Source organism: Abramis brama (assembly GCF_963993115.1).
Source record: "Abramis brama genome assembly, chromosome: 12".
NCBI lineage: Eukaryota > Metazoa > Chordata > Actinopteri > Cypriniformes > Leuciscidae > Abramis > Abramis brama.
The window spans coordinates 23,393,313-23,465,401 of record NC_139974.1 but is presented as its reverse complement, the minus strand read 5'-3'; the positions used below and the strand labels follow the sequence as shown (position 1 = coordinate 23,465,401).

At 38.0% G+C, this 72,089-nt stretch overlaps 4 protein-coding genes across 5 annotated transcripts in view; 3 read left to right on the top strand and 1 right to left on the bottom strand.

Moving 5' to 3' along the window:
* Positions 1-841, top strand: part of ctps1a (CTP synthase 1a) — a 9,485-nt gene extending 8,644 nt beyond the window's left edge. Inside the window, exons 17-18 of the mRNA XM_084130856.1 lie at positions 27-171; positions 363-841. Coding sequence (XP_083986982.1) covers positions 27-171; positions 363-447 — 230 coding nt within the window. The 3' untranslated portion in view covers positions 448-841. The remainder of the gene's footprint in view (positions 1-26; positions 172-362) is intronic.
* Positions 842-1,670: 829 nt separating this feature from the next.
* On the bottom strand, positions 1,671-3,796 carry LOC311093030 (uncharacterized protein; the record flags this gene model as incomplete). Its single annotated transcript, XM_084130106.1, has 5 exons — positions 1,671-1,821; positions 1,989-2,075; positions 2,249-2,285; positions 2,512-2,592; positions 3,791-3,796. The coding sequence occupies 5 exons, from the start codon at positions 3,794-3,796 to the stop codon at positions 1,694-1,696; spliced, it is 339 nt and encodes a 112-aa protein (XP_083986232.1). The 3' UTR covers positions 1,671-1,693.
* A 956-nt stretch (positions 3,797-4,752) lies between these two features.
* Positions 4,753-9,022, top strand: rab42a (RAB42, member RAS oncogene family a). Its single transcript, XM_084130666.1, has 2 exons — positions 4,753-5,070; positions 6,634-9,022. The coding sequence occupies exons 1-2, from the start codon at positions 4,856-4,858 to the stop codon at positions 7,058-7,060; spliced, it is 642 nt and encodes a 213-aa protein (XP_083986792.1). The 5' UTR covers positions 4,753-4,855; the 3' UTR covers positions 7,061-9,022.
* Positions 9,023-15,584: 6,562 nt separating this feature from the next.
* On the top strand, positions 15,585-31,769 carry gmeb1 (glucocorticoid modulatory element binding protein 1). Of its 2 annotated transcripts, XR_014608379.1 has the most exons (11): positions 15,585-15,701; positions 19,200-19,351; positions 19,527-19,582; positions 19,897-20,018; positions 20,097-20,200; positions 22,783-22,931; positions 24,217-24,348; positions 24,485-24,622; positions 27,071-27,193; positions 30,077-31,366; positions 31,471-31,769. XR_014608379.1 is itself a non-coding variant. In XM_084130370.1 (10 exons), the coding sequence occupies exons 2-10, from the start codon at positions 19,221-19,223 to the stop codon at positions 30,889-30,891; spliced, it is 1,770 nt and encodes a 589-aa protein (XP_083986496.1). In that variant the 5' UTR covers positions 15,585-15,701; positions 19,200-19,220; the 3' UTR covers positions 30,892-31,769. The 2 variants fall into 2 exon arrangements, 1 of the variants encoding a protein (XP_083986496.1); XM_084130370.1 differs by having other exon boundaries at positions 30,077-31,769.
* Positions 31,770-72,089: the final 40,320 nt, after the last annotated feature.

Here is a 72,089-nt window from a genome sequence, read left to right as displayed (position 1 = left end):
TTGACTCTAAATTATTTTTTTTTCAGATCACCCGTATTTTGTTGGTGTACAGTATCACCCAGAATTCACATCCAGACCGATAAAACCATCTCCACCATACTTTGGCCTACTCTTGGCTGCTGCGGGGAGGCTTCCAGGTTATCTCCAGAAAGGCTGTCGGTTGTCGCCACGGTATGACGTTCCCTAAGCAACTAAATTTATCCCAATGTCATCCCAAAATTTGTCAATTAAAAGCTGGGTTCTGTCTCTGGAAAAGAGACCTCATACAAACCATCTTGAAGCTGTAGATCATTATCTATTATAACAGCGGCTATTTGACAAGCTCTGCATGATACTAAATTATAGTCGTTTTCTGTTCACAGAGACGCATACAGTGACCGAAGTGACAGCAGTTCTCCAGACTCAGAGGTTGCAGATTTTAAACTATGTTCAATTGCTCAGGAATGAAACCACTACTGTTAATGTAACATGATCTCATCTGTAAACGGCATGATTACTGGGCCTGCTTTTTGAGAAAGAAAATGTGTGCTGGTATGTGGTTTTAAATTGTCCAGTTTTAACAGTCAATGGAATGGACTGAGTATACATGATCAGCAGTTTTGTTTAAGCTGTCCTTTTTTCCTTGTTTGTGCCTGTAATCATGCTAATTAAATGACTTTCTTTGGGCAGCTGTTGCATTAGATAAACGTTTGTTCATTTCATTTATGTGTATATATATATATAAACAAAAACACTTTAATATGTATAGTTAAGTGACACTTGTTACGTTTGTCAAGTTTCAATAACAGGATTTGTAATGTTTTGCTAGTGTAAATAAAATGCATTTCACTGTCTAGGTTAACAGATCCAATAGTTTGACTAGGGAGTAACTGACTTCTAACCAAAAATAACCTTGAATTGTTTTAGCCAAAATAACGGTGTAAGCAAAGTAAAATGTGATAACGTCAAAGAAATGAAACCAGCCACCTTGAAATCTAATTGATGACTAGTCTATATTTGGGTTGTTTAGATGTCTATTATAGGATTAGTTCACTTCAGAATTAAAATTGATAATTTACTCCCCACATCATCCAAGATACTCATGTCTTTCCGTCAAAAAACAAACAAAAACTCCATATAGTGGACTTATACAGTTTGAAAGGCCAAATTGCAGTTTCAATACAGCTTCAAATGATCTTGCACTAGCTTTGCACCACATATTAAGTTGAAATGTCACACATGACAGGCAGAAGTACTGACCCAGTTTTACAAGGCAAATGTGCAAAAAGCTAACCTAGACCTTTCTGCACACATTTTATGCATTTGTGGTTAAGTATATTAGTGCTTTTGTTTAGCTAGATAATATCCTTATTCCTCAGCTGGAATCATGTAGAGCCCTTTGAAGCAGCAATTTAGACCTTCAAATCACTGTACCCTTTAAGTCCACTACATAGTGAAATCCTGAAACTTAAACACTAATTTCTTTGAACAAAGACCTTGATACGTTTAATCAAATCAGGAAATTTATTCTGAAGTGAACTAGTCCTTTAAATTCACTCGCAGCCCAAATTGCCTTTTAGACTAGGTGTCTGGGCTGTGTTGGGTGGCTATTAGATGTCTTTACACAATTGTTCACTCGGTACACCACTCACGTACTTACAGAGAAAAAGATTTTGCAAGAGCCAAAAATGTCCAATATAGCACCTTTAGTTTATTAAAAACAAGTCAAAGTCACAAATGTAGAAGACAGAAGTCTTGTACAGTTTACATTCAGATTAAGTTGGACTTGCACCACCCATGTAAAAACTTGAACTTCCACCTGCTGGTCAAAAGCTTGAGCACCTAAAGAGAAACATGCAAAACAATTAGCTATAACATACACCAAAGAGACAGTTTTCACAAGCACTGATCTCAGACCCATTTCCGTAGTTTCATCCAGCAGTCACCATCAAAAAGTGATCATCATTGATCAGGAATCAATTACACCATCAAAAGCAATAGCAACATACCTGCACTTGCACTCAAGGTTAGGTTTGACTTGGACCACCCATGTAAACACTTGAACTTCCACCTACTGGTCAAAAGCTTTAGAGCACCTAAAGAGAGAAGCAGGCAATACAATGAGCTGTAAACACACCAAAGAGACAAAGTTTTCGTAAGCACTGATCTCAGACCCATATCCGTAAGTTTCATCCAACAGTCACCATCGAAAGTGTGATCATCATTGATCAGGAATCAATTACACCATCAAAAGCCAATAGCAACATACCTGCACTTGCACCACCGTTACCACAGGTAATCAGCACCTTTGAGGGAAAACAAGAGCACCATTAACAAGCTACAAATCAAAATGCAAGAAATCTTCAGCAGCTAATGCTGAATGTTGGACAGTAGAGTGACCTACACAGACACTAGCAGACAGGTGGTCAAAGTCTCCCCATTAATTTAGCACGTAATTCAAACAACCGGGTGCACGAAGAGCACCAATTATCAGAAAACGTGCAGAAAGACACTAATGACAAGTGAACTTACCAGCGCATGGACCCACAACGGGCATCTTGCAGGCAGCACTGCACCTTCTGATGAAGAAACAATGTTAAAGCCAAACAAGGACTAGATTATAACGCTGAGTAATTAGAACAGTTAAAGCTGGCTCAGAATGTTTATTTGATTCTCATAATAGAGCTGCTCTCTCAGAGAGGGCAAGTTTGTCATCATAGCCAACATGAACAAAGCCTAAAACAGAAGCCAACCTTTTACAGAAGGCTCACTCAGCCCATCTCAAAGAGCATGATGGCAGGACACTTCATCCATCCGAGAACAGTCTTATTTTGCACCACCCAACCTGCATGAAAAAAAAAAGTAACTGTTAGGAAGGGCTATGTAAAATAGGACATCCACGAAAACATAAAATAACTTGTCTTGGGGGGGATATTAACAGTTGTAGAACCAGTTACTACAAATACCATTAAACTATTCGTGTAGTAAAGCCATGGTTGATTTTCGTAAGAGTTGTCCTTTTCCTTAATGTTGCTGGGACAGCTACAGATTAACTGTTCAGCGACCGTCGGTAAAAGTTTTGCTATCGGCTCCTGTTTGACCGCGCCTGCTATAAATGAACAGGAACGGCTTCGATCAGGGCCGTGAATAGCGACTTCATTAAAATCACCAAATTTTAATATGCAAGAGCCAATTTTTCAGCTACAAGTTAATCTAATTAGTATTCGTTAACCGCTAAATAAGTTAACGTAGCGTACACAATATATACCATATTAAACTCGAATCAATACCTCTTGCAGCAGTGATTACGGTGGAACCTCGTGGTGAACCGAAACTCCACTCTTAGCGAGCACCTGAAAAAAAGCACAAAATAAGTCAGTATGACCTGCACGAACTTACAATAAATACCCACATTTATCAAGCAAACTATGGATCTAGAAATAGTAACGTAACATACGTAAAATGGTAAGATGCCGTGAAAGGGAAATATGACGGTAACGTTAGCCTAAAATGGCGCCGATTTGCAAGCTACTCTGCAAGTAGTTGCACTGAGCCACAAAACCAAAATGTTACTTTCAAAACATTAGAGATTACAAATAATTCACCTTTATTAATGCGAAATTGTAAAACTAAGTTACTTAATTTGAGACAACCTAACCGCGCTGTTACACACTACATCCCGATTACTTCTAAACGTCAAAATATGCTACGATGAACTCACAAAGAAAATATTGCTGTAACAACCAAACGATTTACATTTGAAAACTAGCTACTGAAATATACTAACGTTACATAGTTGAAGAAAACTCACCTTCATTCTTTGTAAAAGCAGTTCGAAAGAGGAAGTTCCGAATGTGACCCCAACTTTTATACAGCAAAACCTAACTCTGATTGGTTGAATGGGCTCATCGCTGATTGGTTGAATGAGGTGGCTTGGTAGCAAAGGTTGATGGGATTTGTATTTCTGATTGTATAAAATGAGTTTGGGATTTCCTCTCCGACTAATATAGGCCTATTTGATAATATCCTATGTCTCTCTTTTATTTAATCAACTGAATGTGTTCATTATGAAATATATATTTTTACTGAAAAATAAATGTATATAAAAGTAAGCAATAGAGTAATTCTCATGTTGTTGTTATAACCGTGTTTTAAGGCCTTGCTTTTACACAACGACTGCATATTATGATCTTCGCTCAAATACTTTGGGGGATATTTTGGGGGATGTGCTTGTTGAATTGTTTGATGAATCCCTGCCCCAGTGTCACGTCTATTTCAGCACCATGGACAGAGCCTATAGCCCACTACACCCTCCGCTTGGACCGAGACAAAATCAGGTCCAGTAATCTTCTATAAATAATGCATTAAAAAAAATATGCAAGTGGGCTATTTAACCAAAGGTTTTTATCATATTGCTATTTTATACAAGCAATAAACCACAAGGTCTTGAGTTACAGGGACTTACCCCCTTCACTCCGCTTCTGTTTACTCGTGGTGAAATCATTTTATCGCACTGTTTTTCGTGGCTTATTGGTTTATAAGTACATAAATATTCACGAATATTATATAAACCTATCCTAAATCCAAGCGTATATGCTACAGCTAGTCCTGCTTATATGATATAATGTGTAAGAAAATGCTTATGTCGCAAAATATGTTTTGCTTCCTCCAGTCCTCAAATGAAAGTAATTCAGGTCATTTGCTGTAGTTACACATTAGTTGGAATTGAGATGTGAGAATGAGTACATCACATGACTGCAGCACATCCACCTCACCGCCCCCGCCGCTCCGCTCCATACACTCAATGTAAACACCGTTAGCGCTCCTGCTTTGTCTTTGAGCCTGTGGCTGCCTGGAGCTCTCGACTCACTATGCCATGGATATTTTATGGCAATACCAGTTCAGGATCATTTTGCTGGGGGACTCGACGGTGGGCAAATCATCTTTGCTTAAGAGGTTCACGGATGGCATATACAGCGATGTAGCGGACCCTACGGTCGGTGTGGATTTCTACGCCCGTTCAATAGACATCGAACCAGGGGTTAAAATCAAACTACAGCTGTGGGATACAGCCGGACAAGAAAGATTCAGGTTAGTGCCCTATTCATAATAATAATAATTATTATTATTATTATTATGTTCTGTCTGCTGGCTATGTCTCCATGATATGGATTGAATGTGAAGCCTACATCACTATGATTTTACCACACAGAATGACGGCAAGTAGCATATCCATGCATGCTTTTGCGATGTCGTTGGTTGTGTAATCTTGCAGGGTTATGTTCTAGGTTAGCCCTTTATATCATAGCCTATGATTCTACTTTTATGTGCATGCCTATTATATCATTTACCTGCTGGGTTCACATTCACAGGCCTACCAATGAATGAGTTAAACTGGCTCATCTCATTGATTTGTTCAAGTGTCATATGCCTCACCTGTTTGTATTCAGTAATGAGCGTGTTTGGTTTAGTACTGTCACTGGGCTCAGATCAGCTTACCCAATTTTTGAAGCACCGCTTGCCTTCAGGGAAGCACAAACTTCCACCCTCAATGCTTTAAAGGACCATTCATGAAATGTAAAAATCAACCACCACAAAAGCCTCTCTTGTTTTTATAAATGTATTCAGAATGATCAGACTCCCACTTGATTTTTCCACATATAGGCCTATCACGCATACTAAGCTCAAATGGACACTTAGGTTCTCTGCTCAACATCCTTTCAGATATATGATCTATTGGCATTAAATGTATATTTGCAATAATTTTAGTATGGATTATTGACCAGACACCTAGAAACAAGCAACTGCAGATGCAAAAATGTATATAGAAAGTCACACTGCTTGAATGCGTGCCAGTGCTATTGCCACACTGTGAAATGTGAAATAGACAAATTAAATAAGGTCAAAGAAATAAGGAATGCATACATTTCTATAGCATCAGTGCCCTGTGAACACCCTTTTGCAGTTTTAATGCTGTATACTAGTCCTGATATGATCTTATGTTTGTGTAATAGATTATTCCAATATGAGTTTATTCTCATAAATATAACTTTGATGCAACTTATAAATTACCTTTTAAATTACATCTTGCAAAATCCATCCTTCAATATCATTACGCTGAAATGTCTGCTAGGTAGCTAAGTTAAATTACACAATTAATAATTAAACACAACTGAAGCCTCAATGGTTTGGTTTCTGGTTTCAGATGTAAATGAGCGAGGAAACAAATTAGGTATTAAAAGAATTGTCTAGGTTCTACAACAACTGTAAAAAAATAAAAAAAAAAAAATAAATAAAATATATATATATACATACTGTATATATATATATATATAAAACCAATATGCCAGAAGATTTTATGTAAGTGATTATATAAAATTCTTCAAGAGCTTCACATTTCTAACCCAATCTCACTGCAATTTACAATTTGTAACTATTTTATGTTTTGGCGTGAATATATGTGGTGGCTAATTTTTATGAATTTTTATGATCCCAATTATACGTTTTTTCTACCCCACTGATAGTTTGATGTAGGGATGGAGCTTTGTGCTTATTTTTTCGATTGAGCTTAACTTAACAAAGAATCTTAGAATTATTCGGTGCATCCGTGTAATCATAAGAGACTTGAAAATATTATCTTCTTTTTCCCCTCAGGTCCATCACTACTTCCTACTATCGCAACTCTGTTGGCGGGCTCTTAGTATTTGACCTGACGAACAGGAAGACCTTCGATCATGTGCGTGAATGGCACCGAGAAGTCAGCGAGCACATCCTGCCTCATCACATGGTCTACATCCTGATCGGCCACAAGAGCGACCTGAGCCGCGACCGCAAGGTGACGCGGGACGAGGCGGAGCAGCTGGCGGCCGAACTCGGCATCCGCTACGTGGAAACTTCAGCCAAGTGCAACAGCAATGTGGAACGTGCTTTCGAGCTGCTCACACGGGACATCTATGAGCTGATGAAGATGGGTGAGATCTCCACCCGTGACGGCTGGGATGGGGTCAAGAGTGGCCTCACCGCTAAAGTTCTTTATCCAGCTGAGGAGGAGGCGGAGCGAGAAAAGAGCTGCAACTGCTGACTTCCACAATCCACCTGTAATTGCTCACCTGTGTATCAGTCGGTCGTTGCTCACCTCGGCTTTCACTAATGTGTCGCATCATGGTCACTGCCTCAGGGCCTGGACCGCTGCACTTACCTTGTTGTTGCTGTCTGAGGTTGATGGTACAAGCCATTGAAAGGTGTAGTATATTTAGGCTTGCATGGACAGGCCCTGCTTCATATTGTTGAAATTCACCCCTGTTCTGAAGTTTGCAGCAATCTTGTGGATAACGTGTGGATAACATTTTTTACATTCTAGTTTGAGCTGTATGTATCATTGTACTTCCCATCCTCTGGAGCTATTATGGTTTATTTGGCTTGTTCGTTTCCCTTTAATCATTATTACTGTGATACCATTACCATTTAAAAAAAACATCTAGTGATTACAGTCGACACTGTCCGTCCACTTACAGATTTAAAGATCCCATAAATTGGCTTGACAACATGGTTTTCTTTCCTGTGTTGACATTTCTTATTGAAGCAGGTTGTTGGAGCTGGACAAAAGACTTGTCCTTATCCAATAGCTTTTAGCTTATGTTAGTGCTGTGAACCATGATTTGCTACTTCATATTGCTAGTCAGTTGGCAGGTATTAGGAGGAGGACATTGGAGAGCATTTGACCTGACAAATATGTCATCAATATCATTTGGTCCGTTTCCCTAGTAGCAGTAAAATTTGCTGCTACTTGGACTGAAAGCGACAAAACGTGGACTGAAGAGACTTGGACTGAAAGCCACAAAACTCCCATTTTAGATAAGAATTTGAGACAGTAAGGACAGTTGTTGGCTGGTAGACATCATTTCTGGGTAAAAAGGCAAGACTAAACCTCCTTTCTAACTAATCGCTGAGTTTGCAAATGTAATTACACAATTTCATCCATTTCTGATACATTACTTTTTATACCATTTTGTTATAACAACCCAACTTCCGCAGACATTATTATGTGCACCAAACCAAAATATTTCATTGTAATAATTCAGGAAATAATCGTAATGGCAACACATTTTAAATTGTCAACTGTTCATGGATAAATACATATTTTGTCAAATCTGTTGATGTAGTATTCATTCTCCAAAAGCATCTAAAACCTAGTGATCTGCCCATCTAGACAGCATTGTAGTGCATCATAGATGAATTCCTTAAACACAGACTGTTCCAAAAAACAGACAGAACAATTATGCTGCTTCTAAGACACAGTTTCTAGGCAGCATCATGTGTATCATCCAAGATTAAGTCAAAAGAAATGTTGATTATAAATATATCTCATTCAATGCTAAAAATATCAATCTAATTAAATGGACTGTTTTACCCAAGATTTGTGTGTGCTATGTATGTTTGTGCTTATTACTATCCAGTATCATTAGCTTAGCAACACGCTAACAAGTAGCATTTCAAAACAGTCACTTACATATGAAGTTCCATTGGTTAGCATGTCACCTTAAGCCCAAAGTATCAACTTTACGACACAAATAGCGTATGCTATATGAAACGCATAGCCTTTCAAACTATACTCCATTCGTAGCGATAGCACGAACACAGGCACTCGACACATGCGAACTAGAACATTTCATCCTTGTTCGGTGTCTGCGCTATTTCTCCAGAAGTTATGAGCGATAACAGTGTTTTTGTACTCAAAATACTTTGTACTAGAATTGCAGGTATCTATCCCCCAGATTCATGCAATGAAATGTAAGTTGGTTCAACTTAATTTGATCAAATAGAGCTTAAATGAAATAGATTTACATTTATAATTTGATTTTATGCTTGTCCAACTCAAACAAAACAATTTAATTGAAAAATAAATTATGTCGAAATGCTTCCAATTTTGTTCCCCCTATATATATATAGACAATAGACAAAACATAGTTGAGGTGTTTTTAACTAAAAGTCATAAAAACAGGTATAAGACAGTTATTTACTGTAAAACAGCCTAAAATATTAGAAAAAGGAAAAATATCCAATAGCTGAATTGAATAACATTCAATATGATGAACAAACATCTGCTGTTTGTTAATGAGTTATTGAATTCAGAACTTTTACATTTTATGTTTACACTCATTCATTTAGCAGATGCTTTTATCCAAAGCAACTTACAAATAGGAATACAACAAGAAACCAAACGTAAGGAGGCAAACACAAGAAGTGCTAAAAAAATACACAAATTTAAACTGATCAGAATAGACTGTCAGCAGGATTAGTGCTCATGGAAGAGATGAGTTTTCAGCCATTTCTTGAATATTGTCAGGGATTCAGCTGTCCAGATATAGGGTTAGGAAGATTGCACATGTTGGAAGTCCAGCCATAAGAGCATTGCAATCCAGTCTAGAAATGACAAGGGTCTGGACAGGAAGTTGTCTGGCATGCTCTATTAGGAAGGGCCTGATCTTCCTGGTGTTGTGCAGTGCAAACCTGCATGATGGTGCTGTCTTTGCAATGTGGTCTCTGAATGTCTGCTGGTCATCAAAGATTACCAAAAGATATTTGTCTAAACAGGAGGGAATTATTGATGAGCCTAGATGGATGGTGAAATTATGCTGAATCGTAGGAGTGGCTGAGAAGAGATTCTTTGCTAGATTGAGTTGCAGGTGATAGTCTTTGCTGAGATGTCCGCCAGGCAATGCAAGATCAGTGCAGCTACCTAAGATGAAAAGTAAAGTTGTGTTTCTTCACATAGCAATAGTAGGAGAATCCACGTGCCTGTGTAATATTGAATCCTAGTAATGTATACGAACATATGGAGAAGAGTAGGGGTCCTAGCACTGACCCTTCAGGTACCCCCATGACTAGTTGATGGGCTTTGTATTCCTCCCTCCCCAGTAAACCTTGAAAGACCATGTGAGGTAAGATTCGAATCAGCAAAGTGCAGTTCCTGTGATGCCCAGTGATTAAAAGGTGGACAAAATTATAAAAAAGGCATAAACTTCATACTTTTTGTGTGGGGGGGCATGTCTCTGCCTCAGGGGCGTCGGACTGGGGGTAAAACCAGTACTGATTACCAGGGCCCCAAAGGGAGAGAGGGCCCTTGAAAAGTCTGGAATATATTTTATGTTACCTGGATATTTTCATTTCCAAATTAAATTTCATAATGAATGTCAGATGAAATGTAAAGTTGCTGTATTGGCTGAATAACTTGGTTGATTGACTGACTGGTCCCACCCCTTGCTAATGCACCAAATGGTTTAGTCCATCTGCACGCATTTTACGTTAGTTAGTTGAGCATCGGGAGGAGCGCAAACTTCTGCTGTAGAAATGTCTTTCTCAAAGAAAGCCAAATCAGGCCCCCCAAAATTAAAGGAATGACATTAGATTTACAGATTCATGTGTGCAGAGGCCATATTATTATTATTATTATTATTATTTTTTTTGAGGAACATGGGGGCCCATCAGGACTGCCTATGCATAGGGCCCGGGATCTTGTGCTACGCCCCTGCTCTGCCTTATTCACAATCCTAAAAAGAAGATAATGACATAAATAAATCCAATTTTTGACTTACCATCAATAGGAAGTTGTCACATTGATGTTCAGTAATGCCACAATGATGTTCATCAAACTGTGAAAGAAGATTTAAAGTGCATTTGAATACACATATGACAGCAGAAGCTTTTCCCCAGACTCGTTTCCCCAGAAGCGTTTTATTTTCCCCAACTCTATATTCACCTAATATGACAGACTGTACATTTCTCACAAGTAATTAAACTGATTTCATAGTAATTTAAAAGGTTTATTTGGTTCTATTGTCTGATAAATATTACATAGAGAATTAGAATAGGGAACATGGAATATTTTGCCTTTTATGTGTCCTGTTTTTAATATATCAACAACATTTAGATATGGTTCTCCATGTTATTCTGTAAGAAAAATGTCCAATGTGTCATAATTAAAAAATATATATAGAGAGAGTTGGGGGACATATTTCGGTTATCGTTCTTGGTGTGAATGGGCCTTTACACTGAAGCTATTTCTTCAGACCAGAATATCATACAGACTTGCAGATGGGCATAGTCTAAAAGTACCACTAAAAATCTAGTTTTGTCTACTTATATTGAGGTGTAACTCACCAACACCAGGATCTTGTCTCATGAACTGACTGTACACTGTATGACACTGATAGTCTCTGAGTAATGAAGACCATGTGCTATGCCTACTTTAGATCAGGGCAGAGGTACAGCTATAAGACCCCCATTTCAGGACACTCCTCATTCCACCAGCATGTCAGCAAGACTTCAGTTATGCCTGCTGTAAAGAGATTTTGCATGCAGCATAGCTGAGTGTCTTAGCTCCATCATGTGCTGACGGCTTTACTGGGTGTGTTTGGACGTACATTTCTGAATGGCTACATTTACTGTAAATAGCAGCAGGGCACAATGTACTTACAGTAAATGTCAGGTGAGTGCTTTGGTGGAAGCTAAAAGGTTTTTGTGGCTTAACCGCAGGTCAACGTAACGTCTAGTATGAAAATCGAGTTTGGGAAAGTCTTCTTCGTGCCAGCAGAACATAAAATTATGAACAATAATTAGCCTGAACACAGCTTTTGATTTCACAGATCAGGTATGAAATTCTTCCAAGCTGCCAGGATCTTAAGGTTTCTGTGCTCATTTTCATTCCTTTGTTATGCAGATGATAAACCTTCTAATAAATGTGAATGAATTAAACTTTTACAGTGAAATCAGTTGATAACTCAATCCATTTAAAGTTGTAATTCTAATATTGACACATTCAAGGGTTTCTCTTCTCACCCAATATTATAACTTATAAGACACTGGGTTTATTTTATACATATTGTTTTGGATTTCAAAGCACCAAAAACACAAAGAAAGGACTGTGGGCAAATTACTGATCAATCTGCTAAATGTGAACAATTTGAATAAGTTGGGAGCTGTGGATTTTATGTATAGGAAATGATAGCAATGATAGATTGAAGTTAATATGCTGAGAATGAGGTTAAATTTAACTAAATTTATCAACAAAACTCACACATGATAATAGTGTGACTAAATGCAGTGTGAAAAGCCTTGTGGAATCACTTTATGAACATGATATTTCAAATTCTGATGAGTAAATTAGGTTGTTTTACATTAGTAATAGTGTGTATACAAATAAAAAAAAAATTGACTCAATGGACTGAAATATGTGACCACACTGCTGTTGTGTTGTGGCCACTGAACGGTTTTGCACAATTTGACAAGTTTCTATGGTAACTGCATTCATTAAATACACATGGCATATTTCTGCACATTGCTCCTCACATACTATTTCACAGATAAATACATTTTATTAAACACTATATAGATATATATATTTCCCACAAATCTTTCAAAATGGTGGTGCCAAATACTTTTTACATGCCCCCTTGTGGTCTATAGAGAACAGCTCTATGACTGCATTTTAAGAAAATGTGTTGGAGTGAAATTAATAACAATGATGTTAAATAGCCAGTGTAAATGAAATAAGAAAACTGTGTATTATAGATAGAGAATAGGACATTAGTATAAAAGCAGGATTTTCATTAGTCACCCACTATAAACACTATCAGCCACTGTCGATTCTGATCATATAAACACGTCTGTATACATGTCTTTAGGGGCTCATCAGTGATGTGGATGAGCAGAGTAAAACGTATATTGCACATTTTAAATGTTAAATCAAATGTAATGAATGCTAAAGCCAATAATAATGATGTACATCAAGCTCTGGGCATTGTAAACTGTCAATATATTTGCATTGTGATTCGGTAAATCTATAAGATTCAATATGTTTCAATAAAATTAGCATTAAGATCTGTGTTCTCATAATCTCTTGCAGTAGTTTGTTTGTTTGTTTGTTGTTGTTGTTTTTGAAAAAACAAGCAGTGCAATATGACATGATTTCACCATTGTGAAAATGTACCAAATGACTTTTCAGTTATTCTTTCTGCATGTTACTTCGTTATGTCAATTGGCGGAAAGTGAAGTAGGTGCATCCCAATTCACATACTTCTTTATATGCTATATTTAAAAACCTCCCCTATATCCTTACACTACTCCACTATAGTCCACTGTACGAGTGAATGAAAACGAGTGAGTGATATAATGAGTGCACTCAATAATGTACAATAGGTTTTGGACACTACAATGACTGCCTCCTCAAATAGTGAACTATATAAGGGATTGGGGCGATTACGGACACATGCAGCTGTTCATCCCATTTATTCAATGTGTATGATTCCAGGTTTTTCAGAGTTGACTCCAACTCCCACTGTTGAATCCATTTACTGAATAATACAAGATTGCAGTCGTTAATGCACTATTAATATTTTTCCACAGACACAAAAGCCTTAAATTACCCTTATTTAAACAACACACATTTAGTGTGACTGTCCAAATAGTCCAATTTAGGGGATGACTTTACAGTGAAATGATGAGTATGCTTGCTCTCAATGTCATAACGTTACCTCGCCGTTGCCGATAACCTAATTTTACAGAGGAAAAAGTCATGAGAAACAGCCATGGTCGAATATTATGTCAGAATCAAATATACAAGAAAGAAGGTATTCTTTAATTAATTCATCTCATTATAATGGTCTTAAAAAGCTGCTTGAACAGAAGAGATATATAGATTAAAAATACAATACAAAAATACCTAATGTAGTCTACACTTACTGATGTGGTTATTCTTGGTGTGAATTTTTAATGAGTAATGCTTAGATGATTATGAACACAAATAGCTTATAGGTATGTGTGTCGAGCAGTCATGGCCTAATGGTTAGCCAAAGGTTGCTGGTTCTATTACCGGCAGGGAATGCTGAGGTGCCCTTGAGTAAGGCACCTAACTCCTAAACGCTGTGTGTATTCATTTGATATAATTTATTAATTTACTTAATAAGATTCGAAAGCAATAAAAGCTCGTCTTACATTTCATACATAATATATAAAATTATTTACTTAAAAATATTGCTTTGGTCAATGAAATCCACGCTTGTTTCTTCGCGGGAGGCGTGGGCGTAATTTACAGGGGTGTCGGGTGTGGTTTGTAGAACTGCAGATGGCCGCCGAATAAACGTGAAAGATTTGGAATATAGAAAATGAATGCTGAAGAAGCCCAGCAGTAGTTTAGCAGCAGTATGCTTCTTAATGCTGCAGTGTTACCAAGAAACATTTTAATCCTTGGTGTTAGGAATAGATATAATCTATCTATGCATATGACCATGCATTCTCTCTCACACTCAATCACAATATGAAAAACATTTACAGTAGAACGAATTAATAATAAAAACATTTTAACCTCTTAGGTAGTTTAGCTATTATTATTAGATGATGTTTAAAGTGTGTAATTATATTCTCTTTCTCCTTTAAAGTTTGTTTGTAATCAATAGCCAATCAGACAACACCGACGAAACATCCAGAGTTATGTTATTGGCCAAAGTGCCTGTCAATCATCCCCGTTACCGCCCCAATCCCATGATGCTTCACTTCAGGATACATTTCTACTCAAGTGTTTCGAGCTAATTTAGCGTATTAACCAACAAATATATATATAATCTTGTACAATTGATTATACAGTATACAATTAATGTGGAATTGTGAAGTATAATAAAATGTATCGTTGTTTTGACTGTACAGATAACTGCTACCCTCGCTGAGACGCATTGACTCCCAGAATGTAATGTCCAGCTAAACAACTACAGTTTAAAAAGGGCATCTGCCGTGAATGGCATAGCTGTGAAAGGGATTCTCTGACACAGTTACGGAATCGCTATCAAGAGATTTCGGATGCACAATTTTTGTAACTCGGAGCTGCTAATGATCGTTGTTCTTGGCGCTCCAATCTTATAAATGTAAAAGAAAGATTAATGCTCTAAAATCATTATGCAATCAAACTATAGAGAAACATAGCTGTTTATTACTGTAACTATAATAGTGTTTATATTTACGTAGTTGAGAATTGATTTACTCTCTTAGCAATAACAGTTGTGTTAGAGCTTTTGTAAATAATAAATATACTTTTGATGTAGACTGTTGCGAATATTTTTATTTGAGTGGGTGTGTTAAACAATTTTTTGGAAAAATTACTGTAATTGTATCAGATGATATTATGAGGGATTACCATATTCATGTACAACGCATACATATGGTACTGCAGCTGCTTATTTTTTATATTTAATGTAGATTGGGGTGGATTACCAAGAATAAAATAGTTAATACAACCCACAGTTATTGTAATTATTTTTTAATGGAATTCAAATGCTTGTAGATACCAAGCTAGTGAATTAATGAGTTTCAACAGGTAACGTTATACTAATATCAGTATGTACAAATATCTCCAGTAGATCCATTCAAGATGTGTTCAAATTGTACTCCACACAAGCAGACGCAGAGAAATTATTTACAGGAGACTTATTCTAGAAACAGTGACTTTTTAAAGTTTTAAACTGTACCATAACATCACAGCTACTTTAACTGATACTGATAATGCCATGAACCTTGTATATTTTAGTACGAGCAGTCCTGTGTGTACTGTAAAGTCTCTCATGGCTTGAGCTGGAACAGGGACGAGCTTGAGCAGGAAGTGTAATTCAACAAACTGCGCATGTTCACTCAAAGCCTCTCGCTATGTAAGGATGACACCGACCGCGATCTAAACGGTAAGGCCAATCCATCGTATTTTAACCTCTCTAATGTAACGGTTAAACATGACTGCGCAGCGGAGAACTTCGTCGGGACGTCGACTAGAGGTGTTCGCGGCTCGAATGGCAGCGGCAGCCCCCTCGAATGGCGGAGGAACGTCTTGTCGTTTGTGTGTGTGCGTCCCGCCGCACGGGAGACGTCATGAGAACAGAACACCGCGGCGCGACGCCAGCGCGTCATTTAGATACAGTCCGCCCGTACGGCCAGCGAACGCTTCATGAATTAGCCGCGCTTGAGGGTGTTTGAGAGTGTGATGTTTGTTTGTAAACACGCACATTCACCCACAAACAAACAAGCAGTGAAATGAAGGTGTGTGTTAGCATAGCACGTTAGCATCACGAACAGCAGATGAGTGTTATTGAAATGGCGCAACATATGAAGAGCTAAAATGCTAACTGAATTAGCCACCGAAGAGCACAACACTTAACGTATATAAGTGCAGTCGCTCAGAAACATTCACCATGGCAACCAAAACAGTTATCCCCACAATACAATAGGTACAACAATTATTGTTGCTACTGTTAAATTATAATAAATGCATGAGGGGTCTCTTTCAAACAGTGTAATACTTTTTTTCATTTAGGTAAATACATTTTTGACAACAGGTGGTTCTTAATAACACCAGTCACTATGGTATTTTGACGGAATCTGTTGTTACCATGGTGTACAGAACTACCCTGTTTTGTGGTAACTTACAGTGATGATAACACACTGTAAGTAACGTTACTATGTACTATGTACTACACGTACTATGAGACTGTACGATGTTCATATTCATGTAACGTACCATGTCATCTACTCTAACGTAACGTTGCTTCAAAGAATACCATGGTATGCGTTTAATCAAAACATGGTATTACCGTGTAACTTACTTGTTATTTTATCTGATAGCATTAGCAATGCAGTCGTCTCGTTTAACAGTCTTCATTAGACAGATATATTTATAATATATATAAAGCAATAATTTGATAAACTAACCTATGTATATAATTTAAAGCACTATATCCTGACATAAGTATACATTATTTTAATTGAAAATAGTTTATGTAAAACATTTAGTTATTTTAGTTAAACCATACTTATTTTAAATTATATATTTTATAGTTTTATATTTGTTTATCTAAATAGTGAAATGCTTGGTCATGTAACAGTGATTTGAAGTCACTTTTCATCTCAGGCCATTTTAATAATGAATGTAACTAAACTGGTAACTAAACTGTCTTAAGTCTTGGAGTAAAAATGATTTAAATGCACATTTTCCTTATTTGAATATTATGTGCTTAGACACTAGCTTGAGGATTTGCCTTATCACACAGTCCACTTTCATTTGTTCATACTGAATTAATGTTACAGATGAGACCACTGTATAATCTGTTGTTTATTACTGTCTGCGGTCTGAGTTACCGTCTTTGAGATACCCTGACACCTTTAGTGGGTCTTCCAGTTGGGGGATGTAAAAGATTAAAAAGGGTATCTGCTGTGACTGGCATAGCTGTGGGAAGGGATTCTCTGACACAGTTACGGAATCACTATCAAGAGATTTCGGATACACAATTTTTGTAAATTTAGGCTACCATTGATCGATGTTCTTGGTGCCTTGGTTTATAACTGTAAAGAAAAGAAAAAAAATATATATAAAAGCAATACACAATGGTGTTATAAGTTGATATTATTCCATGTCAAGCTTATGTCAACATTGTTTATGTGTGAAGTTTTATGTGTTTATGTTGTTTATGAGGTGGAGCACATTATAACATTTATATGATTACTACATTTTTGGAATAACACGAATAAATAATTTTTGCACAATAAGACCAGGACCGTGGTTTAAGAAAATGATATGGTCAATGTTGATTTTAAATGTCGGACATATCAGGTAAAACATCTTCTGAAATATAGGCTAATCAGTGGTTTAATAGAATATCATGCATATTATTATTATTATTATTATTATTATCATCATTATTATTATGTACACTAACGGTCAAAAGTTTGAAATAATTATGATTATGAAATAGAGCCCGACCGATAAAGGTTTTTAAGGCTGATACCGATACAAATATTTGGTGATTTAAAAATCCGATATTCCGATATATCGGCCGATATATATTTTTTAAAAAAAAAATTTAAGAAACGCGCAACAAAACATTAACAGATTTCCCTAACATTAGTTATTTGTCGTTATTTAAGAGTCCTCAGCCTTAAATAATATGATAATGCAGTTTAAAAATAAACTTGTTTGTTTTATTGTCACAACAGAACAGAATATATTAAAGTTCTGATAAATATAATGTATAAAAATACAAACTTAAGATATGAAACTCAAAGTCCTTTGAACAAAAAAAGTCTTATTATTATTAATATTGACAGTAATAATTCAATTATGTAATAATGTGTGTGTGAAGAACTGATAAGATTGTAAATGTGTACCTTGAAATGCAATGTAAGTCGCTTTTGATAAAAGCGTCTGCCAAATGTCAATGTTATAAGCTACCTTATAGCCTAATTACAATGTCAACTTGCTTATCCCTTTACCTGCACTCTTTTAATTCTATCCATCTATTCCATCAAGCTACAACAAACCATTTTCAATCATCATTTGCTGCCTGCCTTCTAAAATCTACTACTTAGTGATGCACTAAATACATTATGTGACTCGTTAATGCTGCGGCTAAACGAAGTCAGCAACGCACACTTGGATTTCACACACGTGTAAAAGAAAAGCTAACTTTTATGCGCACAGGCTATGTTTGATACTTTTTCTCAAATGTTCACTCCTCGCGTGCCTAACTTACGTTTTACAATGCAGAGACTGGAACTACAGATATGCTAGTTATAAATACAGTAATCATTACTTTATTTAGGCAGAATAAGTTCGTTGTGATTTCCAAGCTCATTGATGTTAGCGATCTTCCTTGTATAGTGCCCTCTGGTGGACAAACTATGCAGCGCCAACACTCATAACATGGTTGAAGGGTGTTTCGTCCGCTTTTATTTTATTTTTTAAATATTCATTTATCGGCCATTATAAATGCCGATACCGATAGTTTGGAAAATGCCTAATATCGGCCGATAATATCGGCCCGCCGATATATCGGTCGGGTTCTATTATGAAAGAAGTCTGTTTAACGAAGTCTTTGTGTTTGAAAGATGTCTTATGCTCGCAATGGCTGCATTTATTTGTTTATTCTGAAATATCATTACACTTTAACAGGACTGTTTTCTATTTTAATATATTTTAAAAATGTAATGTACTCCTGTGATAGCAAAGCTGAATTTTCAACAGCCATTACTTCAGTCTTCAGTGTCACATGATCCTTCAGAAATCCTTCTAATATTTGGTGCTCAATTATTATTATTATTGATATACTCAATTATTATAATAATAATCTTAATTATTCCAAACATTTGACCAGTATAGATAAAATATTCACCAGGAATTTCATACTCCTCAGTGTTGAAGGAGAGCACGGGCTATGGCAGAGACAGAAGTCACTGTGTCCGTGGAGGACATGGTGATGATGAAGAGCACAGAGGAAGAGGATGTGGAGCCTGACAACCAAAGCAAGACTCAAATGATCCTACAGCTGCAGCCCATCACAGCTGGGTAGGTGTGAGGATCCTAAACTAGACAGCTAGGTATATCAAAAGAGACACGCATATAATAATACTTTACATATGTCATATTAAACAAATGACTCTTTAAAAGGACCGAAACAGCTTAATTCTTGGGAGTTAACAGGTGGAGACTGATGTTATAGATGGATGTTTTATGTTTGTAGGCTTGGAGATGAAAGCAGTGAGACAGATGCTGCAGTTGTGGCAGTGGAGACACAAGGTAACCCTGTCCCAAAACTTATTAGTGATAGTCTTTGTATTATGTCGCACCACTCATATTTTCTTCATTTAATGTAGTCTTGTAATAATTCACATCATAATTAGACGGTAATCTATGTGTAGTTTCCTGCAAACGCGTCTTAGCTGTAAAAATGCTCCAAGCAGCGGATTATGCTTCAGTTTCTGTCACTAAATACACCTTATGCAGTTTTCCCACAATACTGTTTTGTGTGTGTGTGTGTGTGTGTGTGTGTGTGTGTGTGTGTGTGTGTGTGTGTGTGTGTGTGTGTGTGTGTGTGTGTGTGTGATGTTCAGATGAGGCATCTGCTGAAGGAGAGGATTTGGAGCTTGGTTATCCCATTACATGTGGCGAAAGTAAAGCCATCCTTCTATTCAAGAAGTTTGTCTGCCCAGGAATCAATGTCAAATGTGTGAAGGTTAGTGTCGTGTAGACCTTAATGCTGCAGATAACAGTTGCTAATGTGTTTAATCTGACTTTCTCTGTTTCTCTGCAGTATGAGGATCAGTTGATTAGTCCAAAGCAGTTTGTGCACATGTCGGGTAAAGCCACTTTGAAGGACTGGAAGCGAGCGATCCGGATGGGTGGGGTTATGCTCAGGTAAGCATAAGCATTTTGAGTCTCTTCAGGTCAGACCTCAGTGCCAGCTATCAGTGTTTGTAGTTTAACTGTGTCCCATTACAGTATTGGTAGCCTTTCATAGCATATCATATATTTTGATTAATTTTTTGGTGCCACTTTATATTAACTGTATTTCCCCCAGTTTCACAGACAAGGCTTAAGCCTTGTCCCAGACTAAAATGCATGTTTGATCTATTTTAACTGAAAGCAACTTGCACTGACATATCTTAAAATATGTCAATGCCATTGTTTTGTTTAAAGAGACACACCAGTAATGTTTTTTCTAAGGCATGTAGGAAACTCAGAATCGAAGACCAGGAGACTTGGTTCTTTCTTCAGCAGGATTCTTTATTGAGAACACGAGCTGTCGTAGCTGCAGTCATCAAGTCGAACTAAGGGAACTTTACATGGTATCTTATATGCATTCAGTGGGCAGCCCTTGAAGGTGCTGACCTTACTTACACACAGCCTTAGGGATGACCACTAAATCTAATCATCTAAAGACAATAGAGGCAATTACCCCCAACTGGAGATAATGGTATTCCCCAAATTGTATAAACAACACATGGTCACGAGAACTAAGACTATGTAAACATTCACACATAGTTCAACTCTTAGTAGGAAGATAAAAGACTAACAAAACCCCTTCAATGGAAACTATATTGAATCTAATCAGTAAATGGATGCCATCATGTTCACCTTGAATGCCCAATACAGTGTGGTTCACCTTAGTTTTTCATGTGATGTTATGTAAGGATGTAGGATCAGCAGATCTTAAACTTATTCTTAAATTTGTAATCCTACAGGCATTATAAATTTATAAAGGCTACTTAAATATCCTAATTTGAACTAAGGCCTAAATCTGGCTTAATCTAACTGAACTACCAAATTACTAATTTGATAAAAGGCACTTGTTGTGTATATGTTTTTACATTGTACTCATATTTAAAAAAAAAACTTCATGCAATTACAGCTGTAATTAATTTCTATGGCTACATCTACAGTATAGTTACACTGTTGACCCTTTCCTTACACCTTAACCCACCCTTAAAGCCCCGATATACTCGTGGCGAAGTTCTTTTTCGTTCTTCGTTTAGGGGTAAAACGAAGTTCAAAATACGTGAGTAGCGATAAACAATGCAGCATCATTGCATCATTAGCGAACATCCGACGCCGCCCACACTGCTGAGAGTGACGGTTAGATGAATATGTAAATGTGTGGTGTGCCCTTTCCTCTCAGTAACAAAATAAACACAACAAAACTGAGAAAACAGCAAGCATTTTAAATAAAGCATAAGAAAAACATCTGATCATAGCATCTGATCGTGGCTATGTGGCACTCCATAAAAGTCACGTCACATTTATTTATACATCACTTTATACAATAGATTGCTTAAAATCAAGCAGCTTTACCGTATTAATCATGAAAAACAGTGTCAGTGTTTTGTTTCGTTTCATCAGAAGTACTACTTCATTTTCTACTATAAAGCAGCTCTCCAGTGTGTTCAGGTTTTCACTCAACCGACTGAACAGGCCAAATGAACCAGAAAAGATTTTCACGTGAAAGAAGGCAGAGCCTCCACAGCCCACCTATTACGTAATCACCACAGACCAATGGTAATACAAATGTGTTTCGAACTCCCAAAATGAATTCCAAACGAACTTTGTTTCGGCCTGATTTTGTTTGAAATGACATCACATCAGTTCGTTCTTCGATTTCACTTGGAAGTGTATCAAGGCCTTTAAACCTAACCAAACCACCAAACCTGTCCCTAACCTTACCAGTGTTTTGCGATTCAACATGAACACAATAAGTACAACAATTTTTTTGATGTAGGTGTGACCTTTTTTCCCCTTTGTAATGTTAGACACACTTTGTTTCTGCTTCAAATTCAGTCATAATTTATTTTTTCATGAGTTATGTTACTTTGCTGTGCTGTTTTAAAAGCTGTAGATTTACTCTGTTGAGTCCAATATACAGCCCTATTCTTCAATAGCAACCTCATAAAACAATTTCCACCGAAATGTGCCACTCAAACTGAAGATCAGACTGAAAATATCAGAGATCTTGTAAAAATAAACGTCAGCCACTCCAATGGTTTATAAAGGTATGATCACAATAGTTAAATTAGCATTAGCACAGCATGGGAAATTCACATAACCAACTTTGAGTGAAGTCTGTGTGGGGAACTTTTTTTCACCCTCATGCAAAACAATCGCACATAATCCTATTGAAATGACTGGATATCGTCCTCTAACTTTCGATGAGCTCCGGTAAATGTGACTGTTCTGTTTGTGATTGTTCTGATGGATATGCAGAGTGGTAGGTGTTACACACAGACAGGAACACAACAAGCTTTGACAGCTTTTACTACATTTTACTTGTATCATTAGTTCTTCCAGATGGATCACTGCCTAACATCCATCTGAAACTCAGTTGTTACAATAGATCAAGGAAAATTCCCCACTTTGACCCCTCCAGATTTTCCAATAAAAAAACAAATATTCTTCAGCGAAGTATTAGTCTTAACTTCTGAAAGCTCTGTGTGTGTGTCATGTAGGAAAATGATGGACTCGGGTCAACTGGATTTCTATCAGCACAGCACTCTCTGCACAAACACCTGCCGCAGCACCAAGTTTGACCTGCTGATCAACAACACACGCTTCCCACCGGACGGCAGTGGGCTCAACACACCCACCACAGCTCAGGGTTAGAACACACACACACACACACACACACACACACACACACACACACACACACACACACACACACACACACACACACACTCACACTCTCACTCTCACTCTCACTCTCACTCTCACTCACACTACAGCTGGGTGACATAGTTACCAAATATTTTTGTTCAATATTTGTTTTATCCTTTAAATTGACAAATGATTTATTTAATTAGTACCATCATTTTGACCAAACAGCTACTGTTGCCAATTAAATTCAAAAAGTAAAAAACTAGTCAAAATAGGGTTGGGCGATAAACAATATCATATCGAGATCGCGATAAAATGTACGCCGATAACGATGATTAGCTCTGGACATTTTTACTCTATATGGATTACCGGTAATCTAACAGCTTATCACAAAGCAGATATAAACGCAACAAGAGTGGTGTCAGTGCATGTTGTTAATAAGTGTTTTCAGCGTGTCTCTGTGTGAATGAACACACAAACTCACACACGTTTGCCGTCTCTATAAATGAGGACACGAATACACAAACTTCATCTCCAGAGCTGCTTTGAAAGTCACTTCACAAACTTTTCATCGTTTGATTTGAGTAAAACTACCATCAAATACACACTGAAACTGAAACTAAAACTGACAGATCTTCACAACAAACCATCAAAATAAAAATTTGGTTAAACTTCAAGAAATTATGACAGAAATATATCACTACTGTAGTCTAAATGTACTTCTCAAAGTAATAATATTTATATTATTATTTCTAAGGAATATCATACAACCAAGATATTTTTTAATCTATGTTTTAAATGTATAAAGTTCTTTTGTGCCGCATCTAATTTAACAAAAAATATTTTTTTGTTGTAAATTAATTGTTATATTTTCATTTGATAACATTTTAAAAGCTTGATTGAATTGTTAAAGTGTATATGAATTTGTATTAAATCATAACACACAGAATCCACCCCACCCCAAAAACACAGAATTTAGGGAAAAATAAAAAGGATTTCATGGGGCCATAATTTAAAAGGTACTCTGTGGAGTTTAATTGTGAACAAACAAGTTTCCTTCCTCAGCTGGGTAAATCAATATATCGTGATAAATATCGATAGCGTATGATATGAAAAAAAATATTGTGGTAATATAAATAATTAAATAATATAAATATTGTGGTAAAATATGTTTTTGGCCATATCGCCAAATGATCAATGCATGCTTTTCACACAATTTTCAGTAAAATAAATGTTCATTGTTTTCATTTACCTCTATAACAATACATATTATGTGTGTCCTACAGGGCATGTTTCTGTGGGTAACGGATGTCAGATGGCCACAGTAGAGGAGAAGAAAGAAGACGTGATTGGTACTGTGGAGTGGAGCCCAGCCACCATAGAAGCCTCAGAGAAAAGGGACACAAATGACATCTCAGGTAAACACAGCAAATAAAACATTCAGAAAGTCATGTAGTCAGTGCTTCCCATCAAACATCACTCATGAGTACCATACATAAATGATGTTGGCATCCACAGGTGTAATAAATGCTATACTGTGTGTGTGACCCCTAGATGAGACGCTGAGTTTCTGGAGGGGTATCGCTGAGGTGGGGATGATGGGGGAGGTGGTGCCTAATATCCGCTCAGAGCTGTTGGGTCTGCTGAGAGGAGTTCAGCTACGCACTGATCAGAGCTCTCTACAGGATGCAGGTCAGTATGTCAGAATATGATCTGTGCCAGGTTTGTCTAATCCAACAATATCCGCACGATATCAAACTCTGCGGCTCTACTATTGGAGAAAGTGGTCAACTTAGATCACCTTTGCCTTGATAAGTTCACATTATAGCCTTGGCATTATGTAAGAGTTGTATAACTGTCAGTACCGTAACTGAATCCTACCAGTCACAAAATTGTCTGTGACATTCCTAAACAATTTTTTTTTATTGTGAACTCCAAAAATAGATCAATTCAAAATTAATGTTTAATGGCAAACATGATGAAGATTAGCTGACAGGCTTTCAATTAATTAAGTTGTTTATTTAGCATTTAATTTATTGTAGGAGCCTAAGGCTTTTTGCAAATATATATATGTATATATATTAGGGATGCACCAAGTCCGGTACCGTTACTTTTTTTAGTACTTGCTGATACAGAGTACCAATACCTGTATTTTTATTGCCTTTTTAATTTTTAAATATACTGGGCAGAGAAATTAAAAGAATATGAATCAAATTAGTTGGCTTAGCAAATAGATATTTCCATCAGTTATTTTCATGCCTAATTATGCCTGTTAAAATGCATTGTAGGAGCTACTGTTACTTTCACTGTTCATATTATTGCTCTATCAAATTTCATCTTTAATTTAATAGCACAGTGAATATTTAGAGTTGCTCCAGCAGAGCTCAACCAGTCAACCAGTCTTTTGTTGTTAGATTAACATTGAGGACAAAGACAGCAGTAGGTTTATAAGGCTGCTGTCACTTTAAGAGCTGCATGTGTCCAATATACTGTTACACACGTTTTTCTTTTCAACGGTTTACGTTCACTTGACTGACTGTTTCATGAGGATACTTGCCTATACAGGCATTTTGACATAATTTTCTGTGAATTTGTCCGTTCATGTGCAAAAAGAGGTGAAAAATAGCTCGATTTAAAAGGCTATCCGTGTGCTGTGCGAGAGGCCTTTTTCTGGGCGTGTGCTTTCGATGTTTGCGTACAGAAAACTTGAAAACGTCATGTCTGCTGTTTGCTATGTTGACGGTGTTTCTTTGTCACAAGCACTGTATTGTACACACTGCATGGTATCGGTTGTTGAAGCATTTTAACGAGTACACGAGCGCAGTATCGATGCATCCCTAATATATATTGAAATAAATAATATAATACATTTAAAAAAATAATATAACCTTTATACTAGGACTGTCAATCAATTTAAAATCTTTACTGGAATTAATAAACGTAATTAACTTAATTTAAAGACAGGCTTCACAAGTCTTCAATTAAGCCCGTAAGTGTATTTTCTTTTTGGGGCATCTTGTAGCCTGTAGTTTAAATAAAGGATTAGAGATCCATGAAAAACACATTTAGTATGTCAAGTTATTTTGTTGTGTTGTTATTCAGGTGCAGTGGTAAAAGTGTAATGTGGCTTAATATGTAGTGTGTTTTTTGTACAGACCCTTTCCAAAAAATTAGAATATCATGGAAAAGTTTATTTATTTCCATAATTCCATTCAAAACGTTAAACTTCCATAGATTATAGATTCAGGGCCCACAACTTAAACAATTTCAAGTATTTAGTTGTTTATTTGTACATAATTTAGGCTTCCAGCTCATAAAACCCACGAAAACAGGATTTCAAAAAATTAGAATATTACATGAAATCACACAGTAATTACACAGTGATACCATGGTCATTGAACCAGGTTTTGGTTCTTTTGGCAGTGTGGGCAGGTGCAAATCCTGCTGGAAAATGAAGGAAGCATGAAGTGCTCTGAAAATGTCCTGGTAGACGGCTGCGTTGACTCTGGATTTAATAAAGCACAGTGGACCAAAGTCCTCTTTTCTGATGAGAGCAAATTTTGCATCTCATTTGGAAACCAAGGTCCCAGAGTCTGGAGGAAGAATGGAGAGGCACACAATCCAAGATGCTTGAAGTCCAGTGTGAAGTTTCCACAGTCTGTGTTGGTTTGGGGAACCATGTCATCGGCTGGTGTTGGTCCACTGTGCTGTCCACTCAACGCAGCCGTCTACCAGGACATTTTCAGAGCACTTCATGCTTCCTTCAGCAGACAAGCTTTATGGAGATGCTGACTTCATTTTCCAGCAGGATTTGCACCTGCCCACACTGCCAAAAGAACCAAAACCTGGTTCAATGACCATGGTATCACTGTGTAATTACTGTGTGATTTCATGTAATATTCAAATTTTTTGAAATCCTGTTTTCGTGGGTTTTATGAGCTGGAAGCCCAAATTATGTACAAATAAACAACTAAATACTTGAAATCGTTTAAGTTGTGGGCCCTGAAACTATAATCTATGGAAGTTTAACGTTTTGAATGGAATTATGGAAATAAATAAACTTTTCCATGATATTCTAATTTTTTGGAAAGGGTCTGTATGTGTGCATGAGATGTGATCATCACATGGTCTGTCTTGCAGAGATTGCAGTTCTGAGCAACCTGGCACAAGTCTTTAACCTGCTAGACTCCATCAAACAAATTGTGAATGTTCGGCGGCAAATGACGGACCCAGAGCAGACACAGATGCTCCGAACACTGACAAGTGAGTGAAGTGACCAAAGGGAAGTAGGGACATTTTCACACTGGAACTTTTGGTGTGGCCTGTTGGACATGCTGAAACTGTTCCTATTAATTGTGATTGATGTAAAAGTGATTTTTAAAGACACAAGTGTCGCAAATATTAAATCTCACATTTGAAAATAACACACCACCTACAATAGATTAATCGTTAATTCAAACACCCACGCAATCTCTTTCCAAAATGACAATGATTCGGTTGTGTCTAATAAACCTTTGACAAAATCACACCACAACATTCAAATCTGCGTTCGCACTGCTGCTGACCCAGAGAGTGCACTTGTCATGTATAGGTATGAAACAGCTTCACAAACAGTCTTTTCAACCACACATTATCATTATTTCTGTGTTACTAATATTCATATTATCATAGAAGTACTGGGATAAAAGTTTATAGTTTGGATAAAAACACTGATATCTACGGAAGCAATCAAAATAGATCAAATGACCTTTTGTTTACATCGTTACACCAGCAGGGGGACAAGTGACTGTTACAAATTTATTTTTCATTGAATCATTCATTCAAGAGATTCGTTCAAAAATGCTGATTCATCCAGTAATTAAATGAGTGAAGTCTTTGAGTGAGTCATTGAATCATTCATTCCAAAAGATTTTTTTTTTAAATAACTAATTTTGTTTAGTTGTCTGTTTAGAATCGTGAGAGAACCGTGATCTCTATTTAAAAAAAAAAAAATCATGATTCTCAATTTATCCAGAATCGTGCAGCTTTAACCTACAGTAAACCCTACCCTAAACCTAACCGATAGTAAACGAGAGATGAAAATGCCATTTTAGCTTGCTTCTACAAGTCTTTTTATCGAGCGTCGTACCTGACCTGTACCAGGTGAGCTCCTGAACAAGTTTAGTGCATTAGAAAAGCCATACATGTGGAAGCTGGTTATGCGATGCAAACTTTAAAGTCCCCCGTACTCAATAATTTTATCCTTTAAAACTCATCTTTGATCACCAAAATTACATATTTAAAAAAAAAAAATTCCTTGAAAAAAAATTCTTCATGCCTTGAAGTAGCTTGAATGTAAGTCTACACCCTTGCCTCATTTAGTATTTGCGGTTCTATGAATATGATACGCCTCCACTCATTCACACCAGCTCAGAGATCCACTCGTTGACGATCACACGTTGACGTGATTGGTTACAAGGTAGTTTGTGACGTCAGAAACACCAGCGATTTCAAACCACGTTTTTGAGACTGTCTGGTTCACTGCAGTTTTAAAGGGGTCATCGGATGTCCATTTTCCACAAGTTGGTATGATTCTTTAGGGTGTTCATGTAAAGTTTGTAATATACTTTGGTTAAAATTCCTCAATGGTTGTGTAAAACAACACCCTTTTTACCTCCTCAAAAACAGCTCCGTTCACAGCGACCCGTTTCGGTGCATGTCTCTTTAAATGATAATGAGCAACTGCTCACCCCACCCCTCTCTTCCATGGGGGGTGTCGAATGGCTGAGGGCAGAAATATGCTAATACGGGACAGTCCATCAGTGGTCGTGGGCGGAGCATGAGCATTATGACATCATAGTGCTCAGAAAATCCAAACGGCTTGATTATTGAGAGTGGAGGATTTTTGAGGATTAAAAAAAGGAGTGAATGGATTTTTTTCATTGTATGGTGGTTGTGTCCACACACTGCAAAGACACATTATATGCACCATATAACACCATATAAAAGTGAATTTTGCATCTGATGACCCCTTTAAGGAGAAAATATTGAGCAATGGTGTTAACTTATAAATTTGGTCTTAAAGCATATTAAAAACACCACATAGATATATAAACAACATTTAAAAGCTTGATTTTCACCACAGTGGGACTTTAAAATGTATTAGTTTACAAATATACAATTGAGCAAAAAAATGTTTGAACTGAATTCTTTATTAACCGATAATCTACCTCTGTAATTGTAATTTGTGTGAAAATGGATAAATGGAAAATGGAAAAGTTATTGGCACAATTTCATGCCAACTTTACGGGGGTTTTAGAGACTAAGGCTCAATCCCAATTCTATTTTATACCCCTTCGCCTACCCCTAACACTTCGCCTACCCCTTACCCTTGCCCCTTGAAACAGAGTGGCAAGGCGTAGGGGTAGAAATATTCCCCTAAGAAATGGGACACCACTACTACACCGTTACACCGTTATTTTTTATTGCATTTTTCTTCTGAAGTTCGCAGATAACAACGGAGATGACTATATCTTCGACGGCTACAAACGCGAATAGAGCATCTGGCGCGAGTGATTTCAATGTTAAGTCAATGTAAAGACGCGTTTACGCGCGTCTGGAGGTCTTGCGGCGCGAATGAGGCGATTTTTTTGCAACCGTTTCTTTGAAGAACATGACCGTAAATATGAACACAAGATTGAATGTGACATAAAGAAAATGATTATTGGCAGTCATGTTGCCTCTGTAGCCGGTGTATGCATGTACATTTCTCATACCCCTTCGTTTGAAGTGTGGTCCCGAAAAATCTTCGTTTCAAGGGCTATCTGGCCCTTCCCCCTACCCCTACCCCTACCCCTCCAACCAAAAGAGAATCGAGACAACCCTACCCCTTCACGGGAATGCGCAAAATGGAGGGGCAGGGCCAAGGGGTGAATTGGGATTGAGCCTAAAACTTAATGGAATCTTTGTTCCATTAATTTTCTATTATCACTATAAAGCTGCTTTGAAACAATCTGTATGGCAAAAATCACTATATAAATGAAGGTGACTTGACTCTGCTTTGCATTATGCCAATTAGAGCACTTGTTACCCGTGCTAAAATCATTGTAATACATAGATTATTGCTTTAATTCTTTGAAAACAACAGTGTCTCTTGTGTTTGTCTAGCATTGGAACAGCAGGTAGAAGAGCAGAAGAGGCAGCAGTCCCTCAGCTGGTCGTCTCAATCACAGGTCCTCAGCAGTCTGGTTCTCCCCTCCACCCCTCCAGCCAAACGCGCTCCCAAACGGCCCCGCCTCCAGCGGCCCGCCTCTACCACCGTGCTCGGCACATCCATAGCCCAGCCTCTCACCCTCCAGCCCCAGCAATTCACTGTCATTTCCCCCATCACCCTTTCATCCATCGGCCAGTCGTTTACAGTGGCTGGCCTCAATCAGCCATCTAATACGGTCACCCTACATGCTCTACCCGCAGGCTCACAGCTCTTCACGCGAATTGCTGGAGGTTCTGATGGAAAAACCGAAGCCATTGCTCTCCATCCTGCATCTGGGCTCACGTTGCTGGGCGCCACAGCCATGCAGGACCACGCACAGCTCGGGACAGTCATGAGCCCCGTCGAGCTCGTCCAATTGACGCAGAAGATGACTTCTGCAGGTGTAGCCCAAGACGGTCAGGTGGTCGCAGGTACGGTTGTGATGCAAGACGGCGTCGTCAGGGTCGTGCAAGAAGACGAGAACCAGGATAACACCACCTTGATTGAGATAGACCCGGCATCCGCTGACCACAGCGTGAGCGTCATGGAACTGCAGCTTGAGGGAGACGAAGCGGGGGACGGTGCAACCGTAATGGAAGGAGGCGAGGAGGTGGTGCAAGGCGAAACAGAGGAGACAGGGGAGATACAGTTGGATGCCAATGGTCAGTTCCACAATTTGCCCATTGTAGTGGTGGAGGAAGAGACACAGGACGCCGGCAAAGCCAAGTGATTCACCGACACGCTCACACAAACCGCCCTCAGAGACTGACGGACCGAATCAGACAGGGACGGGGATTGTGTCGCCCCAGGTGGAGTGTGCTTTTGCCCTTCCAGCAGTCTTGTTTTTTCATTACTTACTTCCTGCACAGCCAAGCTCAGCTCTTCAAGCCTGCCGTGTCATGTATTTGTAAAAGCAAATTCAGTATTCCTTTTTTACACGTAAAAAGCAACAGTTTATGATGTTTTGTTAGAACACATTCAGTATTTGCTTTCTGTTTTTGAGTGTGGAAGTTTAGGCACTTATTTTCCGGTTTCCTTTTGTTTTGGTGCCAAAATGTCACATAGTAGCCATGTCCAGATTTCAAGTTCATGACTCTCTGATCTGAAGGTGAAGACTGATATTTAAGACACTCCCATAATAATAATTTACACTGTCTGTGTCTCTGTGTGTTTTCTGACATCAGGGTAAATGGCACTAATGCAGAGTTCTTCAACCCTGCTCCTGGAGAACCACTGCCCTGCAAAGTTTATTTATAAAACTATATATAGAGTTATAAAACTCTGCAGGACAGTGGGTCCCCAGGAGCAGGGTTGAATACCTCTGCCATATTGTTTGTGATATTTTAGCACAGTTGTTCTCAACTTTGGTCCTTGGCACCCACATCCCTCCCTTATCTGACAGACTGTGTTCAGTTCATGCAGCTCTCTGCTAATGATCTGATGATCTGAATTGGGTGTGTAAATAAGGGAGACAAAAGAGCAGTGCTTTGGGTCCCAGGCTCAGAGTTGAGGACCCCACTGTTAGCACATATAATGAAAGATGTGTTAAGAATGTTTGTGAATGGATCATGTGTGTCCTTCACTGAAAATAAAATAGATATTCCTTTTCCTGCGAGTTATATTGTAAATGATTGTAGAATGCGGGATTGTGCATTTTAAAGTCCGTTACTTTACTGAGTTTTTTTTTTTTTTTTGAACAAAAGTAGAAGCAAAAATACTTGATTTGGAGGTTTATAAGTGCAAGGATGTATTAAAGTGATCAAGAAACAGTAAAAACATTTATAATGTTAAAAAAAGGTTTCAATTGAAAAAAAAGACCCCTAAATAAATAAATTAATTAATTAAATAAAAAACCCAAACATATAAGTAAATAAATAAAATACTTTTAATAAAAAACGTTTTTTTTGCTTTTTTTGAGCATCAAATCTACAAATTAGAAGGATTTCTAAAGGATTATGAGACTGAAGACTGGAGTAATAAATATTGTCATCACTGAATACATTTATATTTTAATATATTTTAAAATACAAACAGCTATTTCAAATTGTAATATTTAAAATTTGAATGTTACTTTATTTTTTATCAAATAATTTAAGTTAGTTTGGTATGTGTAACTTTTACTCTGTTCTGTTGGGTTTGTTTTGCACACGGCTTTTGAGTTTATTGTTTTGTTTCATGGTGCTGTCTGTTTTTTTGTGAGAGCTATTGTGTTCCGTCTTATCATGAATTTCGGTCTTGCACTCCAAAACAGAAAGAAGCATAATAAAATTAAAAAGTATTTTTCTTTCTGGTGAATTGTACAATAAAAACAGCAGTTGCCAGAACTTATATTTACAGTAAAAAGTGTATTTCATTAACTGATATAATGTTAATATACCAGTCTACTAAAGTACTAAAATCTGTTTTGTACCTTTATAATACACTGACAACCACTAAAAAATAGAATTGTCAAAGAGAAAACCACATGATGAATCAAAGCTTATCACTAGCTTTTCCACAGACTGAGGTAAAAATCAATAAATGTGCTCACAGTATCATAAGCACAAACACAAAACACCATCATGGTAGCAAATACGATACTAAAATAATGCAATGATCATTAATTTAACAACATGTAACAACTATAATCTAGATAACTAAGAAGAAACAGTTATTTCAATGAAAAACCATCAAATGTGAAGCAAAAAATTTCAGAAATGTCAATTTACATTTTTCCCCCCACTAAATTATAATGACTTTGTATTTTCAGTCATCAGATTAATTTACATTGTGACTGTGTATCAGATGTAATCCACTCTGTCTGTGTCTGCAAAGGTGTGTGCCAAATGGCCCATACAGATGAATGGCCCATTCAGATGTATGGCCCATAGAAACTGATTGGTGTGAATGAATAAAAAGAATCAGCATTGCTCAGAGTGGATTGGCAAGTTAGATCGATCTCCTGTGGGAGTTCCTAACAGTTTTCCTTTGTTTGTAGCCCTTTTGTCTTCATGTATAAAGTTCAGTCACACAGACAGAACATTGGGTTAAGATTGTTGAAGGGCGACATGCTAACATCGCTGCTGAAGGACTGCTACACTACAAACCTTCAATAAATTCTTCTCCCCACAAGAACTCTGGTCAAGCTTACTTATTTTATGTATTGGAGAAATCTAATACATTGGCGAGCCACCCAAACGACTGCTCGGCCAAATACACCAAAATCGAACAACTTGTTCTTTTTCACTTCCAAGAATTGTAAAGTTATTCATATTTTATTGTAAAAATACATGTCCCGTTGGATTTTTACGGTTTTCACTGTGAGTAAAAGAGCAGTAGCCTTCTGAACACAAATAACATGTCTTTACCATAGCATTTTACAGTCTTTTGCTGTTAAAATTATGCTAATTTTAATTCTTCCGTTTTTGAGCAGAGGCGCCTCCAGAAAATCTCCATGGTGCAGCCAGGTGGGAACCAGAAACGCTGTGAGAGTGAGGGCTGAATCTGCGGGCTTTGCCTCCAGCTGCACTGCTGCAGTTTTGTTGATTCAGTATGTGCCTCCCAGTGAATCATTGCTAGGTAAAATGTTTATTGCCAGAACAGTCAACACTATTGTATAATTTAACAAATAATACGCTGTAGATTTCAAAACTCCATGGTTACAACACGTGGTTTAGCATCAACACCAAACCTTCCATGAAACGTGTTCATGTGGCATATTTGAGTGCTGCTGTGGAGGAGGGGAAGATTGTTTAGTTTTGTAATTTAAATTTGGTTACAGTATGTTCCTAACACTATAATCATATGAAGAGAAGTCGTGTGGACCATTCGTGGTACCTTCATGGCGCTTATTTTGACATTACACATGGCACTTATCAGTCAGAGACTGAAATCAGTCCAGCCCTTTCGGGTTGATTGATATTGCTGTGACTGTGATTGACAGGTCATCCAGCCAATCACAGGGGTAACTGAATAGATCTTCTCTTATGAATACACTAATAAAGTAAATAGACCAGTATAATATGATACTACACTGACACCTACAAACCAGCAACTATATATATATATATTCGACCTAATCTCATGTGAGAAAACACATAAATGTTACAGCTTGTGAAGAGAAATAAATATGTATACAAAAAAAATGCTGATGCTCAATCTTGATGCTCAAGAAACATTTTTCTTTTATCAATGTTGAAAACAATAGTTTTGGAAACCATGATACTGTACCATCCAAAATGTGGAGTAAATAAGATTTTATTTTATTCAACAAGGATATATTAAACTGATCAAAAGTGACAGTAAAGATGTGTATAATAAAAAAAAGAAAAAAAAAAAGATTATATTTCAAATAAATGCTGTTCTTTTGAACTTTCTATTCATCAAATAATCCTGAAAAAAAAGTATCAGTTTCCACAAAAATATTAAACAGCACAAACCGTTTTCAACATTGATAATAACCATTAATTGAGCAATAATAATTGAGCATCAAATGTAGATCAATGTTTCTGAACCTTGGTCCTGGTCCAACACTGCACATTTGGATAACTTGCTCATCTGACAAATATATTTCCGATCCTCGAGTTTCTTCTAATGAGCTGATGAAGGGGAATCAGGGAAAAAGCCAATTCCAATATTGATTTTAATATGCTCATTTGATTGAAGACATAATGGTCACTAGGGGGCACTTGAGCTCCACTGGAACCGTTGAGAGAGAGGAATGCACTAAATATGTAGTAATCCTCTTTGTAAGTGGGTATCATCTTTCTGCGAGTGTGATTATGAAAATCTGAACTATGTGTGGGTGCATCTGCTTTAATGAAGAGCAGATATAAGTTGAGTAGACTGCTGTAATCGGCATGTCTCCGTCTCTCTCTCAGTGATACGGCGACTGCTAAATCAGGGCTGTCAGCTCTTGTATCTTTGATGGGCGGCTGCTGTTTCTGGTGCTGACGGCCTGTTTGAGCCACTTGTCATCACAGCCGCAAGATCTAAACGCCCTGAGACAACTGAAGTTGCACTCTGAGGACGCTCAGGACTTTAAGGCATATATGCCTCTCTAGGTGAAATCTTTCCTTCTTAAATCTTAGTTCTTCGTGAAGCAATTAAGCTAAGTCAGGTCAGATTGATGGTATTTACGAGATGAGCGCTTGAACGGCACCAAAAATTACTGGTGGGAAGCTCAGGAGCCTACACTTTTCTTTCGCATAACAAGTGATATAAAGCATTGATTACTCATCTAATGCACGTCTTTTGCTTTTCATGTTTGTAGTTGCGCTGAAAGGCTTTCTGTTTTTTGTTGGAAAATAAAAAAGAGAGAAAGAAATATGAAATTGGTCATCACGTCCATATTATTCAGACCAAACGCATATCACACAATAATGATTTCTAAGCTCATAAGTAGAAACTTCCCAGAAGGACTTAAAGGCTGCAATACTTGCATGGCATGGTAATTGCAGTGCATTTATTTTTATCTTGTGTGGTCATGGCAACGAAACCATGCAACTATTGTAAATGACGAGTAAACAGCATGTTTTCTGAATCTATTCTATAACATTCTCTAACGAACCTCATTCACATAGAAAAGAGGTGTTTTTGAGAAGAATGACAGTGAAATAATGTACACTGAAGTGGCAACTGTTAGGTGAACTTGCCCCAATGTGAATGAAAGGCGATTTATAAATATGATTTTAAGATTCTTCCTATGTAGCCAACAGGCAGGTCTATACCAGCCAGAGTTGGACTTCATTGCCAGCCCCTTTAAGACCCAGACTCAAGACTAGATCCTTCTAATCCCAACATTCACTTTGAACACTGAGCCTCTTCCGTGCATATCGGAGTTAAACGGCTTCTACCAGAAAGACTCAGAGGGCAGGTGAGCGTTTACGTGGTATGTATTTCATAAAGTATTAACAAATGGTAGTGAGCTACAATGATTTATGCCTAGTTGTATAGAAAAGTTATTTGGCGTAGGCCCCGTCCCTAGTCCAAATCCTGGGGAATGCAGATTTGGCTGATCCTGCCTGAAGATGAAGGCAGGGGCAAAGCCTACCACAGACAGATGAACAGGGACCAACCTGGTGGTGGTGGTAGGTGTAATGATAACAGATTATGTTGTTACCTGAGAAAACCACTAGAGGTCACTGTGTGCTATGTGATGTGTGTTGTATGGTACAGAAGAAACTGGGCACATGTAGAAATAAAGAAACACTTGGGCTGCGTTCCAGTCCAAAATTGTCTTGCCCTTCACTTGCTAACTTCCCTCCGTCTCGTTCACTCAGATGTACATCATTGCTTATGTTGCATGAGTGCCCACTAGGGATGGGCAAATGAAGCCTCATGAAGCACTGAGGCTTTCCCCTGAATGTTTCGGGAAAAGATTAGAAGCATCAAGAAAGAATGTCAAAAACAGCGCCATCTTGTGGCAGGTCAAATTTATAGCAGCCATGTTTATGAGCAGTGCGCAGCGCCGTTTTATCCATTAAGCACAAATAAAAGCCTGACAACGCTAAATATTCAGTTTTCTGATAATATAATGCACATATTAAAGTGTGGCAATAAAATTAAATATAACAATTATATTAATACTAATTATAAAAATACCAAAAGAGTTGCTTGATGCAAGTAAATGTTGGTCTAATTATGTTATGGTATCTATGCTGTTTATGTGTCAGAATATATGATCATGTAATATAGGCTGTAGGCGTATTTATATAAAAAAAATAAAAAGAATAAAAGTTAGTAAATGGACTTAAACTTCCAAAAACCTGTAGAGTAGTGGTCTGGGTTCAAACATTCCAACACACAAAGTGAAGCATTCATGTGACTAGAAAGAAAGTGAGGTTTCGTTTTTCGTTGATCACGTGTTTCTCTGAAAACAATATGGCACAGAGCTTAATGAGAAATTGCGCTGCATACTCGATATGCACTTTGAAGCTTCAGTGTCAAATGTAACATCACTAGTGCCCACTACTGGCGGGAACTGCAATGGGCTGAACTGGAACATCCTAAGCCCTTGATCACTTGGAATCAGCTATGGAGTTGATTTATTATTTAAAAAATGTTTTGGTTTAAAAATTTGTTTAATGCAGCATCCAAATGTATATAGGTGTGTTTGGGGTGTTTTAAATTAAAAAAAATATTTAATCAATATATCATAGAGTTGTTTGTTGTGGTGGTGATTAGACGAGATCTGTGGTGACGTCACAATTGTACTACATTGTGGGACATATAGGTGCCTGAAGTGTACATATGAAGTAGATTCGCTCCCTCGGTCAAAATCGAGGGAATGAGGGTCTGTCCATATAAACTTCCCTTGTCCACTTCATGAAGTGAAGCACTTCAAAATGGCGGCAGGGATTCCCCCGAGGGGAAGTTTGCAAGTGCGTGTCTAAAAGTGGACTGGAACGCAGCCCTGTTGTTACTGCACTGCAGATGGTTTAATTAAAGCTGCAGTCTGTAGTTTTTCCTCTTTGTCGCCATCTCTGTTCGAAATCTGCAATTGCAGTTATTCGTGGAATTATCAACTTTACGTGGGTTGTGCCTCGGCACTAGACTGGGTAAACCCAGCCCAATCTGCCGGCGATTTGATTTCGCCCAGCAGCTCAGACTTGAGCTGAGTCATTTGAACTATGCCTGTTGATCACGCCTCTTGTGCAGTGAAAATACAGAGCAGACTCCCCAGACTAATGTTCATTCTTAAAAGATTGAGCTTGGTCTGGTGATAGCTACAGACTACCTCGGCACGGCACAGCACGGATGAATCCAATGTTTTGAGAAGAATGTGTGGCAGTCAGTCACCGCGCCCGTGTGGATACTGAAATTCGGAATCACAGATTCTACTTTTTGGAAGTATGACAAACATAATAATTTTCACCGGAAAATGTCATCTGAACAATAAGTAACATCCACTTTTGTTCTGACCAACTAAGGGAAAAAAAGCATTGCAGTACATCGCGCTGATTAAATCTAACGATCTCTTATGATATCACGTCAAACCGTGTCAATTATACTTTATTCTCAAATTGTTAATGTTAACAACATCAGCATTGTGTGACTACATTTAATGCCCTTCAGATATTTATCCTTGTTTTCGCATGGGCCCGGTTGCAGTCTCTTTTTTTCTGTAGCCACTCCGAAGTCCGAAGTCATTGCATTTTACAATGGGTGAATCTCCAGTTGTCACTGGTGATTGTTGTTTGAACCTTTCTGGATCCCCCATCACACTGATAAGTTTATATGAAGTGCTGTGAGAAAAGGCTATAAATCTCCACCTCCAACATCCTCACACTCATAGCCTACTAGCCGAGACACCTTCTTTATGTGTACAGATGTGATGTAATGATGCAAAGACATGCTCGAATTTCCCGTGGAAATCCACCAGTACCACTGGAATTAAAAACATTATTACAAGCTTACCATTTGAATCGAGCTAAGGCAAGCAGATTGGTTATACTTGCTCAACAAATTATTTTGGATAATTTTTAACCCCCAAAAAAGTGACAGACTGCAGCTTTAAGAAAGTATTAAACAAAACATGGTACCAGGAGTGAAATCATCCAAAGATTACCTGTTGTGAAAGCGACAAGATGGATACTTTGAGACCACCGGAGAATTTGAAGCTCACGGGAAATGTTGATTGCAACTGGTGCAGTTTCAGGCAACAATTTGAGCTATACATGGCAGCCATCAGGATGGACACGAAGCCAGAAGCATGTTAGGTTGCTTTATTGCTGACGATTGCTGGCCCACAGGCTACTGAAGTGTATAATACCTTTGTCTGAGGATAAAAACTAGCTTGAAGATGTGCTAAACAAATTTACTGCTCACTGCTCACCGAAGAAGAATGAAACGTATGAGAGATATATATTTTATTCACGTGTGCAACAACCACATGAAACATTTGATAACTTCCTGACTGACCTGAGGCTCAAAGCGAAGACATGCAATTTTGATCAGCTGAATGACTCGATGAAAAGAGATCAGATTGTGTTTGGCATAAATTATGTGAAAGTCAGACAACGCTTACTGAGAGAAACAGAGCTCACGTTGCATGAAGCAATCAAAATTTGTCAAGCCAGTGAACTTGCTCAGCTGCATGTGAAAACATTTGGTGAAATTATGCCAAAAAGCGTGTCTACGAGCTCAGATGCAATGATCAGTGCAGTGTCGTTCAAAGGAAAGCGATACATGTCCAAAGCTGTAAAACAGAAGGATGATGTGTACAATTGCAAACGTTGTGGTACAGAACATCAACCTAAACAATGTCCAGCTTTCGGAAAACAATGTGTGAAGTATAATGGTAAAAAATATTTAGCAAAACAATGTTTCTCCAAAGGAAAAAAATAGACAAAAAAAAGAGATCTGTCAAGATGATAGAGGAAACTAACTTCAGCAATACGTTCTTCGTCGGCATGGTAAATTGTCAAGAAACACAGGAATCTGAAAAAAACAAGTGAAAGTCGAAAAAGTCAACAGTGCATGTACAAAATCAAGAGGATGCTGACAGAAGTGACAAATGGACAGCACAGCTAAAGATTAATGGAACGCTGGATCCATTAGCAAATCTAATCAGCATGTCCGACATAAAAAGGATGAAAGAAAAAACAAAAGTAAGGAAAAAGTCGATACTTCTCAAAGACTATAATGGACAAATCATTAACTCTCTTGGCATATGTAAACTGAAAGGAACAGTGAAAGAGAAAGTCCACCAGCTGTTCTCTGTTGTGGCTGAAGGGCTAGAATCTCTGCTAGGTGACAAAGCATGTGAAAACTTGAATCTTGTCAAAAGGGTATATTACATCAACCAAGACTACTCAGTGATGAGTACAAGTAATTCTGTGGATGACATAGTGGAAAGCTTTACAGACGTCTTCAAAGGGTTTGGTGTTTTACCTTATGTTTACAATATCCAGTTGAAGGAAAATGCGCACCCTGTAGTGTATTCTGCTCGTCAAGTTCCTGCACCTCTCAAAGATCGTCTGAAAAAAAGAGCTAGACAAAATGATCATACTTGGGGTAATCAAAAGAGTTGAAGAGCCAACAGACTGGATGAATTCAATGGTGTGTGTTTAGAAAAATAATGGAGAGTTAAGAGTGTGCATGGATCCAAAAGATCTAAATGACAACATAAAGCGTGAACACTATCAGATACCAAAACAAGAAATAATGAGTAAAATGTCAGGTGCCAGGTATTTCACAAAGCTTGATGCTTTACAAGGATTTTGGCAAATACATCTGGACGACGACGACGACGTAGATATTCTTTCCTCAGACTACCTTTTGGAATGGTCTCTGCATCAGAAATATTTCATAGAGCGATGGAGAATATCATCGAAGGGCTTGAAGGAGTCAGAGTATATATTGATGACATCATTATTTGGGGATCTTCACTGCAAGAGCACAATAGAAGACTGACCGAAGTGTTGCAGAAAATCATATTAAGTGGATTGAAACTCAACAAAAACAAATGTCAGTTTGGTGTGCAATAACTTGTGTTTCTTGGAGATAAGCTATCAAATCAAGCAATACAGCGAGAAGATCAATGCCGTTCTAGAAATGAAAAGTCCCACTGACAAAAAAGGTGTACAACAAGTAATGGGCATGGTGAATTACATAGGAAAGTTCATTCCAAATCTTTCTGCAAGAACATCACACATACGGCAACTCTTACAAAAGACATCAGGCTTTGAGTGGACAGACAAACATGAGACTGAGTGGCAGCAGTTGACATCCACACCCGTACTGCAATTCTTTGATCCCACAAAGAAAACTAAAGTGTCCACTGATGCATCACAAAATTGCCTTGGTGCAGTTCTATTGCAACTGATGCTATTGATGATAAGATTCAGTGCCGGCCCGAGCCTTTTGGGGGCCCTAAGCAGAATTTGATTTGGGGGCCCCCTCCCACCACGCGGAGCCACCTGTGCTTGACGGTTATTGACACAAATGTCATGCTATAATGTTACATTATAAATTAATACAATGAGGTTATGTATTAATACAAAATAGATAGCCTACTTAAAAAAGTTTTAACTTTTTCTTTACTCTTTTACTAACTCTTTGAAACTTCTGAAAACAAACTGTCACAAAACATATTAAATAAATTATTTGCAAAATATTCTCCAACGTTTTGCAACACTTTGCAGTTTGAATGTTGTCTTGTATGAACATGACGGAGTATGTTTCCACTGTTTGATCGCGCCCGCGCCTCACATACACACACAACATATTCCAGCATTGCGATCTTGACATCGCAGCCTGTTCATTATAGCCGTAATAAAATATAATAATAAAATAGTCAACCTAACATATAAAAATTACACTGCTCTGTTTAAATAGTCAGTAGTAGCCTACAATTCGTACCATTCAGCGTAAGCACTGTTCCACTGTGATGTTTCCAAGCACATTTTTGCGCATGTGAAAAGGATGATTTTTTCCGTCGATATTCGAACGTGAGTGAAGTACAAAGAAGCCTATAATAAAGAATAGTTTACCATCCAAATCCATCGCGAATGTTGAAACATTTTGATTCTAATGAGAGAGATACGTGAGCCCAACGCCGCTTACTTTCACTTTCGCTTTAAATTATTTCATTTTGGCTTGTTTATAGCTATTTTTTATTCTTGTTCTGTTCTGAATATCATTAAATTTAAAGGATAAATCCGTGATCAAAATACATTTTTTGTGACATGTCTTAACATTACCGTGACTGCGCACGAATTGTCTATGCACGCGAGGTTATGCGCATGACTCAAACACTGGCAGACACAGCAGCAGTTGTAGGCAGGTATATTGATCATGAAATCAGAATTTTCTTGTATTAAATTATTCATCCATTCATTCATTTATGTCACTTGTTTAAATTAATTAATATGTAAAAAAATAAATACAAAAAACTCAATTGGGGGCCCCCTAGTGGCGAGGGGGCCCCAAGCAGCCGCTTAGTTCGCTTATGCCTCGGGCCGGCCCTGATAAGATTTGGAAGCCAGTAGCATATGCGAGTAGGTCCTTGACTGATTCTGAGTGCAGATATGCACAAATTGAAAAAGAATGTTTGGGATTAGTTTTTGGGATGGAAAGGTTTCATAGCTATGTGTATGGTCTTCCTACTTTCATGGCAGAAACAGATCATTGTCCATTGATTGCAATAGTGAAGAAGAATCTGACTGAGATGACACAGAGACTAATGATGAAGTTGCAAAGGTATGATTTTGATTTGGTGTATACCCTGGAGGCTGATAAGGGCGTGGCTTTCACGGAGCTGGAAGCCTCCAAGCAGAGCCGGCGGTTCAGGAGACGATGGTGGATCCGGCAGTTCAGGGTGCCTGGGCGGTACCGGCAGCTCAGGGGACCAGAACGGAGCCGGCAGCTCAGGGGACCATGGCGAAGCCGGCCGCTCGGGAGACCAGGGCGGAGCCGGCAGCTCAGGGGACCAGAACGGAGCCGGCAGCTCAGGGGACCATGGCGAAGCCGGCCGCTCGGGAGACCAGGGCGGAGCCGGCAGCTCAGGGGACCAGAACGGAGCCGGCCGCTCGGGAGACCAGGGCGGAGCCGGCAGTTCGGGAGACCAGGGTGGAGCCAGCAGCTCGGGAGCCCAGGACGGAGCCGGCAGTACAGACATATGCAGAGAGTCCAAAGGAAGATCTTGGTGAAGACGCAGGAGGCAGGAGGCAGGGAGATGAGTCCACATCACACAAATAAACAACAATCAAGTTCGGACAAGGAACTGCGGTGAGGAGTGTGTCTTTATAGTGGTGGTGATGATGGTGATGATGAGGTGCAGGTGTGACTGATTGGGAATGATGTGCAGGTGGGAACCGAGGAGAGTGTTGGGAAATGAAGTGAAGAGGATGGTGGCTATGGTGTAACACAAAATTTAAAATATTACAGAGCCTGTTCTGCAGGCAATTCTAAAGAAACAAGAGGAACCCATTTGTTGTTTCCATACAAATATAAACATCTGATATTTCAGATTTAACTCAGATGATGAATTTGCAACGTTTGATACGCGAGTCTGATGACTTGAAGTTCTTGTGAAACTATTTTATTTAGACACAATGTTATGAACTAAAAAAAAAATATATCTTTGACAGCTTTGTATCAAAATTATATATGGTTTTTTTTTTTTTTTTTTTTTTAACTGAGCTGTATAGAATGTACACTGAACTATAGAAATCTGACAAAACAAAAAGAGGAACAGCTGAATGTCCAGTGACCATAGATTCACTCCTCCTGTTCATGGCCTCAAACAGAATCATGGCCACAAGAAATGTTAGATAGTTTCAGGCGAGTCTGGGTTGCTTAAATACTAATGGTCACTATTAAAAGTATTGCAATTGTTCACTTTCTATTGTTTCTAAATTTCTATTTCTAAAAACTTTCTATTTATCAAAGAATCCTGGAAAAAAAAATGAATAATGGTTTCTACAAAATATTAAACAGAAAAAAAACTGAAATGATTCTTGAGGAACAAATCAGCAAGTTAGATTATATCTGAAGGATCATATGACACTGAAGACTTCAGCCATATCTGTTTTGGGTTTTGTTTCACGTTCAAATTTTCATGACTTTTATTTTGAAATTAGTCATGTGTCTCCTGTCAATGTCAAGTTCCCACAAGTGATCTTACCATGTGGTTCCTCTGGTTCATGTGTCATCATATCAGGAAACATGACGTTCAACCCGGAAACCGTAGCAAAACGCTGCGCATCATTTTGAACTTGAAAGTGCCCCATGTGGCTATCAGTTCTGTCTTCTTATTGGTTCATTGTCTTGATTACATTCAGGTGTTTCTTGTTAGTCATTAGTCCTTTTTGTGTGTGTGTGTGTGTGTGTGTGTGTGTATGTATATATATATATATATATATATATATATATATATATATATATATATGGCGCTTTCACGCCCTGTTGCAATTACGAGATTTAATCTTGTAAAAAGCGTTCACATCTTGTAAGATGGGAGATTTTTCAGAGAGCTCCTACCTGTACCACATGACCACTGCAGATTCAGTTAGGCAGTGTTGCCATAGAAACACATTATTCCCAGTCCAAGGACGTGAACAGCTCTGAATAGAATGTCACACTGTCAGGGTGCGGTGCAGGCAGAAGAAGACGAAGGAGAATTAAAGTTCCAATACAAACTTTTACTTACAACAATATTACTTGCAACTTAAACTGGTACAGAACAGGCAGAAGGTTCACACACACCAAATACAACAGAGCAGTGTTCTTCAACCCTGCTCCTGAAGGACCCCCAACACTGCATGTTTTCTTTGTCTCCATAATCAAACACACCTGATTCAACTCATCAGCTCATTAACCCATGTGATAATGAGCTGATGAATATAATGAACTATATATATATATATATATATATATATATATATATATACATACACACACATGATCGATTCCTCATTAGCGGTTGTTTCTATGAACCGCTATACATAAGACATTCGCCATATTGGAACGGTCAAAGCTGGTCCGTGAACATTCGAGAGCAAGTTCACTGTGTGTCTGCAATCGTAGTTAGACGCATGTATGGATATTTAAATCTGCAATAGACTTCAGCAGATGATTTTGCTAAACTAACACAATACAACACGACAAAGGTGTCGGCTAACACAACATTAAAAAGTTACTATATAAAAACCTGTAATATTGAATTGATACATATAAAAACACAAACCAACACATTCTCACCTGTGAAAGGTTATCCATTTTCTTTGAGAATTTAAATCTTTGTGGTTTCACAACCAGAAACTGTGCTATGTTGTGGCATCATACATTGAGTGAAGACACGTTGACCATTCCAAGATGGTGGGCGAGCGACGTATTTGGAGCGGTCGAATGTGGAATCTACATATTTATGATTTCAAGACTACGGTAATTATGACATGACGTGAACACAGCAATAGCTCTCATTTTGTCTAGCTTTGTTTATAACTACCTTGTGTTGAATTAAGTCAAATCATTGTCTGGTATTGTTTATTTGTTTTTTGTTATTTGCTGTTTGTGATGAGAAAAACAAAGCTTTTCGAAACTTTGAATCAATTGAAACCATTGCTTCGCAAAATGATTCACAGCATTCAAAATGCCACACGCTGGTGATGCTTGCTTGTCAGAACGATGTAAATGCTATGACAACTCAACTCAAAACATGCATTAAAAACACCTTTTACAAAACGGGTGTAATCTATTAGATGCAAAAAAGTGTCTTTATAATACATGTTATTTTATTACATTGTAGGGCTTGTTTTGTTTGTGCTATGTAGAGCTTGATTAATCATACCAGTTAGAGAAAACTCTTCTTTTTCATTATACAACCCCATTTCCAGAAAATCTGTGATTTGTTAATTCTCTTGAACCTTTTTTTAACTGACAAAAGTACATAGACAAGTTTTCCAGTGTTTTCACTAACCAACATAATTATATTTTGTAAATATAAACAAATTGTGATATTGATGGCTGCAACACACTACAAAAAAAGTTGGAACAGAGGACAAATAAAAGTGAAAAGATTATAAAGGTTAGATTATCCAACTCTTTTGAAACAGGAATTGGTAATAGGTGACGGTATCATGTTTGGGTGAAAAAGGAGCTTCTCAGTCTTTGCAAGCAAATATGGGTCATGGCTCACCACTTTGTCAAACAATTCAAAAATCACATGCATTTGAAATGCAAAGAATTTATGTCTTTCAATATCTGCCACACGTAATATTGTGAAAAGATGCATGGAATCCAGAGAAATCTCAGTCTGTGTAGGGCAAGGCAGGAGACCCCCGTTGAATGTGCATGACCTTAGAGCCCTCAGGCGGCATTGCATGAAAAACCATCATGCTACTCTTTTAACAGCCACATGTGCTCAGGAGTACTTAAGAAAACCATTTTCACTTTACACAGTCTAACGCTGCATGAAGAAATGCCACTTGAATCTCTTTTCAGCAAAGAGAAAGCTATACATCAGTACTATGCAGAGATGCTGGTGAGTTCTCTGGGCCCGAGCTCATCTCAGATGGTCTAGAAGACAGTGGAAATGTTTGCTGTGGTCAGATGAGTCCATGTTTCAGCTTGTTTTTGGGAAAAACAGACATCTAGTTCTCAGTCACAAAGATGACACAACCAGACTTTCATCAGTGACAGGTGCAAAAGCAAACATCTGTCCTGGTATTGGTGTGCATCAGTGCAATTGGTATGGGTGACTTGGATTTGTGTGAAGGTATCACTGACATGGAGGCATATATTTGGATTTTACAGAGACATAAACTGCCATCAAGATGACATCTTTCCTGGGAAGCAAGACAATGCTAGGCCTCATTCTGCACATGCTAAAACTGAGTGGTTTCTATACAGTCTGCACCATAGAAAGGGTTGTGCCTGCCTACCTGCCTGCCTGCAGTCCAGATCTGTCTCTTATTGAAAATGTATGACCCATCATGAAAAGGAGAATCAGGCAAGAATGACCACAGACTTTTGAGCAGCTGTCTTGAATCTGATTGTACAGTAGAATATTGGGCAAATATTCCACTTGCAAAACTGCAACAATTAGTATCCTCAATTCCCAAATGATTAAAAAGTGTAATTAAAAGGAAAGGTGATGTGACACAGTGGTAAACATGCCTCTGTCTTAACTTTTGTGGAGTGTGTTGCAGCCATCAAAATCAAAACTTGTTCAATTTACAAAATAAAATTAAGTTGGTCAGTGAAAACATTGGAAATATTTTCTTTGTACATTTGTAAGTTAAATAAAGGTTCAAGAGAATTAACAAATCACAGATTCTTATTTCATTTTACAAAATGTCACAACTATTCTGTACAAACTTGTCATTAAATGTCTACAAATGTATTAAATTAATCAGAGATTAGGTAAAAATAATAGACACTGGTTCATGGGTTCACATAAGCCTGCGTTTACACTTGGCATTAACATGCGGCCTGTATCCGGATGTTGTCCACATACACATTGAAAAGACAAGTGTAAACGAGCTTCTGATCGGAATGTTATCTGATCAGCGTGTCCAGGTTCGGAGGTAGTCGAGGACGCATTGTGATCGGATCTCAGTGTAATGTAGACGCAATCCAGCCATCGTGTCTGCATTCACTGGTGGACGTCACACAAAACCCCGCCCACTGTCATTATTCCCCCTCCTCTCTCCAGAACTTAGAGCTGTGTGGTTTTGTGATACAGTCGAGTGCGAAGTACATCGCAATTTGCAAATAAACTGAAATGTTTGCGTTCACACCCGGAAGTTGCAGAACCATTCATTTTCTGTAAAGAACGCACATTTTTCTTGGACCCATACGTTTCTCTGTAGGCTACTGCGTTACTGTTTCCATTACAGCATCTATCTATCCACATTAGTAGCCTACTTCATCCTCCTCATTTTGCGAGATTTGTAAAATGTACCCCAGCTGAAAACTGTTTTTAAAAGAAAACCCACCACTTCAGGTCTTTGCACCGGAGCCATCCTTTGTTTTTTGTTTTTTGGGAATGCGAATGCGATCCGATCTGTTATCCAGATACAGAAGCCACTTGATGTGGACAGGTGTAAACACAGTGTGTCCTAAGTGGCTTATGATCCGATCTGCTTGATCAGATCACGGTGATCGCATGTTAATGCCAAGTGTAAACGCAGCCATAGATCATCTCCCCCTAGCAGCTATCTATTAAAATTTCTAAACATTTTGAAACAGTAATGACGTAATGAAGCCTTGTTTACTGAAATCATGTGACTTTGGCAGTTTGATATGCGCTCCGAATAACTGGGGCCGGTTTCACAAAGCTATTTTAGACTGGTCTATAGTGTTAGACTAAAATTTGCTCCTAGACTAGTCTAATGCAAGTTAGACTGTTTCACAAAAATAAAGACTGACTTAATTTAGACCAAAAAAATTAGACACCTTACCCCTAGGCTAACTTAGGTCTAAGACTCTATGTTACCTTGGCAACCAGCAGTAACAATCAGTTACATTACAAACTGCCAAAAGAAAAGGGAAAATGGCTCATAATTTAAACATTTCTTCTTTTTACTACATTCCCAAGTAAAATGTCCTTGTAACTGTTAGGGCCGTTACATAGTCAACGCGAGCAACGATCGACGCGCTCCCTTTCATATGCAAGCGTCACCTCACGGGTGATGCGTGAAATGCAATACACCGTGACTGTCAAACAGGGGGTAGTAGAGTCATAGTGGAGTCATAGCTCTGAATGCCAGTTTATTTCGCTTCAAACGCTCGCCTTGGACGCGCGAATGGATTCAAAATGTTCAAGCGTTGAACTAGACGCGAATTTGACGCTCTATTCGCGTTTGGTGTGAACGCTGCATAATAACAGGCTGCGATGTCAAGATTGCAATGCTGGAATGTGTGTGTGTGCAGGGGCGTAGCAAAAGATCCCGGGCCCTATGCATAGGCAGTCCTGATGGGTCCTATGTTCCTCAAAAAAAATTAAAAAAATAATAATAATTATATGGCCTCTGCACACATGAATCTGTAGACCTAGATATTTATAGCGTAATAACTATTAACTGTAATGCTTAGAGTAGCCTGATAATTTGTCATGTGTGCACACACATTTCTAGCCTACTTTACTGTAGTTACTAAGTTTAAGCTTAATTATATAACAATATTTTTTTTGCATATAACACCCAACGTAGGCTATATAATTGCTAATTATTGCTAATTTTAGATATTATAGCCTATTAATTTAAAGTTAAACAGGTTTCAATTTAGGCTATTATAATGGTGTGTTGTATGCAAACAGCATTGAAAGTGTAGGCTACAGTTTATTTATTTAGCCTTTACCTCAGATTACATGTATAACCAAATTATCATCTGAAAGTGTATGTTCTGCTCTTTCAGTGGGTCGTCTCAGTTCATTTTTAACGATCGCGGAGATATTCAAGCAGTTTAGCACTAGATGTCATAGATTGTGCTCACCTTTCTTTGAAAATAAGTCAGTTACCAATTGTTTCCCCTCATTTTGTTTTCTTTCCTTCTAATGTCATTCCTTTAATTTTGAGGGGCCTGATTTGGCTTTCTTTGAGAAAGACATTTCTACAGCAGAAGTTTGTGCTCCTCCCAATGCTCAACTAACTAACATAAAATGCGTGCAGATGGACTAAACCATTTGGCGCATTAGCAAGGGGTGGGACCAGTCAGTCAATCAACCAAGTTATTCAGCCAATACAGCAACTTTACATTTCATCTGACATTCATTATGAAATTTAATTTGGAAATGAAAATATCCAGGTAACATAAAATATATTCCAGACTTTTCAAGGGCCCTCTCTCCCTTTGGGGCCCTGGTAATCAGTACTGGGTTTACTCCCAGTCCGACGCCCATGTGTGTGTGTGTGTGTGTGTGTCAGAGAGAGAGAGAGAGAGAGAGAGGCACGGGCGCGATCGAACAGTGGAAACATAAAAACATACTCCGTCATTTATACTCCTCCAACAAACACATATTTTCCGCTGGGGTAAACTGCACTGAGCGGTTGAATGCGCTTACTCGATCCGCCATGTTTTTTGTTTTGAAAAGTGTCTTATTTTACCCAGAATGCATTGCAGTGTAGTCCTACTTAAGATAGTCAGAGTCTTAAGTGCTTTGTGCAACGGTCTGATTTAGATGTCTATCTGAAGTCTGACTATCTACTATATCCAAGCCATAGTCAAAGTCTATCTTTGTGAAACCAGTGAAACAAATTATTAGCAAAGGTTTCGAAAGCACCTATCACTATTTGCTATAATAAACTGCATTTGGGCTCTACTCGACTCACCTTTGTAACAACTAGAGTAATGGATGCTTAAAATTCAGTTTTGTAATCACAGGAATAAAATACATTTTAAAATATATTGAAAAAAAAAAGTTATTTTAAAAATAAAATAAATGCATCTTTGGTGAGCTAGATATTTCTTTCAAAATCATTAAAAAAATCTTGCCAACTCCAAAACTTTGAATGTTGAATGAAATTATAGTGTATACTGACAGCCAGGGGTGTGGATGTGTCAAGCAAATGTTTTTAGTTACCGATACCATTGTAGAAATGTGTTATGTAAGGGATAATGTCCAGACAGTTATCACAGAATAAACCCTGACATGGTGATCAGGATCCAGAAGGGGTTTATTCTGCGATAACAACCGGCTGGATGCACATTATCCCACTTATTACATGGCTACTTGCCATGTAATAAGTAAATAATTAGACATGAAATATTGATCTGAGTCAAAATATTTTATTACCCAGGTGAAAAAGACGTGGTATTAAATGTATTAAAAATATACTTGAAATTCAAGTAGTGTGTTTATAATACATTTGTATTCCCAACATGCTTATTTTGAAGTGCATTAAAAATACATTTAATTGCATTTTAATATATTTCTGAAAAAGTATACTATACGTACATTGGTAATAAATATATGCTTAGTTACACTTTTAAGAAATATGATAAACACAAGCATACTTTTAATATATTTCTAAAAAGTATACTATAAGTACTTTGGTAATAAATATATGCTTAGTTACATTTTTAAGAAATATGCTAAACTCAAGCATACTTTTGGTGAAGTTTTAGTGTATTTAAAGAAAACATACTTATGTTGCTCTTACTTAAAGGGATGGTTCAGAGTAAAATCAACCTAGGGTCCTTTGCACCATGACCTCGAGCCAAATAAAATAAGTAGTAGACAGTGAGCAATAAGCATGTCCCATCCGGGTTCGTCACTTATTGGGGTCCCCTGGAAACATTTCCGTTGTGGTCTGTGCTATTTGCAGCGCGTTTCTGTATTTGGATATGTTTTGAGTATTTGGAGCACACATGTGTTGTGAAACTGATGAAGATGTTTTCTTAATTTGCGGGTGTTTTTCTATTTGCATGTGTTTTCTTCATTTGCAGTGGGTTGAGCTCTCTTGGCCACCGTAGGATGGTGCGATTGACCAATCAGAATCAAGTATTCCACAGAGCCGTGTAATAATTACATTTAACCATGATTAATTTATTTCAGAATTAAAAATGTCTGATTTCAGGGAGTTACTAAGATTGAGCATAGCATTTGGCTGGTGACTGGACTGGACTGGAGTTTGTTTAAACTGGTTTGTTATAAATACAAATTTCTTTGTGCAAAACATTTTTAATAAGGGAAATACTACTGAGTGTACCTGAAATACATATTGTTATCAATAGCAGTTCCAAATTGTAATAAATTCTCAGTCCTGCTTGTAATGGGGTTTGGATTATAGATTATATAATCAAGTTGTAGATTTCTCTCCACACTGCTTCATAAATTTGATCTTGCTGAATGTCTCACAGCAATTTAAACAGTGAATTCATTATATGTCTCAGATGGTAGCAAGTCAGCATCATTTGTTATGAAGGTCTCTGGAAGGTCTTCGGCACACTAAAGATGAATGCTTGAAAAGATACTGTTGGATCGGAACTCCACAAATATGTGAGCCAGAGCCAGAGTCAGCGTGACATTACAGCTGATGCGCTGTCACAATGGCAGCCGCATCAATGCGGTCGCTGCGCTGGCAGTCATTGTGGGCCGCTTTCAGTGGGCTCTGACAGCAGTGGTGACTTTACATTTGGTGCTTTAGGAGGATGAAAAGAGAAAATGAGAAAAATGGAAAAATGATAGACAAAGGTGTGAACTCCATCACTCAGGTGGGAAGATAGGAGTTCACTTGTTTATAGAACCACAGCGACATGGCAGAACAGAGAGAGGAAGCGGAGGGGGAGATGTCAGGATAGTGAGAAAAAAAGAGAAATGCAGGTCATCACATTGTCTTTGACAGGCCTTATCTTGCCCACTCACGACAGGACACGCTGTGTGAGTGCGCTCAGAACTGTCATCCTAATCATTACTTCATACTTCATTAATCTCCCTTTCTTGCTCAAGTTTTCTTGCCATAATCCCCAAATGTGTGACATGAGGTGGGAGTGTTTAGATACATTCCCAATAGTAATTTTGTGCCTCTAAAAAAGTGCCTCTATCAAGCTTCAACCACCTCCATAAATCAGGCGTAATCCACACAGAATTACCGACAGTGACTGCAAACATCAGACTGCTTAGAGATCCAACTAACGAATGCATCACAAACATATTTGCAAGTTTCTAAGAGAAGAACAGTATAATGCTTAATTCGAAAATTGTTGGTCTATTATGTTGAATATAAATTGTGTCTACATGTTAATGAGGAATTTCTGGACACATTACTGTTTTTAGATTGGTGGAGTAAAAATTATTTTGAAGTTAAAAGATAAAATTAGACTCTTGGGGACAGATTTACTAAACAGGGCAAATCAGCATGAGAGCACAATTCCAAAAAAGCACAGATGGGAGTGAAAAATTCTATGTGTGATCTACTGAAGATGCGCAAATTAAAGAACACAGACGCAGTAGGATAATTTCCACAATGAGCAATGCAATCTACCAAGAGAAGCGCAATGTAACATCTGGTTTAAGACATGCTTTTTTTGGGCTGTAAATAATGGTGCAAATAGCAGTACATTGACTAGCGCAAACCTTTGTATAACATCTTGCATGATTTAAATACTTCCTCCCATACATTTTACATATAAAAAGGGAATCTCTTTCAAATGCATATGCAATAAGGTCAGCCACAAAAATAACTGTCCACGCATTTTCAGCGCTAATTTTTCACTGCGTGTCTTTAGTAAATCCTGACAGTAGTTTTTTAATGCCAAAAGAGGTTTTGCACTGGTGCAAGCTGTTAGTAAATCTGGCCCTTGGGGTAAGATTCCCACCTAACACTTCTTGCCCCAGCTAAGTTGCATCCAGTAGCCCTCTTTGAATAATTTTACATTTTGTGCTATGACAACTGCAACTAGCAATTCAACTAGTAACACATTGACTAATGCATTATCATTCTACAACGGTAAACTTATACTTTACAATGTAAAAGTAAATGCACATTGTTCTTAAGTGGTGCATCTTCTCTCCTCTTAGACTGCATTCCAGACAGCTCAGGATTTGGATTTTTCCAGCCTCCTACTTGGAAATAACGTCTGGAATGCCACTCGAAGTCAGACATTCGACCTGTGAAGGTCCACTCAGCAGCTTTATCCCATTGCTCAGGAGTTAATTAAACTGCGTATTCAGCAGGCAAAACCGCATCCTCTCACTAGTAATTGTGCAATCGGTAATTTAGCGAGAGGAATTCATTCCCCACATGGAATTCAACTCAGATTCAAGTTCGTAAAATGTAACACATGAATTCGCCACATTGATCATATAGCTGTGATGACTCTGATCTTAAGATGTTTAGAGGCCAGATGGCTTGGCAGTAACAACTGCAACAGATTGTCATCTCTTTTTTACCAGTTGTGGCAAAGAAATGTACAAGTACTTAAACATAAAATAATGATAATTTAGAGAGGCATGGAGTGGAGGAAGACCAATCTAGATTTTTTTTTAAGATAAGACAACACAAACCTGGAAGGTGTAACCAGGGCCGTAGCTAGAGGATTCGGGGCCCCCTGAAAAAATATTGATGTGGGCCCCCACCAATATCATATACTGTACAATAGATGAGCATGGAGGCCCACATATAACAGAAGAAGGTGATGTTGTTGTAAAACCTTTATTTTAAAAGTTAAATGTATATAAAAATTTCAGCTAATAAAAATAAATTGTTAAATAATAATAAAACCAATTTTTAAAAAGTAACAGCAAAATAATGTTTTTTTCCCCATCAAAGTAAACATTTATAAATTGACAAGAATGCAGTCAAATTTAAAAAAATTAAGTAATTTATTTTCTTATTTTTTAAAAAGATAACATTATTACATAAAGATAAAATGTATTCACGTGCAGTGTGTATTCGTGTTTTATTGATGTAATAAATACATCATCAGCCGGCAGGTCAGGTGCATAATGCAATGCGTCGTGACAATTTTTTTAACTCTATTTACAATAGTGTAAAAAGATAGGAATTTTGATCACGTAATCATTCGGTCGATTGTGGTGCGCACCGATAATGAAAAGTGACAGTACCCGGCAGGCTGTAGACGTAGTTTTCTTATTCCCAGCGAAATAACAATACAATCTGTCTTTAAGAACGTCTTGATCGACTGGGATACAACAACTCTCCTGGCCTCCCTCTCATTCTTTTCATGGCATTTCTGGAACCCTGATTTATGTTTTCTTTTCCCCTACATTTTGTCAGTCAATCTCCTGCTCTTCCACCAAGTTCATCGTTAACTTCAGGCACTGCCGCCTCAACTCTGATTGGTTCTGTTCACGAGCTGGGGTGGGACTTACAATTTTATTGGGTCCATGATGTTTGTCACTGACTGAATAATTAATAAATACTTTAGATCGGACTAAACCATTTATAGGGAGGTAAGAGAATATTTGGAAAAAATATTTAACCAAATTGCATGTTTTTGTGGTTTTCATTTAAATCTCAGGCATACAACTAATATAAATATTAGAATTATTCATACAACAGGGGCCTATATAGTATAATGGCAGGATTTTGTGGGGCCCCCTGGGCAGCAGATTGGTGGGCCTTGAACGCACATATGTTGGAACCACCACAAACAAATGTCACACTGAATCTGGAAAACAAATAAATTTTTAAATAAGATGTCTTCAGTAAGAGAATACAAATTTTCATTCTTGTAAATTGATGTTATCTTTATAATATACAGTAATTCATGTGGAGATTAAATAATAACAAAATGTTTGTTAGTCCTGGGTAAAATAGCAGAAATAGAATAGAAGAATCCAATACAAGATCATTCTAAATAACTTTATAACAAAACATATTTCATTCCATATTTCTTGAGTTTTATTTACCCAACTCAAGTCTGTCTCAGGCTCTTCACAAAATACACAAAACACAAAATACAGATCATGCATTTACAAGTTGTCATTTTTCCACACTGTAATAGTATTTAGGTAAGTATGGAATAATTCTGATAGCTGCATATTATGTTTTACAGCAATTGTAAGAACAATTATTTGGATTGACAAAACATCCCCTGATAGCTTATTACTTACCAGTCTCTAGGAGAAAATTGACAGCGATTTGCAGCCTGTGTTTGATGATGGCTTCTTTTGTAGCGGGGAAAACCTTTTTTCAAGAGTTGTTCTGCAAACTGAAAAAGACATTTTATGATTACATTAAAAAATCATGTTACAGGCACATAAATCTGCTGTCAGTGAATAACGTTGTAGTTTCAGTGGTTGTGTAAAATAAATGTTCTTTTTTTGGGTAACACTCTTAAATGAACAATAGTCATATTATAACGTGAGGGTGAGGAAACTGCTCTGAATAGTAAACATACTTTCAAGGCAAAGACTCCACACAAGGTACTGTCTGATTGTTAGGGATGTGGGACAGTGTCACATGTCCACCTTGAGACATCGCATCCCTTGTTTTGCATGAATGCCCTTAAGAAAGACAATAACAATATTAATAAATATTATGTTTTGCAATTTTGTCACACACAAAACAGTTTGATGTTTGTAGGGGTCAATGCCACCAGGTATGCATTTTTAGACTGTAACAAAAACAAAAGACTAATAACAACTACCAAATGTTCACATTTCATGTATTTTTTTTGTTTTTTTGTTAGATTGGTATGCTTTTCACATCTTTATAGAGCTCCACGGTGGATAGGTGTTTAACTTAATAAATTGTGGTCTGTGAAAAGAATGAAAAGCTCTAATGGTGGCTAAAATCCTGTGCTGCCAACCACGCCCGCCGATGGGGGGGACAAACTGGGCCGGTGGGCCCTCATTAAATGTAATAATTTAAAAAAATAATAATTCAATTAAAAATGTGTTGGGGGTGGGATTAATTTTTACAGCTATCCTTACCTTGTTGTTTCAAGACATATTTTGATGTCTTGCTTAGACTCCCCCAGTGGATCCAGGAACAGGGACTTCTTTTGTTGTGGGTAGATCACCTTTTTTCATGAAAACAAATCAAACTCAATGAAGTGTATCATGAAACATAATATTATGGCACTGCATTTTTATTCTGTGACGTAATTTACATTTATTATACAGTGAGGAAAATAAGTATTTGAACACCCTGCTATTTTGCAAGTTCTCCCACTTAGAAATCATGGAGGGGTCTGAAATTGTCATCGTAGGTGCATGTCCACTGTGAGAGACATAATCTAAAAATAAAAAATCCAGAAATCACAATGTATGATTTTTTAACTATTTATTTGTATGATACAGCTGCAAATAAGTATTTGAACACCTGAGAAAATCAATGTTAATATTTGGTACAGTAGCCTTTGTTTGCAATTACAGAGGTCAAACGTTTCCTGTAGTTTTTCACCAGGTTTGCACACACTGCAGGAGGGATTTTGGCCCTCTCCTCCACACAGATCTTCTCTAGATCAGTCAGGTTTCTGGGCTGTCGCTGAGAAACACGGAGTTTGAGCTCCCTCCAAAGATTCTCTATTGGGTTTAGGTCTGGAGACTGGCTAGGCCACGCCAGAACCTTGATATGCTTCTTACAGAGCCACTCCTTGGTTATCCTGGCTGTGTGCTTTGGGTCATTGTCATGTTGGAAGACCCAGCCTCGACCCATCTTCAATGCTCTAACTGAGGGAAGGAGGTTGTTCCCCAAAATCTCGCAATACATGGCCCCGGTCATCCTCTCCTTAATACAGTGCAGTCGCCCTGTCCCATGTGCAGAAAAACACCCCCAAAGCCTGATGCTACCACCCCCATGCTTCACAGTAGGGATGGTGTTCTTGGGATGGTACTCATCATTCTTCTTCCTCCAAACACGTTTAGTGGAATTATGACCAAAAAGTTCTATTTTGGTCTCATCTGACCACATGACTTTCTCCCATGACTCCTCTGGATCATCCAAATGGTCATTGGCAAACTTAAGACGGGCCTTGACATGTGCTGGTTTAAGCAGGGGAACCTTCCGTGCCATGCATGATTTCAAACCATGACGTCTTAGTGTATTACCAACAGTAACCTTGGAAACGGTGGTCCCAGCTCTTTTCAGGTCATTGACCAGCTCCTCCCGTGTAGTTCTGGGCTGATTTCTCACCTTTCTTAGGATCATTGAGACCCCACGAGGTGAGATCTTGCATGGAGCCCCAGTCCGAGGGAGATTGACAGTCATGTTTAGCTTCTTCCATTTTCTAATGATTGCTCCAACAGTGGACCTTTTTTCACCAAGCTGCTTGGCAATTTCCCCATAGCCCTTTCCAGCCTTGTGGAGGTGTACAATTTTGTCTCTAGTGTCTTTGGACAGCTCTTTGGTCTTGGCCATGTTAGTAGTTGGATTCTTACTGATTGTATGGGGTGGACAGGTGTCTTTATGCAGCTAACGACCTCAAACAGGTGCATCTAATTTAGGATAATAAATGGAGTGGAGGTGGACGTTTTAAAGGCAGACTAACAGGTCTTTGAGGGTCAGACTTCTAGCTGATAGACAGGTGTTCAAATACTTATTTACAGCTGTATCATACAAATAAATAGTTAAAAAATCATATATTGTGATTTCTGGATTCTTTTTTTAGATTATGTCTCTCACAGTGGACTATGTGGTAATGTGGTAATTGAATTGTCCATAAAATATGAACAGAAATGTGTAAAGAAAATCACAGAATAAAGTCCTAATAAAAGGTTGCTCAAGGCACTGTGTAACCCAGGTCAAAATTGAGCTGATCATAAAAATAAATATAATTTGTAATAATTATATTCTCACTCAAAATGCTGAAAAAAGTAACATAATGTGTTGCCAAAGTCATTCTGTTGTGCCATGAACATTAAAATAATTAAATTAACAATAATAATTAAAGCGTGATGTTTGTCATAAGATGGGCGCTGTGTATGACGTCATTGAAATGAGACGCGATAATTGCAGAGAGAGCACAAGCTTCAGTCAACAAATCGCGAGTGAAATCAAAGTGGATCAAAAGGCAAATATAACATTCATCCTTGCTTAATATACATAAATAATAAGTTGTATGATGTTGTAACCCATATATTAATCATTTATGGGCCACAGGGCGGCCCTGACCAATTTGTTGCCCTAGACAAGATTTTACCTGGTGCCCCTTGCAACACACACACACACACACACACACACACACACACACACACACACACACACACACACACACACACACACTATTCACTTTCACATAATAATGTTTTTGTAATTTGGTGTTCAACCCAAAACCTTTTATTATCATATTTTTTTTCAGAGCTGTTGTGTAAACAAATTTAAAAAAAGTCAAATAAGACAGCAGGTTAAACTATGTCCTCAGAACAAGAGTAAAGTGTCTGTTTTATCGGTAAAAGCCAATAGCCAACTGGATAGAAACAAACTTGTTAAAATTAATTTTCACTTTGTGAATCACAAGTGGTGATAAAAGTTTTTAAAGTCTATAAACTGTAACTATTTTAAACGCTAATGGAGACATGAGTTCTGCTATGACTATGAGCCTATAGTTTGTTTGTGCTGTTCTGTCTCTGTGTTGTTTACAGTAAACATCGTCTTGGATGCTGCAGGCTGATGAGTGCTATAATGAAATTAGTACATTATATTTAAAATATGTAATATGTAATATTACAGGCTCGACATTTACGCTTGTCTGGGACAAGTGGATTTTTTCAAGGGGCAAGTGAAAGAATTTTACGGACAAATAGCCTAAAACGTCAGTAACAAAAAAATTACTATTCTGCATTCATTTAGTGTAAGTGGCGACTGATAGTGAATACAATAGCCTAATATAATATATAATGTAGGCTACTGACGATAACAAGGTTCTGCGCGGCTAATTTGGAAACAAACGAAACATTCAAAATGTGTTTTTATATTTATAACATATGATACAGTTACAGTTCAATAAACAAGTAATTAATATTAAGTTAGTTGAATGTTAGACACAATATTGGCATTTTTTTGTTCTATTTCAGCAGAGAAAATCTGTTCCACAGTGTATCTCAAAGGAAAACTCAACCGTGTTTCATTACCGAATGATTCAGTGTTTTGAACGAATCAGTTGAGTCAAAGATTCAATGAATTCCTATTTATTTACAACTGTCTCATCCCTGAATGAATCAGCCGTTTGAATGAATCGTTTGAATAAATGACTCAATGACTCACTCATTAAGACGGTCGCCTGCCGCCTCCTACTGGCGGTTTATAAATATTATTTCTATGTATAAATAATATTTCTTATTTGTATATTCAAAAAATATTTTAAATAATCTCATTACATTATTTAATGCTGTTTAATTTGATTGGTAACAGCCCTTTAGCATCTTTTTATTGTATTTTAATTTATTGATCAAATTTAAGAATTTTAAATGAAAGATGAAGCATATATTTAAAACGATTAGGGAAAAATGCCCTTTATAAAGGTTAAAATATCATAAATATGCCAATTTATATATGTTAAAGCTGACTGAACAGTGATGAGGATACTGATTCGGAATAAATTATATTTACAACACACACAAAAAAAATCTAATTTTTTTCCTGTTCAAACAAATGTTTTTACTCGGACAAGAATGACCGACCGAAGGACAAATGAAAAGGCTTAATGTTGAGCCCTGGTATATATATATATATATATATATACATATATATATATATATATATATATATATATATATATATATATATATATATATATATATATATATACATATATATATATATATATATATATATATATATATACATATATATATATATATATATATATATATATATATATATATGTATATACATATATATATAACTATATATACTGTAACTTATGGCTTCCTAAAGACAGGTTTATGGGTAAATAAATGAATAATAATAATTAATATATATATATATATATATATATATATATATATATATATATATATACATATATATATATATATATACATATATATATATATATATATATATATATATATATATATATATATATATACTGTATATATATATATATATATATATATATATATATATATATATATATATATATATATATATATATTAAATTATTATTATTCATTTATTTACCCATAAACCTGTCTTTAGGAAGCCATAAGTTACAGTGGCAAGAATAACTTTGGTGGGGGACAGGGTTTACATTAAGACAGGAGTATGCCTTAATCTAGTTAATCGTGCATTTCTTTTCTTTTATTCCACAGCTGATGTGTGCAGTTTTTTATTGCTTGCATTAAAATAATTTTCTCTTGTTTTGTTTTTTAATTGCAGTATTTTTCTTCTGCCATTCATGCTTATCAGCTCCATGCAATCTTAAGCTTTTCTTGGTTCAGCTGTACACAGTCTGAAAAGGTTTTTTGGCAGTTTGCTAAAATAAAAGAGCCTTTCTAAGAGCCATCGTTTAAGCTGTTGACTTTTCTACCTTGAGAAAGAACGTTAAACAAACAACTTAAAAAGGTATGACAAATCATGACATAAGACTGACATCACTCACAACGTACCAATGCATTATCCCTCATGAACAAATATAACTATGGAAGGCCAAAAGGGCCAAAACGTGTGAAATTGCGTGTCAACACATTAATTGCACGTTAACGCGTAACTACATGTTTACACGACAGTTTCACACGTTTTGGCTCTCTTGGCCTTCCATAATATAACGTATGATGTTTGCATACGTGTATACCAGTATACCATTACGACATCCTTCATGAATAAACATGACATCTGATGTTTGTATACATATATACTAACGTACCATCACGTCACATATGCAAATGTAGTCTCAAATACAACAATTTCATTGGCTGCTGTGCGTGTTGTCGCGTTAACACGGACAAACGGTGCGTGTTGACCTGGTGTTGACGCAGTCAAAAATCACGCGTTTCGTTTAAAGACTTTTGACCCCGATCGCCTGCCATAGTAGGGCAACGTCGGACCGTAATTTTCCCGGTGTGTTCCGCACCATTGGCTCTAGTCTGACGCTGTCAGGTTTTTTTCGGCCGATTCGACATGTTCAAAAAAAGGTTCATTACTCTAAGCTTTTAACACATTGTGCATTAGTGACATCTGGTGGTCACACTTGTTTTCTCCACCATATCTAACAAATCACTGCAGAGCAGAAAAAGCACGTGACCAAAGCTTCAGAAGTCTGTGACATACAGTGTGGGATCAATACAGTTCTATCTAATCTAATCTAATCTAATCTAATCTAACCTAATCTAATCTAATCTAATCTAAATTAATTTGTGCCAATGAGACCACAACTCGTGTCATATGTAGCCTGGTCAACGGATTCACATATTGATCAATAATATAAAATATACAAGTATGTGATCATAATTATAGTAGTAGGTTAATTGTAATTGAAAAAAATATTTTGGGTGTTCTGTTTTAAGAAAATATTAATTATGGTAAAGGGAAGTGTAGTGCTAAATAATTTAAATAATGCCTCTTCGATTATCATTTCCCATTTTATGCATCAGATGAGGTTGCGATTCTCGCGAAGCTTCAAACATCATCAATCACGTTGTATTGTCATTTCAATACAAACATCGGTACAGTGTGTGATACAATAGTGCTTTGAAAACTGCGTCGGAGCATTGCAGCCCCGGTAACCGTCTCATCACTAAATGTAACTAATTTGTGTGCACTTCAAATCAGTAACAATGTATATAAAAAAAATGTGTTGTAAATGTAAACATATGCAAACCTAACAAAGAATTAAGAAATATTGTTCGTGTGGTTATTATGAGCTATCATTATACTGAAACAAATGAATGTGAATGACAAAAGAGGGAAGTTTAAATAAAGATTATTCGTAAATGAATGCATGTCCTTCGTGTAGTAGATGTATGTGTGTGTGTGTGTGTGCGTGTGTGTGTGCATGCGTGTGGAAGCATGTGTGTGATGATACATCCACATCATTACCACTCTTGTGCGGCCACCACTTGGGCCGTCACACAGATGCACGCAAAAAGTGTGTATCAGATGCACGTAAAAGTGGATTTTTGCGGCAAATAAAAAAGCATGAACTCGTGCTATAGATACACAGTGCCGGGAGATCGGGATGGAACGCTCACCATAACCAAGAATAAACAGACCGAAGTGACAGAAGCCTGACATACAGAGCTGCTTTATAGATTTACTCATTCCATTATTGATGAATTTTACAGTTATTGAACCGAACTGAATAAACACTGAACTGATTTCAACTGAATAATAACTGTTTACTATTGGTTTGAAGCAGCAATTCTGCTGTAAAGCAGTTGAAATCAGCTGCTTTACAGCAGAATTGAATTCTAGTTGCATCACTGAGTCATTTTCCTTTTTTATCACTGTAAAGCTTCTTTGGAATAATCTGTATTGTTGACTATCTATCGCTTTGGCACATTTTTCGAAACAGTCTTAAAATTCCCTAAACTGTAAGTTCAATTGTCACAACTGTTTGCTGGAACATCAGAACTCAACTGCATGCATGTCTGCAAAACATGTTTCATGTTTCACAAATTTCATTCATGCTTCAAAACAGTGCCACCAAAATAAAGTGTTTTTTGTCATCGTGTGAGCGATAATGGTCTAAATATTTAGATGCTTTTCCACCATGGAAATATTTGTTATATACAAATTTAATGTTTTTTTTTTTGTTGACAATTTATTGATAATTTGTTATCAAGAATGTCAGTTTTGTCTAGCTGAACGCTCTTGAGTATCACACTGAGATTTTTAGATACAGATTTCAACAGAAGGTTAAAATTTACTAGGAAAAGTCACTACTCTAGCACACACACACACACACACACACACACACACACACACACACATAAAATACATTTATACAGTACATTTTTGTCAAATGTTTTACATGTAAACTGAAAATTCACATTTTTACACACTATTCAAAGGTGTTACACCTCTATATGCAGAGGTGTAACGTCCAGGTTCAGAAAGTAAAAGTCCTCCTCAGTATTTTGTTCCAGTCACCTGGATTTGCTAATTAGCACAGTTTTTCAGCCAGGAGATAGAACTAATTGAACTCAGCTGGCTGAGTTCATGGGTGGAATAAACATATGGCAGGACTTTTACTTTCTGACCCCTGGACTTTACACCTCTGCTATTATGTCTTCCCCTAACACCATGTCACGTTCTTTTATATATTCCTATTGCTCTTCCATGGCATGCAACTGTGACTTTTCAGTTTATGTGTAACAAAAATAATTGTACTGTATGAATACAAATGTATTTATACAGTACTGTTGTAGCTGCTGCTGTTAAGGGTTGTGACTCTATGTTAAAAAATAGTACGATTGTGCTGGGCAAATTTATGCCCGATATTTATGTTTCTAAATTTGATTTGTTGATTCAGATTGTGATTACTATTTCAATACAACATCAGGCTATTTGCCAATTTAACAGACATTACAAACATTCCATGTCAGATATTTATGGAATTGTAAGAAATTGTAGTCTGCCCAGATTTCACTCCAAGATATATTTTAGAATGAGCTCATCCCTGAAATGGCTTAATTATCATAGAGATGAAAGAAAGTCAAGTTATATTGTTTCTTCACCATTTGGGTTGATCACATCCTGAACAAATGGTCAATTGTAGAATGGGAATGGGACACAGAGAACCATCTCAGACAATGGTGTCACAACTTCATTAACATACAGACCACAGCTGTTGCAACAAGAGCAACTTCATTTACATTAAGAGTAAACTGTAACAGGATAAAAGTTTTAAGATTTGGATGTTCTGGGTTCATTCTGACGCCGGTGAACCCAAGGTGCTTCGTGTACCTTGCCACTGCAATGCTGTAATAAACTATATTTTTGAGATCTTCAACATCCACATAATTTTTTCTTACAGAATATACATGCATGTCTTACAGATTTTGATAACTAAATGCATCATTTAGCATCCGATGGCTCACACAATGAAATAATGTTTAGAATTTGTAAAGAGTTTGACAATTTCACTAAAAATCAATCATTTTTGATAAACAAGCCATGTGCATTTAGTTATTGTGCAAATTGTAGACCATTGTACTTACTCTTTTGCACACATGTGCCAAAACACATGCAATTTGGTTAAATCAATAAGAAATTTAAATCTGATGTGAACAATAATCTAATTGTTCAGAGATCTGAAGTTATTGTTTTGAGAAAAAAATAATAATTTGAGAATTGAGCCAAAGCGACTAAGCAAAACTTTAAGAGAGGTTTCAAGCTGTCTCTTTGGGATGCATGGCGGAGATTGTCAAGCTCAACACGTAGCACATGTTGCTTAGCAAAGCTACTAAGTAGCAGAGGGAAAGGGAGATGCAGACAGAAAGAGAATTCATATATTGTGCTGAAAATACAGGGGATATGGATGGTGTTTGGTTGCAGCAGCACCCTCTGAATACTGATGAAGAACGTGTGTCGTGGGTCTGACGCTCAACACCCCGGTCTGTCAGCTCAGCTAAGGGGGACAGTTTGTGTGTGTGTGTGTTTGTACGGTTAGTATCATGCATCTTAATGCAAACCAGGCGTGTTGTACTGACAGTACAGAGCAGCATTCTTCACAGGAAGCTGACAGGAAGGAGACAAATACTGGAGCCCACCAGGTCCTACCACCCCCCTGTAGCCTCTCTTTCTCATCAGCATCATTTATTTTCATGAGTGTAGGAATGGCTCCACTGATAGCCAGCCTCCACACACACACACACATATTCACAAACCTTAAAGCAGCTGCTACTGTCTACTGTCTACACACAGGCAGATGCTTTCTAAGGCAACGTCCTAACAAAAAAGACCTTGATTTGACTGATTTGAAATGTGCTTGAAATGAGTTTTTTTTTAACAATTAGTAAATTTTCTTAACTGTTAGCTCTAATCTTAGAACAGATCATCAAAAATGTTTCAAACATTTCAGCATATTGTCAATTATCTTAGTACATAACACAAAATCACAAAGTATCCCTTTTACTACACGTTTCATTTGTATTAACGTATCATTCACAGTATCTGCCTTTCACAATGTTATTAATATCAAACTTTTCATTTGCATCTCTTCTCATTCACTTTAATGCATGTGTCTATCATTTAATCCAACTGACCTTAATGGTTAGTCAATTAATCATTTGGTACATCTATAGATTTCCATAAATTTTTAAACGAATAAGATCCTACAGTTATGTTCGATTATTAAATCCTATTATGCCCTTTTATGAAGTCTTGATTTTGTTTTTGGGGTGTACTAGAATATGCTTTCATGCTTGATTGTTCAAAAAAAACAACAACAAAAAAAACATAATTTTTCTCATATTTTACATTACTACCGCACCTCTCTCTCCAGTCTGGCTCGAACGAACAGAACAGTTCCTGTTTCGATGAAGCCCCTCCTTCTGAAATACGAAATGTGCTGTGATTGGTTAGCTGGCCCAGTGTTTTGTGATTGGCACCGCTTAGCAGAGAAGCGCATTTTCGGGAAATCTTACGCCCCTTACTATAACCGCGAGTTTCATCTCTCTCAGGTGTAAATATTAAGGATGGTGTCAATTTCAAACCAATTCAAGCCTGATTCAGACTTAAGACTGTTAACAAACAAAAAGGATCACCCAGAACGGATTTCATGCATGGAATTTGTAAGCACGTATTTCACAGGAAGTTTCAGAGGTATGTTTTTTTTTGTTGTTGTAATTTTTGTATTTTAGATACAATGTTATACACCATTTAATCATGATATTTGTCGTTACCAAAAAACGACAAATTTTTTGTATTACCAAAAAACTTTGGTAATACAAATAGTAATTGATCACAAAACCATGGTTAATTTTCCTAAGGGGCAGTGAACACTTACAAAAGTGAGAGCTTACAAAAGCTACAGTTACAACAGCTACAAAACACTATATCAACACTAATGTTGGCTAGCAAGCCCTTTGCCCTTTGTTTACATTGTATCAACAACATACAACTTATAATTGGAACTTTTAATAGAAAACGGAACTACAAATAATAAACCAAGTTGTACGGAGAAGTATGCAGACCTTTCACAGAGGCAGGGTGGAGTTCTTTCACCTATCCAGTGGAAACAGGCTGTCGAGGCTTCACTGTAACCTCCACTCAACGGCTCCTGAAGTCTCTCGGTGTCAGAGGTGCCAGGGTGTCAAAGGCACTAAAAGATCTCGCTGAGGAGGCAGAACAAGGGAGCTTCTGGCTCTGGCTCCGAAGAAAGGACAAGGTATGGGGGAAATGAGGATCCTAGGGCTGGATGCAGGGATCAGTAAGGAGTCCCTGCCATTTCTCTACCACCTGGAGATGTTCCGGGATTAAAGGAGCAAAACATCAACGATGGGTGGCTCCTGGCTGACGACTCTGCAGCCAGCCCAAACGGCACCGGTGGAGGTGCGTCAGGCATAAATGCTTTGCAGGTATTCTAACTTGTGCTTACAACTAGTTCATCTGGATTACCAGTGATTACTGCGAACAGTGCAGTTGACTACCAGGAAAGTCTGGTGAGCTGCCAGTGAAGACTGGCTGGCAGCAGGAAAGACTGCACCAGGGGTAGAGGGGCTAGTTACCCTACCCACACGTCTGTGGAGCAATAAGCTTCAATGACTCCCTAAAGCAACTACAAGCAAAATAAAGAGGAAACAGCTTGGCGGTCCACTGAGAGGCGGGATGGAAGATGAACCAAATAGGACGGATAACATGGTACTGATTGGCACGACAACGATGAATAAGCAAAGGATCCTACAAGAATGCAGCTGTGGGTGGTCCAAAATCACAACATATTTGGGTCTACGAATCCACCAGGGTAAGGCAAAATGCGGCAGCAGCAGCCAGGTGCAAGCTTGCACTGCAGCAGCAGGTCAGACAAGGAGGAACCATAGTCAGGTTGAGCACCACAGCGCTATGGATCCCACCAGTGCATCTGGAGAGAAGCAGCAACATCAGCCTACCCAGCAGGACTCACACCAACCATCGCAAATCCCCCAATGTGAACAACGAACTAAGACACCGAGCAGAGAACCCACAGGAGAGACAGCCAGGAAACCAATCCAGAAAGCCAAAGTCAAATGGCCAAAAGCAGGTGACAAACAGGAATGGAGAATCTTTGACCAGAGCCTACACACAGTCCTCCAGAACTTGATAAGAGGTAGTATAACTGCCAAACTGAACATCTTTGGAGATATCATCCACGAAGAAGGAAAAGGGATATTTGGAGAACTGCCGTAGAGGAAGACCCCTCTCAAACAGAGTGGGAGAAGGGAAAGGGAAATCCTGCAGTTAGTAAAGGAACGTCACCTCCTCCGGAAAGCGTGGAGGAAGGCCATGGACCACGAGAAGGAGGGCTTGAAGAACTTGTGGGGTCAGATTAGAACTAGACTCACAAACCTGAGGCGAGCAGAGAGGATCAGGAAACGCAGAAGCCTTAAGGAGAAAGCAAGGTCAAGCTTCTTCCGTGACCCTTTTAAGTATGCCCAAGGCTTATTGGAGGAGAAGGAGAATGGGACTCTGTGCACCATTAAACAGGAGTTGGAGGACTACATCAAGATGCAGATTAGTGACAGCTTGAGAGAAAGCCCCCTTGGACTGCTGGAGCATATCCTTCGCTCACAAGAGCCGTCCATGCAGTTCAACACCACTCCTCCAAAGTGGTCGGAGGTTAAGCAGGTTGTGGAGCGAGCAAGAGCTGGACCCAATTCCATACCCTACAATGTAAGAACTGCCCCATGGTCCTGAAGCTGTTGTGGAAACTGATGGGTGTTGCCTGTAAATCCAAAGCTATTCCACCAGCATGGAACAGAGCGGTCACCACCTTCATCCCAAAAGAAAAAAACTCCCATAACATCAGCCAGTTTAGAGGCATCGCTCTTCTAAATGTGGAAGTGAAGATTTTCTTTTCGGTGATGGCAAAATGAATGACCAGTTACCTCCTGGCAAATAATTATATTGACACCCGTTGGCAGAGGCCAGGCGTTCCAGGATTCCCGGGCTGCGTAGAGCATTCTGCAATGATTTGGGAACAGATTCAGTCAGCCTAGCGCAGTAAATCGGACCTCCATATGATCTGGCTGGATCTCGCAAATGCTTATGGGTTCATTCCCCACTGGCTTGTCAGTTTTGCTCAGACAGCAGCATGTACCACCAGTCAGCTGAAAAGGTTTGAAGAACTATTAAACTGAGCCAGGATGAAGATAAAACCAGCCAAGTCACGCAGTCTCTAGATCCGCAAAGGATCTAGAGACTGCGTGTTACTAATTCACTAATTCACCTTGTACCATTGCTTGATGTGTTACTAATTCACCTTGTACCATTGCTTGATGTGGCCCCTCAAACTGTGTGACATCACCTTATCAGCAGTCCAGAAAATGGACTCAAAGGCTAACAACTACATTCGGAAGTGGCTGGGCCTTCTCCGATATCTGTCAACTGCAGCCCTGTCTGGAAGAATCATGTTGAGGCTCCCAGTGAAATCCATCAGCTTGGGCTACAAGCTGGAGAAGGTGAGGCTGGTATTCAAGCTGAAAGACTCACCGGATCCGGCATTGCAAAACACCAAGGCCCAATTGCAGACTGGAAGGAAATGGAAAGTATCGCAGTCGGTACACCAGGCCATAAACCCGCCTAAAACACCAGGAGGTTGTCGGATTGGTGCAACATGGCAGGGCAGGCCTTGGTTGGGGAACATCACCTTAGATGTGGTCCAAAGCCTCAAAGACAGAGAGCAAAAAACTGATGATCTCCGAAGTTGTGAGGGAGGAAGAGGAGGGCTACAAGATCAAAGCAGTGAGCCAGTGCCAGCAAGGGAGATGGACAAGCTGGGAGGCCGCCATCGACAGGGTCGTGACGTGGGCCGATTTGTGGAGAATGCCTCAAGCAAGGCAGAAATGCTTTGCAGGTATTCTAACGTGTGCTTACAACTATATATAAACAAAAAATGGCGAGCAAGCAGCAGTTCAGATTTTGTGTTCATCCCTGCCCACATCAGTGGAGCACAAACAGTCAGCTCTCGAAGAAGAGTGAACAGCTTCCATTACGGACGCTCCGCTCCCGCCTGCTCTTTGCGGAGGTCGCTCAGGCTCCATATGGCACCTGGGCACAGTGGTCATTCAGTTCATCGGGATCGTCGATGGATTTAGCAGAGGGGTTAGAGAGAGGCCCAGCCTTATCTCTCCCCTAACCTGCTAGGTCCAGTGCCTTCTGGCTCAATACTTCACCCCCGTCCAGAGTTGTGGAAGCTGTGGGCTTGGCCTTCTGAGGGGGCCCAGCTTCATAGACTCTGGTCTGAGACCATTCTTCACTCCAAAGCTCCCTCCACAAGGAAATGATATGCCTTAAGTGGAGAGTATTCACTTCTTGGTGCAGTGGTCGTCAGCTGGACCCAGTTACCTGACCTGTTAGTACAGCGCTGGAGTTCCTGCAAGAGTGGTTCACTGCAGAGTTATCCCCATCCACCTTAACCCTTTCGCACATACGTTCTAAATATTCAGACTGGCAGCCTGGCGTGAGTGTTTTTCTGCAACTGTTATTACGCAATGAATTGCGTTCTAATTTCCATGGAGATGCATCAACCTTGTCACGTGACATTTCACAGTCACAATGGCGCACACGATGGATAACCGCCTGCAGGTGAGTAGTTTGAATGTTTCGTCTTTATTTTTTACAATATGATACGTTATACGTAACATGAATATACCAAAGCACATATTTGACGTCAAATGCTTTACATAATTTTTTTTGTTTTAGTTAATATTGTTACTGAGTGTTATATCTCTCACTAGCAAAGCAGAGAAAAGCTACATGGTATGACATTGTTAAATTATATTTCCCTATATATCTTCAAAACATTTGAGCAAGCTAATGATAAGTGAGGTGTGACCATATATTATAATATATTAATTGTATGTATGTATATGGTCACACCTCACTTAACATTAGCTTACTCAAATGTTTTGTAGCATAATTCAAACGTATGACATTTGTTAAAAAGAAATCACAAAATGTACACATTTCATACATGTTTTATTAAATCTATTTCAATGTATGGTAAATGTTTTTGTTTAAAACAAACTATTATACGTTTATACTTACTAATATAATTACAAAACAGATTACAAATATATTTACAATGAATAACAATCAAAATAGTATCATCATAAACAAAAAATTCAATAAATATACTCTGACTTTTGGTAAATGTTTTTGTTTAAAACAAACTATATTATACATACCTTTATACTTACAAATATAATTACAAATATAATTACAATGAATAATAAATGAATGAATATACTTTTTACAGGCTTAATAATGCTTCAGTGTGTGGTACTCCTGAAAACATGGGACAGCACACAAGGGAGTGTTGCATGGCACACACATGTGCTTGGTGAGGCACCTCTGCTTGCTCTTGCGTGTGCTGGAGAGGCAGACCTTGCAGTGCCGCCTGGTCTTGCTTACTTCAGATGGGAAATGCCTGGCTGTAAGGCACAGAGGAGTGTCTAAGGGGCCGATCACACCTGATGCGTTTTTTGCAGTGAGAGGCGCCTATTTTCAATTGGTTTCCTATGGCAGCGAGCGTTCTGTGCACTGTTTATACGCCTGCTGCGCCTCGCGTTTTACCGCCCGCTGCGCCTCGCGTTTTTGAAGTTGAAAAAAAAGCGCCAGACGTCATCGCGTTTTTTTCCACTGTCCAATCGAATGAAGTGAGAGGCGGGCCTTCCGTTTAAGTGATGAAAGCTACAGTTGCTTGAACGCCAGGAGAGTGCGATGATAGAGGATAAACTTGTGGTGCTCTCGCGGGTTACCAGGAGCTTAACGACTTCACGAACCGTAACTACCACAATGTTAACAGAAAGTAAATAAAGGTAATAAAAGGCTGATTTGACATTTACTTGACTGACAGGACAGCTGTTTCATTGGTTGCCTAGCAACATAAAAAATGCAGCGCACTGCTCGTTCTGTGTAATGTAAAGTGCTGTGCATCTCGCGTTTTCGAACCTGAAAAACGCGTCAGGTGTGATCGGCCCCTAAGGCAGGACACCCTCCTTTGGTTGGACACCGCAATGTGCTGTACTCCTCCAGCAGCCCTCTCATCAGGTTCGTCCTGAATTGCAGGGAGGTGATTTCCTTTCCTACTTGTAGTAGAGAACATCAATAGGGAGTGAGGAGAATAGAATAGTATGTGACAGTGTGGTCTGTTTATTATTGTAAATTTGTTAACACTTTAGATTACATTAATTGAAAATGTTATCACTTTTTATCTTGTTTATATTTATTATTATATGATCTGTATCCATTTCTCACCAGTAATTTGCCTGTAGACAATGTGGCTGTTGAGTAAAACAGTGTCAAGTAGATGACAGAAGATCTTCATGTACCACTTGGTAGACTTTCTGGTGCATTCAAGAAAACTAGTCATCATGTCAGCTTTGTCAACTGCCCCCATCTTTTTGTTATACTCCAGCACACAGACTGGCTTCATCTTTGGTTGCCCAGTGATGTGATCAAGCTTCCCTGTGGCTACCATACCAGTTGGTTGGACTGTGGTAAGGACATGAACATCCCTTATGTATAACTATAGAAAATTACTAACCCCAGAAAATTATAACTATGCAACCGTCTAGTACAGTATCGCATCAGACAGTGCATTGTAGTCTCCCTAAGGAAAAAATTTGATTAATTCATTGCTATAGGAGAGGAAGAATTTTCTAAACTTGTTAAATCATCTAAATCAACAACATGTATGTTAGACCCTATACCGACTAAGCTACTGAAAGAGATGCTTCCAGAGGTCATAGAACTCTTCTTAATATCATTAATTCATCTTTGTCATTAGGGTAAGTATCAAAAACTTTTAAGCTGGCTATGATTAAACCGCTTGTTAAAAAAACGCAACTTGATCCTACAGAATTAGTCAATTACAGGCCGATCTCAAATCTACCTTTTCTGTCAAAGATACTAGAAAAGGCAACTATGTTCCCTTTTTAGAAAG

Bases quoted from the DNA above. Each gene is read 5' to 3' on its own strand.
- rab42a (XM_084130666.1), top strand. From the start codon at position 4,856: ATGGATATTTTATGGCAATACCAGTTCAGGATCATTTTGCTGGGGGAC. The intron at 5,071-6,633 runs GTTAGTGCCCTA...TTTTCCCCTCAG, and splicing joins GCCGGACAAGAAAGATTCAG to GTCCATCACTACTTCCTACT.
- gmeb1 (XM_084130370.1), top strand. From the start codon at position 19,221: ATGGCAGAGACAGAAGTCACTGTGTCCGTGGAGGACATGGTGATGATG. The intron at 24,349-24,484 runs GTAAACACAGCA...TGTGACCCCTAG, and splicing joins GGACACAAATGACATCTCAG to ATGAGACGCTGAGTTTCTGG. The intron at 27,194-30,076 runs GTGAGTGAAGTG...GTGTTTGTCTAG, and splicing joins GATGCTCCGAACACTGACAA to CATTGGAACAGCAGGTAGAA.